This window comes from Chiloscyllium punctatum, chromosome 49 (assembly GCF_047496795.1).
Source record: "Chiloscyllium punctatum isolate Juve2018m chromosome 49, sChiPun1.3, whole genome shotgun sequence".
NCBI lineage: Eukaryota > Metazoa > Chordata > Chondrichthyes > Orectolobiformes > Hemiscylliidae > Chiloscyllium > Chiloscyllium punctatum.
In genome coordinates, this window is record NC_092787.1 from 56007264 (window position 1) to 56079352 (window position 72089).

Here is a 72089-nt window from a genome sequence, read left to right on the forward strand (position 1 = left end):
GAAACAGGGCATGTTGGGCCCCAGTTGGGATGTGTTGCTCGGGTGTGCCGTGAACCAGGCAGAGATACAGGCATCACGTTCCAAGTGGAGAGGGGTTTGTCGGGTCCTGACAGAGAGGAGAAAATGATGTGTCTTGTGGGAAGAGGGTAGGAATGGGGTGTCATGTCCCAGTGTGAGAAGGGGGTGTCAGGTACTGGGCAGAGAGAGGGGTGGTTTCGAGTCCTGTACAGACTGGTGGGCTATGGGGTTCCAATGGTAGAGGAAGCTGTACAGTTAGGTTTGGGGGAGGTACAGTTGGTCTGGGACAACTATAACTGGGGAAGTGATTGGTAATTTAGTGTCAGTTTAATAGTTATTCAGATGTTAGATGAGGCATTTAATAGTTTAATATTTCCATAGTAACCATTTAACTTAACCACAGCAGAAGAATCTAAATACTCTGATTTAAATGTACACACTTGGAGGGTGCCATAGATATTTACAGAAGGGGCTACTCAACATGTTCAAAGCAATCAACAAGGATCTAACTGCATTTATCCCATTTTCCATGCTTTTGGCCTATATCTCTGGATGCTATGGCAATGCAAATGATTTTCTGAACACTGTTTAAATGTTCCAACAGTTTCTGACTCAACCATCCTTCCAGCCAGTGAGTTCCAGACTCCCCACTACTCCCAGTTGTAAAATAATTCTCCTCTCTTATTCTTCTCCCTATTGCCTTAAGTGTTTACTTCCTCATTGTTAACCATTGTACCAATGGAAATGTGCCTATCCATCTACACTATCAATGCTCCTCAATAATCGTACACATTCTTATCAGGTCTCATTAAATCGCTGTTGCTCCAAGAAATACAACGATAGCCTATTCTATCTTTCCTCATAACCTAGACCCTCCAGCCTGGGAACCCTCTCTAGTATAATAACAGCTGTTCCTATAATGTGGTGACTGGACCTATCCATTGTACTCTAGTTGTGGTCCAACTAGCATTTCAACTAACCACCAGCATAACCTAGTTCCAGCACATCCTGTGTTCTTATATTCTGTATTTCAGCTAATATGCTATATGCCTTTTTAACCATCTCATCTACCCTATCCTGCTGTCTTCAAGGGGCTCTGGATAAACATACCAAGTTCTCTATGATCTTCAGTACTTTCCAAGGTCTTTCATTCAAAGTGTAATGTTTTGCCTTTTTAGTTCTCCCTAAGTTGTATTACCTTTCACTTTTTTGGGTTGAATTCTATTTGTTACTGTTCAGTCCACTTGGCCAGTCTATTGATATCCACCTGCAGCTTATGGCTATACTCCAGTCTATTTATCATCCTATCAGATGTTGTGTCATCTGCGAATTGCTTTATTATACCCCTATATTTTGGTGAAAATCATGAATGTACACCACAAACAGCAAATGGCCTCAGAACCTAGTCCTGCAGAACTCCACTGGATACAGACTTCCAGAAACATTCCACTACCATCACCCTCTGCTCCCTTCCTCTCAGCCAGTTTGAGATCTAATGTATCAGATTGTTTTGGATCCCAAATGGGGTTGATGCAAATATTAATTGAGAAATATGCTCACATCATCTGGGTCTACACATATATGACCTCGATGATATCAAATAAGCCCCACTCTTTCCTTAAATAGTCTCTTGCTTTTATGAAGTTTTTAAAACCCTTTGGATACACATGTATTCAACCCATCAATACTTTATCATGCACTTTCTTTGCTTTCATAATCTCCATTAAGTTTCTCCCTGCATTTTATATACACCTTTAGGTTGTGTTCAGCCGTCAATATTTGGCTTAAGCTTTTCCCTTCTTGATTCTAACCTTTATGTCCCTCGAAATCTTCCCAGTGTGCTTTCTTGACCTATACATTCACTATTTCCTTCTTGAATGCCTCCCATTGCTCTGACAACTTTATCTGCCAGCAGACATTTTCAGTCCACTTGGGTCAAACTGTATCTTAGTAAAATAACCTTTTTCTACTTAGAAAATTTAATTCCTGGCCTTTGCTTATCCTTTCTCATAACCATCCTGGATCTACCTCAGCATTGGTCACTGTCACTAAAATATTCCCCCACTGGTAAGCCTTCCACTCCTCTATCCAAGGCCCTAAAGGAGCCTTCCACATCCATCAAAGTTTTACTTGCACATCCACTAATATCATTTATTGTATCCGTTGCTCCCGATGCGGTCTCCTCTACATTGGGGAGACTGGGCGCCTCCTAGCAGAGCGCTTTAGGGAACATCTCTGGGACACCCGCACCAATCAACCACATCGCCCTGTGGCCCAACATTTCAACTCCCCCTCCCACTCTGCCGAGGACATGGAGGTCCTGGGCCTCCTTCACCGCCGCTCCCTCACCACCAGATGCCTGGAGGAAGAACGCCTCATCTTCCGCCTTGGAATACTTCAACCCCAGGGCATCAATGTGGACTTCAACAGCTTCCTCATTTCCCCTTCCCCCACCTCACCCTAGTTCTAAACTTCCAGCTCAGTAACTGTCCCCTTGACTTGTCCAGACTTGTCCTACCTGCCTATCTTCTTTTCCACCTATCCACTCCACCCTCTCCTCCTTCACCTATCACCTTCATCCCCTCCCCCACTCACCCATTGTACTCTATGCTACTTTCTCCCCACCCCCACCCTCCTCTAGCTTATCTCTCCATACTTCAGGCTCACTGCCTTTATTCCTGATGAAGGGCTTTTGCCCGAAACGTCGATTTCACTGCTCGTTGTATGCTGCCTGAACTGCTGTGCTCTTCCAGCACCACTAATCCAGAATCTGGTTTCCAGCATCTGCAGTCATTGTTTTTACCTTCTGAAAATTAAGCCCAGCACAGCCCCTCCCTTGTTGAGTTTTCTGTGCACTGGCGTAAAAGGTTCTCTGGGAACAATTTAAAACTTTTGTTCTCTTTCTCCAAAATCCCATATTATTACTATCCTTATCATTCTTGCCCTTGCTTTGATGACACATTTGATCCTCAATCTCTCCTTAACTGTTTGGGGGCTTATAATGTACACCCAAAAGCATGTTTCCTACTTTCCGTTTTTTACATCTACCCATAAGACCTCATTATTTGACCCTTCCAAGGTATCACTTCTCCTCACTATTATAATTGAATCCTTGATCAATCACCCATTCTTCTCTTCTATCCCCCTCTCTATCTCGTTTGATTACTCTATAACCAGAAATATTGAGCTGAAAATCCTGTCAGTCTTTCAGGCAAGTTTCAGATATAACTATACTGAAAATACTGAATACTGTTGATCACAGCGGGTCAGCCAGTATCCATGAAGAGAGGGAAAGCCAATGTGTTGAGTCTAGATGACTCTTCATCTGATGAAGAATCTGATGAAGAGTCATCAAACTCGAAACATTAGCATTCTCTCTCTCCATGGATACTGTCTGACCCGCTGTCAGCTCCAGTATTTGTTGATTTCTTTACAACTTCCAACATTTACCGTAATTTGCTCCTACTCTCAGATATAACTATGTTATATCTTCCTAAGTGCCTATCTGTGCCTTCAACGCATCCATTTTATTCCTCAGGCTCCTTGCATTAAAATAAATTCCAGTTATTATTTCTAAACTTGCTTCTATCTTAACTAGTCTATATTTCATCTGCTGAAAATGTGTTGCTGGAAAAGCGCAGCTGGTCAGGCAGCATCCAAGGAACAGGAGAATTTTCAGCTCTGATCTCCAGCATCTGCAGTCCTCACTTTATCCTCGTATATTTCATCGGCTTCCAGAATCACTTACTCATGGTTTAACTTGTCTCCCCCACAGCATCTCAATGCACAATTCCCATCTTTACTGCAGAAATGACGATCCAACCTTTGGAAAAGCTATGTGTTTCACTTATTAGCATATTATAAACAAAAGTCATCAAATTACTTTAAAAATATTTCTTGATGAACCAAAAGGATCTGTTCAAAACAACTTCAAATTGTTAAACGTTGATTTAAAATAGCACTGGGCTGGCAGTCAATGGATCCAATATGATTTCTTCCCATGATGATTAACTTCAAATGGGCACCATTTGCCCCTTATTTGTTAATCCATGAAGACAGGCCTACTACCAATTGACCACATCTTTTGACTATCTCTAAAATAGCATATTTTCATTCCAGCTCACTGTCTGAAAATCCATTCCAAATATGAGGCATTATTTACTTAAAGAAGAATTAAGAGACATTGGTTTTAAATTTGCTATCAGTTTGAAGTCTGTAAGCCATTGAATTATTTCCATATACTAATCAGAAATGCAGATCCGGAATTTAGAGTCATAGAGATGTACAGCATGGAAGCAGACCCTTCGGTCCAACTCGTCTATGCCGACCAGATATCCCAACGCAATCTAGTCCCACCTGCCAGCACCCGGCCAGTATCCCTCTAAACCCTTCCTATTCATATACCCATCCAAATGCCTCTTAAATATTGCAATTCTACCAGTCTCCACCACATCCTCTGGCAGCTAATTCCATACACGTACCACCCTCTGCATTAAAAAGTTGCCCGTTAGGTCTCTTTTATATTTTTCCCCTCTCACCCTAAACCAATGCCCTCTAGATCTGGACTCCCTGACCCCAGGGAATAGACTTTGCCTATTTACCCTATCCATGCCCCTCATAATTTTGTAAACCTTTATAAGGTCACCCCTGATGCTCCAGGGAAAACAGCCCGAGCCTTTTCAGCTTCTCTCTATAGCTCAAATTGTCCAACCCTGGCGACATCCTTGTGAATCTTTTTTGAACCCTTTCAAGTTTCACAACATCTTTCCAATAGGGAGGAGACCAGAATTGCATGCAATATTCCAACAGTGGCCTAACCAATGTCCTGTACAGCCACAACATGACCACCCAACTCCTGTACTCAATACTCTGACCAATAAAGGAAAACATACCAAACACCTTCTTCACTATCCTATCTACATGCGACTCCACTTTCAAGGAGCTATGAACCTGCACTCCAAGGTCTCTTTAGATTAGATTAGATTACTTACAGTGTGGAAACAGGCCCTTCGGCCCAACAAGTCCACACCGCCCCGCCGAAGCGCAACCCACCCATACCCCTACATTTACCCCTTGCCTAACACTACGGGCAATTTAGCATGGCCAATTCACCTGACCTGCACATCTTTGGACTGTGGGAGGAAACCGGAGCACCCGGAGGAAACCCACGCAGACACGGGGAGAATGTGCAAACTCCACACAGTCAGTCGCCTGAGGCGGGAATTGAACCCAGGTCTCTGGCGCTGTGAGGCAGCAGTGCTAAGCACTGTGCCACCGTGCCGCCCAGCAACAGTCCCTAGGACCTTACCATTAAGTGTATAAGTTCTGCTAAGATTTGCTTTCCCAAAATGCAGCACCTCTCATTTATCTGAATTAAACGCCATCTGCCACTTCTCAGCCCATTGGCCCATCTGGTCAAGATCCTGTTGTAATCTGAGGGAACCCCCTTTGCTGTCCACTACACCTCCAATTTTGGTGTCATCTGCAAACTTACTAACTGTACCTCTTTTGCTCACATCCAAATCATTTATGGAAATGACAAAAAGTAGAGGACCCAGCACCGATCCTTGTGGCACTCCACTGGTCACAGGCCTCCAGTCTGAAAAACAACCCTTCACCACCATCCTCTGTCTTCTACTTTTGAGCCAGTTCTGTATCCAAATGGCTAGTTCTCCCTGTATTCCATGAGATCTAACCTTGCTAATCAGTCTCCCATGGGGAACCTTGTCGAACGCCTTACTGAAGTCCATATAGATCACATCTACTGCGCTGCTCTCACCAATCCTCTTTGTCACTTCTTCAAAAAACTCAAACAATTTGGGAGACATGATTTCCCACGCACAAAGCCATGTTGACTATCCCGAATCAGTTCTTGCCTTTCCAAATACATGTACATCCTGTCCCTCAGGATTCCCCCCAATAACTTGCCCACCACTGAGGTCAGGCTCACTGGTCTATAGTTCCCTGGCTTGTCTTTACCACCCTTCTTAAACAGTGGCACCATGTTTGCCAACCTCCAGTCTTCCGGCACCTCACCTGTGACTATTTATGATACAAATATCTCAGCAAGAGGCCCAGCAATCACTTCTCTAGCTTCCCACAGAGTTCTCAGGTACACCTGATCAGGTCCTGGGGATTTATCCACCTTTACCTGTTTCAAGACATTCAGCACTTCCTCCTCTGTAATCTGGACACTTTGCAAGATGTCACCATCTATTTCCCTACAGTCTATATCTTCCATATCCTTTTCTTTAGGATTAATCTAATAACTGACTAGTCTCTTACCAAGGCTGATGCATCCAAGGTTTTCTTGTCCTTTCTTACAATTCTCTAATGTTGTTCTGTTACTGAGTATTCCCCCTTTGTCTCAACGACTAAAACTGCATGCAATCCTCAAGATGCAATCTAACCAGAGTACTGAGCTTCATGACAATCTCTGATTTACAACATACTGATTTAGCAATATAATACACTATTCATTCCAATAGTTTGATTGCTGCTCCACAATGACTGTTGATGTTAAGTGCAGACTCCACTAACACCCTTAGACCTCTTACAAAATTACCCACAGGTGTTAACACCATTCACTACTTTGCCCATAATTCTTTTCCATGTTGTCAGATTCATTTTCTCTCCATCATTTTACTGCTGTTTGTGAATTGAACTAATTTATATTGACTTTCTCAATCCAATTTATTGCTGTCATTAAAGATTCCCGGCACCAATTATTTAAGCACTCCATTCAGTTTTTCCCTCGACTTTGATGTTACTCTCTAATGAGCATGCTGTTGCTTGTTTTCCTTCATGCATCTTATTTTGACTAACACCCCAGTTTCACTTTGAATCTCCACAATTTTACATTTGTGCAGTAGCTTTCTATCAGGAGTTTTATCAGAAGATTTTCTGCAATTCCAGGCAAATTATATCATGATGTTTTACTCATTCAATATTGGCCTCCACTTTCTCACAAAAAAATCAAGGAAGCAACTTGGTCAGACAAGTGCCCTTCTAAACTTATAGGTGATACTTGTTACTCATTGTTGATTAATCACTGACCTAACTGTTGATGGAAGACTAATTGATATGTAATTTCCATGATGTGTTTTGCCCACTTTCTTGGTGCTAACCGCTACTTGTTTAGTGTAACTTTTCTGACTCCTACATGACACTAGCTTATACATGTCCATGTTTCTGCTTGGGATCCTGGGGGCAAGCAAATTCAAGTCTCGAATTTGGTTTTGGCATCTAAGAATTTTCAACTCAGGAAGAAGCTATCCAGACTGTCACATCTGTGAAAGGTTTCTGAACTAATTGTTCTGCTTAGATCAGAATCTATGTTTACAAACTTGTTGAAATCTGTGCTTCAAGGTCCTTCAGTTGTCATTCATTGTCTATTTAATAGAATCAATTAACAGCAAGTTGACAGAGTCAAGCTTGGGCATCCTTGCCTAGAATTTAACACCATTGTTGCTAGGAAGATGCTGGGGTTCTGGTAATTCAAACTCCTGCTTGCCACCTCCAAGACCTGAAGATACTGCCCTTAGATCCAACCACATGATCTTCAAAACATTGATATTAAATATGAATGTACCTTTACAGAAACAAACCATTATATGTCTTTTGCTTATCCAAATTGTCTAAGTAAACATTTTGAGCTAACAATTTGTTGTGGTCTGCTTTTGTTGCAGATGTTGCTGTTTTCCAGCTGCCTATCTCCCTTGTCAGCCTGGCATATGGAATATACTTGGTACCACCTCCTCACTCACCTGATAATATCAGTGGTGAAGCACAACCTGCATTATTAATGTGCATTAATAGAATGGGCACAACCAAACTGCTCTTCTTCAGCGCAATCTGAACATCTTCACACTGAGTCATAGGAGAACGATGCTGACTGTTATTACTGCAGATAGAGACAAACAAAAATATAATACCAAGGAAGACAAAGGGTTGCAGGTCATTGCCTACTGGATGCCTTAGTGCTAGGGGTGGATAGGATGCATTGGCCATGTTTTTTATGGGGGTAGGGGTTTGGTAGGAGTTACTCAAAGACCATGTTCTTGAGGAAATGAAGATACATGCCAGAAAGGTCTGAGTCTGAAGACCTGGCAGTTATGCCACAAGAGGGCTCATGACGTCACGGTGGTTGGCAATGTTGGTGAATGTATCTGCATATGACACTTTATCACCATGGCACCACTAAGCTTTCAGACTGGTCAGTGCACCATAACTCCTTAACTCATCTAGTAACACGCTAGCATGCAGGCAGAGCTACTAATTGAACTCAAAGGTGAAAGTATATAAGGAAAAACCTGACAATATAAGAAATTGTCTGCAAGGTAGTAATAAATGATTTCTTGCTCTAGGAATTATGACTAAGTTGGAGGAAATACAGAATGGGTGACTTGAGGCATTAGGACTGCAACTATTTCTGAATTACACAATGGATTCAGAAACTTTAAATCACTCATGCATAGAATCATAGAGTCATAGAGATGTACAGCATGGAAACAGACCCTTCGGTCCAACCCGTCCATGCCGACCAGATATCCCAACCCAATCTAGTCCCACCTGCCAGCACCCGGCCCATATCCCTCCAAACCCTTCCTATTCATATACCCATCCAAATGTCTCTTAAATGTTGCAATTGTACCAGCCTCCACCACATCTTCTGGCAGCTCATTCCATACACGTACCACCCTCTGCATTAAAAGGTTGCCCCTTAGGTCTCTTTTATATCTTTCCCCTCTCACCCTAAACCTATGCCCTCTAGTTCTGGGCTCCCCGAACATAGGGAAAAGACTTTGTCTTTATCCTATCTATGCCCCTCATAATTTTGTAAACCTCCATAAGGTCACCCTTCAGCCTCCGACGCTCCAGGGAAAACAGCCCCAGCCTGTTCAGCCTCTCCCTGTAGCTCAGATCCTCCAACCCTGGCAACATTTTTGTAAATCTTTTCTGAACCCTTTCAAGTTTCACAACATCTTTCCGATAGGGAGGAGACCAGAATTGCATGCAATATTCCAACAGCAGCCTAACCAATGTCCTGTACAGCCGCAACATGACCTCCCAACTCCTGTACTCAATACTCTGACCAATAAAGGAAAGCATACCAAATGCCGCCTTCACTATCCTATCTACATGCGACTCCACTTTCAAGGAGCGATGAACCGGCACTCCAAGGTCTCTTTGTTCAGCAACAGTCCCTAGGACATTACCATTAAGTGTATAAGTCCTGCTTTCCCAAAATGCAGCACCTCGCATTTATCTGAATTAAATTCCATCTGTCATTTCTCAGCCCAGTGGCCCATCTGGTCCAGATCCTGTTGTAATCTGAGGTAACCCTCTTTGCTGTCCACTACACCTCCAATTTTGGTGTCATCTGCAAACTTACTAACTGTACCTCTTATGCTCGCATCCAAATCATTTATATAAATGGCAAAAAGTAGTGGACCCAGCACCGATCCTTGTTGCACTCCACTGGTCACAGGCCTCCAGTCTGAAAAGCAACCCTCTACCACCACCCTCTGTTTTCTACCTTTGAGCCAGTTCTGTATCCAAATGGCTAGTTCTCCCTGTATTCCATGAGATCTAAACTTGCTTATCAGTCTCCCATGGGGAACCTTGTTGAACGCCTTACTGAAGTCCATATAGGTCACATCTACTGCTCTGCCCTCATCAATCTTCTTTGATCCCCAAACTAAAAGGGGCAAGAGAATCAGATGAGGAAACTCAGAATTTATGAAGCAGTCAGCTCTTCCTCATAATAAGGCACATCAAATGTATTACATTTGTTTACTGAGTGGTTTCCAGCAGTCCCCTGCTACTGGTTTAACTGCTGTGCACCCAAATGAACACAATACGAGGCACATGTTGTATTGGGCAATAGGCCGACTATAATGCAACTGTTTATTGATTCCAACCTCCCAAACTCGCACTGTTCATAAATCCTACAAGCTTAAGTCATCTTGGTGCTGCATTCATCTAAAAGCAAGAGAACCGAGATCACACTCTGAGCCCCTACTGCCTTCAAAATAAACTCTGGACCAGATTCTGATTTCGGCCGCCTGCCTCTTGATTTCTCTTTCCTACTTGCAGTCCGATGATCTGTGAAGCTTCTTTAAATTCTCATTGGTTCTCTTCTGGTGGCAATCGTTTGGTGTTCATTATGTGCTGCTTTACACGTCAATGGAAGAATATTTCATGAAAGGAATGCGAATGATGATTACAATTCTTATCTGCCACTTGTTGACATGCATACCATTCTTATCAAACTTGTGGCTGCAGGCTCTCTTTAAACAATTGTCCCTCAAGACTGATTGAAATAACTTCAGCAGGCAGTGTGAGCTGTTGCAGACATTATGATTTAACGTTGCCAGAGACCGCTGTGAAGCAATCAGTTGTCTTCTTGGCTGGGTATTGGGAAAGCGCACGGGCTAAGATGTTGACTCATGTCTGTGTCAGTTCCAAAGGTGTAAAGGAGGAATGCTGCTTTCACTTCCCTTGACCAAACTTTGTGAGATCATTCTATCTTATTTTTGCATTGCATGGCAGTATGTGAGGTCATGGAAACTATACTGACAGAATAAATCAGGCCTTGCTCTTGCCGGGCTAAATGAGCTGAATCTCTTTCTGGATTTTTTTTGCTTGCTCACATATCACCTGTCAGGTAACACAGAGTACACCTTGTTGCTTACCTACTCTGTCATCACCTTCGGTGCTACCTCTTCCCAAGAATATATGGACCAATGAAGATCAGCGTTGAAATTGCCTCTGGCTCAGGCTCAAAATCCATCAGACAACCCAGTTTCATTGTCATAAACCCACCTCAATCAAACAGCTGTGAAGTCTTGTAGCTAGGCAGCAGCTTAGGCCCTGTCTTAAGCCTATCAATGGGAGAAAAAAATGAGCCCTTGCTTCTAACAGTCGGGAAGCTGGATTGATGAAGAGATTATTAAATGATTACACAGTAAAAATAATAAATTACTGTACTGCTGGTATTGGATATGTCTTTCACACAGGGAGACTGTTCTGGTAACATATACATTATAGACTGGAGTTTTGGCTAATGTTATTTTTGCATTATGTTTTAAACATCATACAGTCAACCAGGAATCTCTCCCACTTTTACCACTTGCCATTGGCGTAACTTGCAGTTCGGTGATGGCCCTGCTTGGCTGTGTTACGAACACGCACTTCTCTGGCCATTAAGACATAGGATGTGACTCAAACTTAGACCTTCTGGCTCAAAGGTCAGGGCACTACTCTCCAACCACAAATCCCTACTTACTTACAGTGCCAAAAAAAATGAGAGGTATCGTGGAAGATAGCCCAATAAATAATGTGTAGAGTGTGCTGCTCAATTCAGTACGTTAGCTTGAGTGTAACTGTGAGTGGAGCAGTTATATTGGAGCACTGAATTTCACTGAAATTCATAATCACAAAAGCAGGTGCGTTTTACAATAATCATGCCACTTGACATTATTTAGATTTCAACTGTGGACTCATAAACAATATACTCCAAAATTTGGAAAAGTAAACATCTGTGTACACTCCCTTCTAGTTTACAATCAATCAACTAACAAGAAAAAGCTGTTTCTGCGTTGGCCGAGGGCATCGTGCCCATGGGAATACTATTGTTTTTCTAATTCACTCGAGTGTTGCTGCTTTTGGAGAAAGGCAGAAGAAGAATTAAATCATCAACTGAGGTCATCATTTTATAAGTAAATAGATCTGTAGTAATCTGTTTTGCATTTCCAAGCATGTTGACATGCTTTCTAGGAACTTAATATATCCATTTAGGTTGTTTCTACATTAATAGCTGCAGGTCATTTGTCTGAAAGTAATTTTGGATCAAGACTCATCCTTCATGGACTGAAATTCCTCTTAATTGCCAGAGTTTTTGAAAAGGTCAGCAATTTCCTTGAAATCTCACACTGTGTATTTTGAACTTTGGCAAATTTCGTTTCTGTGTTTCAAATAAAAACTTTGCAAGTGTTTGATTTCTTCAGATTTTTTTAACAGTCTCTCCAGTAGAGTGAGTCATATTACTTTCAAAGGCATTAGACTTCCTTTGCCATCTATGCTATTTTTCTTTCCCTGATTAGTTGTGTTAATCACATGCCATTCCACACATCATGAATTTTAGACTATGCTATGGACACCACAGACCAATTAATGTTGGATTTGTCAAGAGACGTGACTTGCAACAGCACTGAAGAATCAAAGGCCCTGTTCTACATCCATACCTACACCAATTTAATGTGAAAGGTTTGAGTTTTCAAGGAGAGTACAGGTCGTTCTGCTATAATGCGTGTTTTGTCAGCGCGAATTCGCAGTAACTCAATTGGCGAATTGGGGATACCGTTTCTAAAGTGTGAATTTTTAAAATATATGTTGGCTGTAACACAATTACATTGCCAACATTTTAAGTGCTGTTTCTAAAGCGCGATTTTTCTATAATGCAGAGATGCACAAGAACATAACCATCATGTTATAGAAGAATTACCTGGATTATATCTACAAACCTCCATTTGTTAATGACTGAAGATTGACATTATTCATGATGAAACAGCTTGCTAGATCAACACATCATTTACCACATTAAACATTCACTCCCTCATCTAAAGCAACACTGTGGATATTCTGTCATGGGCAAGTATTGACAACTGGAATGACTTTCTACTCCTGCGTCCCTTTCTTTAAAATCTTCATCCTTGTGCACAGCTCACTCGTTCCTACATTGACATATTTCTCCAGTACAGAGTGCCTGCTCATGCCTTGTGTTTTTCCATCTTTGCTCTACACTCTACTCTCCCATCTCTTCAAATTGCCTTTGTGTATTTGTCTATTTAGCTCCACATTCTGGAAATCTCTTTCTAACTGCTGTGCCTTGCATGAGGCATGTTGAAGCATCCCCAAATTCTTCACTATCTTCCTCTTGGGCCTCAGTCTGAACTTTGAAGAATCGTGAGAAGTTTTGTTAAGTGAAGGGTGTTATACAACATAACTTACTGAATACTAGTCAAGTTTTCCAATGTGGTTAATGAAAGAATTCCACAGAAGTCAGTATCCTGTCATCAAGACATCCTTTATTTGCATGTGGAAAATCTCTGACACTGACCCAGCTCCCTCAGAGACAGCTCTCAGAGTGAACAGAACCTTTGGCTCTCCTGTTTATACTGTCAGCCAGGGCTCCCTGATAGGACCAGATTAACAGCCCCAGTCAGGGAACTCAGATTAGATTAGATTACTTACAGTGTGGAAACAGGCCCTTCGGCCCAACAAGTCCACACCGCCCCGCCGAAGCGCAACCCACCCATACCCCTACATCTACCCCTTACCTAACACTATGGGCAATTTTAGCACGGCCAATTCACCTGACCTGCACATCTTTGGACTGTGGGAGGAAACCGGAGCACCCGGAGGAAACCCACGCAGACACGGGGAGAATGTGCAAACTCCACACAGTCAGTCGCCTGAGGCGGGAATTGAACCCGGGTCTCTGGTGCTGTGAGGCAGTTGTGCTAACCACTGTGCCACCGTGTCCACCCGTGTTCTATAAGGTCCACCTGGCTGATCTCATTACAATTACCACAGTTAAGTCAGTTTCTTTTGTATTGTTTGTATCTCATTTTTAGCAACAATGAAACATGTTAAAATAACTCAACTGCATAAAAAGCATGCCATTCATTATTATGCCTATTAAACAGCATTTTTTAAAAGAATACACTTGTGGGAGATCCCCTTATTAAAATATTTTGTTAGTAAATTAATTAGATTGATTTTACACATAACGTTATACTGTTGTGGCCTCTCTATAGCAGAATATAAGGAAGATGAATTCTACAGATTGTGGAAGCTGCCTTTTATGAAAGGTAAACCTCCAAGTAAATAATTACACTGCATAGGAGAAAAATAGGCAAACTGTAATTAGCTAATATTTGCATCTGTCACTACCATATCATTTCTCAGGAATCCACTTATAATGCAGCCCAGAGTGAGATGATCAAAAAGATGTATATCTTCATTTGGTTTTGAAGATTCTGACTTAAACAATTCCTGGAACCTTTAATCCAATCCCTCGTGGACTTAAGACCACAACAGAAAATGACAAAAGATTTAAAACATAATTCTTCGGATTTAACATGACTGGAGGAGGTTTGGGAAGTATCTAGAGCTGGAATACAAATGCCAGAGAGACTGTGATACTTGCGAAGGAACTTCAGATTTCAGGAACATGGTAATATGCCTGTCTTCGCAATCCGATCGCTGGCAGTACATTTGTTTTTACTAAATGATAAATGTTTTCCAATAACCGATTAAGCTTGATCTTTTTATGAAACAAGTCTTCATTTCTTTTTATTTTGCATGTGTCAGCCGCATGGGTATTAAACCATTACCCAGCTTTCCCCCGTGTGCTCTTTAAAGTCAAAACATCTTTGTCAGATTAAGTGTTCGAAAATCAATAAGAAAGCCACAGGTTCAGAAGTGATAACATAGGTAGCAAGAACAAAATGCAAGTCAATTCCAAAAGTGGCTCGATTTAACTCAGGTTTGCGATTTGACAGTTCAATGTGCTGTTAAAGAACCTGGGATTTAGTACAAGATTGGAAACACTGGTGTAAGCAGATTGGACAGCAACTTAAAAGAATTTGAAAACTGCAGCAGCTAAATAGAATCACATCATAGAATCCCTACAGCGTGGAAACAGGGCATTCTGCCCAACATGTCCACTCTGACCCTCCGAAGAGTATCCTACCTAGACCTATCCCCCTCTATTTACCCCTGACTGATGCACCTAACCCACACATTCCTGAACACTATGGGCAATTTAGCTTGGCCAATTCAAGTAACCTACACATGGTTTGGATTGTGAGAGGAAACCAGAGCACACACAGGGAGACAGTCACCCAAGACTAGAATCAAACGCAGGTCCCTGGCACTGTGAGACAGCAGTGCTAACCACTGAGCCACTGTGCCACCTGAATAGCAGTGCTTCGAAAAAAGATCAAGCTTAATCAGTTATTGGAAATCATGTGTCATTTAATAAAAGCAAATGTACTGCCAGCGACCAGATTGTGAAGACAGGCGTATTGCCATAATCCTGAAATCTGAGGTTCCTTCTCAAGTATCACGGTCCCTCTGGCATTTGTGTTCCCCTCCAGACACTTCACAAACCTCCTGCAGCTATGTTAGATCAGAAATAGCAACGAAGCCTTACTGTTAAAGTGGTTCCAGTATGGACTTGATGAACTGAATAGTTAATTTGACAGCTGTGAAAAAAAAAGCTGTCAACTTAACTGCAAACTATCAGGTCTTTAACCACAATCAAGAATGCTTTAAATTACTTCATCCATTAATTAGATACAGCTCAAAATAAGAGGACTATTAAACAGTAAACAATAATCCCAATTCAAACTCAAGTCGCAACAATAAATGCAACACCAACCAGAATTATGACAATCCAAAAATCTGTATGAACCCTTCCCTTGGCTCTACTCCCCTCTTGAGTCAAGCCATTGGTTTTCCAATGAAATATCCTTGTAGCTGAATACCTATTTCTCCCAGTGATTTTAAACAAGCAGCAGGAATAGTTTTCCAGTCAGAAGCACAATCAATCCAAATATTCAGTTCTACTCACGCCATTGAATGGTATCTAATCACACCAAGATACATTTCTAGTCAAATGCTACGTGTAGTTAGTGCTGCACAATCACTGTGCTTTAGCACAGGAAGAAGTACAGGCATAAAGGTATCGCAGATGTTTGGCTTAATTTGTCACCTATACCTATTAGCTTAATCCTTCTGTTTAGTGGGGTTTTTTTTATTCAGCAAAAACACCTCACTCTGCCCTGCTACAAATTTCCTCGAATTCAATGTTAAGTTTTCAGGTGCATCTGCGAAGAGATTATCTTAAAGGACTTTCAGCATAACACCATCTTTATATTTATATTCTGTTCACATGAAATTGTGACTTGTATGCAATAAAATTAGCGTATGATCTGTACATGTTGGGACTTTCCGCATTGCTCCTTCAATACTGTTTGCCAGGTATATAATACATACAATCTATACTGTTCAGCAGACCATGGAAACTCCTTGAAGTTTTGGAAATGCTTATCTTGGCACGTTAAATGATGTATGATTACTTCATACTGCTATCTAGTGGACACGTCTTAGAACAACAAGTGGAACATCAATGTACAATGAGGACTTGCTTTCTTGCCTTACCCCTAGCTTTTATTGTCTCTCTAATGGACAGAAATGTTTATGGTCGTCTGTGTACCTATAGTTCTGATATTGGGATATCTTACTAATGTATGGGTAGCCTCGAGATGGTCAGGAATCTCAAATCATACATAGATTAGTAAGATGAGTCAAACCATATTAACTTATCCATCCATAATAAAACATCTGTGCCTTAACTTATATGCTTATGATTTTTTTGCAATGCTGTCTTTTACAGAGAAGATTTTGAATTCCTGGAATAATGCAAAATGGATAAAAATGCAGTCTAATACATACCAGATCTTTCAATGCAATATACCAAGAACATACAATTTCTGGGCCAGTCAACTCAAGAATCACAAATACAATATCTAGGCTGAGCCTTCAGTGTAGCGCCGAGAGTGCACTGTATTGTCAGAGATATTGATTCTTGCTGAGATCTTAAAGAGAGGCCACCTTGTTTTATCAGGTGAAGGAGAAGTATCTGTGGAGATATTTGGAAGAAGAGCAGAGAGGTTTTCTCCAATATGTTGGCTAAAAGTTTATCTGCCAACCAGTATTACTGAAAGCGAATTAGCTGGTCATTATCATGCTGTTCTTTGTGGAACCCGTCTGTGTGAAAATTGGCTGCTGTATTTCTTACAGTAGCATGGTGACTGAATTCCACGATAATTTATCGGCTTTACCGCACCTTAGGTTGTGAAAAGTGTTATATAAATGTCTTTCTTTATTTGATATAAGACAAGATCTCTTGGTGAAAACCAACCAGAACAATCAGATACCATCCGAATGGATCCTTCTTTGTTGCATGAAAGAGAAACATGGTTGGTTCCTGTGAGTGTTTCATCCCAATTTATCCAGTTTACCCAATTTATACACAAAACGACCAACTTGATGTAACATGATGGCAACCAGGGTTTTATTTCAAATAACTAGACCCATAGCAGGCAAGGAATGGTCTTAGCAGGTGGTGTCTAAACAATGCAGTGAATACACACAGCTCAGTTCAATGGCATGTATGCTCAGATGATGTGTACCATTTTCCGAATGTTGAGTCCTATATCAGACAGCATGCATAGTTTAGTGACTTGGGTACAAATAAAAATACCTCTGAGCATAAGACAGTATTTAATCTAGTTGATCAACACTGCCAAGAAAAAATGGATTTTAAGGGAACAATCCAGAGTCTATACTGTGTGTAAATTCATAAGGAATTTACGGGCACCCTGGCAAAGATTAAAGCAAAATACTAGCCTTCCCTTAAATATTTATATTTGAATTGCCCTCACATCATGTCCACTTCCACCCTGTAAATGTGGACATGTCCCATGAGAGACAGCTTCCTGACTTCAACACACAGGATCTGACAGTGCACCCATACTCAACCCACCCTTTAGACCTTTCAATGTCCATCTTCAAACTGCTTTGACACTCCCCCACTGGGTCCCCATGCTCAGAAGCCTATGGCTCCTGTAGATAGATGTCCTCATGTCCCCACATGTTGATTTATGCTTGTCCCTTCTGATCCTCTATCCAACCTTCCAGTCTCCTGCTCCCCTATCCTGTGCACAGATTTCCAAATAAAAATGACCATTCACTTCAAATCCAAATGAACAAACTCGACTGGTGTCTTTAAGCAGTGGTTGAACTCAAGGCCCAGTTTCCTGTGTTAATCTTCAAGGCAGGATTTAATGTGAAAATGTTTTAGATAATGAGTGTTCCAAGATGTATATGCATTAGATGATGTGAGGCATGATCCTACAGTGTCACATTCAACTAAACCAGTGCATTACCAGCTGCTGGATATCCCAAGATTTCAGTTAGCACTTAATTATTTCCCTGTCCACCATGTTTCCAGTTCTAGATGATATTTCAGATCAAGTACCTTTTTCCCAGACTGAAGGAAGGTACTTGACCAGCAATGTTAAATCTGTTCCTCAGTCGAAATATTTGGCTAGACTTCCGGAATATTTCCAGCTTTGTTTTTATTTTGGAGTTATAGCATTTGTAGTAGTTGGTTTTATTATATTTCCTTCTACTCTGTCTCAAAAGACATCTGGGCTACTATCTCCAATGATCATCCAGATTTGGACCAGTATCATATTTACTTTCCATTAGAGAACCAGAATGCTAATTTCTTTTGAAACTTAATAAATGATTTAAACTCTTGGACACTTTCTCACATCTTTACCGCTAAAGTGCACCATAATAATTCTAAGTATATTTTTTGCTGTAACAAAAGTCTACAAATAATATCATAATCTTCACTACAAATATTTTAGTTTTGTAAGACTGCTTTGAAAAGCCTTGAGGCCCTTCAACAGCACTCATTTTCAACAGCTCACTGAATAATTTTTCCGATGAAATGTTTGTCAAATCTCTATTGTTTTTCCTCAAGTTATTAATGAAACAACTGTAAACTATTGCTTTTATATCTTTCTGATTGACACATTATAAAAATCAAATTTGGTGTAAGGTTTGATTTGACAGAAGTTTTCATTGGAAACTTACATTAACAATCTGCTGGTTGTAAAACTATATTTTATTTTGAATCAGCCTCCTAGCAAATACTCAGCTTTCAGCCATGAAAATTTTCACCCTTCCCCTTTGAGCCAAGTCTTCCAACTCAGGATTTTACATTTATAGATATTTAAAATCGCTGAACAAGTGTGATTGTTTTGAGGGATTAAATTAGACCTGAGATGATAAAATTACTGTAATAAGAATGCTGGAGTGCTTTTGCACTTCCTTCCATATCTTCAATAAGTGTTTGGCAGTTCAGTGTTTGTATATTAATCTCAATAGGTGAACTGTTACAATTCACAAATTAGAGGTTAATTACAGGAAATTGTTTTAACAACCTAAGGTGATCACAAGGAAATCAATTTAATCTTTCAACATGCAAAAATCTACCATTCAAAACTAATATTTGAAATCAAGGAGACCTAATTCACTTTTTCTTTCATAATATCACTTCCAATAATATTCTACCTTGGCCACAAGGATGCCAGGCTCTTAACTTGACATTGTTTGAATGAGTAATATTTGGCGAAGATAATGAATTTTATATTTGCAGTCTTAGACCTGTCACAATAAAGGTTTTATCAAAGTAACTGAGCTTTTGCATGGTGTTTGTTTATCTGGAATGCAGCTGAACATATCTGACCATTTAATAAACATTGTATACTTACTTGCATTAAATGGTCAGTTGGGAACAATGGTCTCGGATACAGAAAGGCAATTGATGTTGCTACTGATCCTGCTCCTGCAGTTAAAGAAACTGGTGAATCTCGTGAACAAGTCAAAAAGATAGCCCTTTAATCCACAGTGTTCATTTTGTCCTGATTATCTGCAAGTGTCTTAAATGATTCAATACTTAATTCGTAGTTATGGCTCTTATCTACTATCTAACAAAGTGTACAATAAACTGTAAGAGCTCTTGTGGCACAATTGTAGTGCCCTTTCCTCTGAGCTAGAAGACCTGTGTTCAAATCTCACCTGCTCTAGAGGTGTGTAATGATATCTCTAAACTGGTTGACTCAACAATAGTTATAAAACAGTTTTGCTACATTCATTACATTTTCTATATTCATTGGGTCAGTTACTCAGTTGACTGGATGCCTAGTTTGCAATATAGAGTCACATCACAATGGCTGAGGTTACCAAAAACAGTTTAACTTTCTCAACCTCGCCTGAGGTGTGGTGACCCTCAGGTTAAATTCACCCTGACATTGTCTCTCTAACAAGAGAGCTGCCCTGTGGTTCTCTAAGACTGTGGCAACCATGTACACATATGCCGGCACAAAATTTGATGGGTGTGCTTTTCTTGTTATACCCCAGTAACTAATAATGCACATGACATTAGAACAAAGAATTGTGGATGCTTGAGATCTGAAACAAAAACAGAAATTGAGAAACTCAGCATGATCCATCAGCATCTGCAGGAAGAAAGTAGAGTTAACATTTTGAGTCCCGTGACTCTTAAGAGTTTCTTCAGTGCTGTGGGAGCTCCAGGCAAGTGGGAAGTATTCTACTGCACCCCTGACATTTTCCTTGTAGATTGCAGAGAAGCACTGGGGAGACAGGAAGTGAGTTACTACATGCAGAGTTCCGAGCCCCTGATCTGTTTTTGTCATTATTGTAATTATGTGGCTGACTCCAGTTCAGTTTCTGGTTAAAAGTAAGCACCAGATATTGATAATGGGGACATCTACAATTAGATGAAGTGAGCTGGCATGTGCTTATTCACATTTCTTTGCACTTAACATGAATGAGTTTTAATAGTTTCTGCTCTGCCTTGAACCAGGAACCATCTGCATGTAAAGCAAGCATGATAACTTTACACTATAAAACAGTGTACTTCAGGTGGATTGTGCTGAAAATTATATTTAACTACCCTGTTCAGATACCTTATGACAAATCTCCATTGTAGATGGGGTTTGAAAATGGACCTTCCAGCCCAGAGTACAACGGTAGGGCAGCATGGTAGCACAGTGCTTAGCACTGCTGCTTCAGATCACCAGGAACCCAGTTCTGATTCCAGCCTTGGCTGCTTTCTGTGTAGAGTTCACACATGCTCCATGTCTACGCGGGTTTCTTCCCATAATCCAAAGATCTGCAGCTTAAGTGCATTGGTCATGCTAAAAATTGCCTTGTTGGATCCAGAGATGCGCAGGTTAGGTGGTTTAGCCATGGATATGGGAATGGGATAGATCTGAGTGGGGTGTTCTTTGGAGGGTCAGTGTAGACTTAATCCTCTGAACGGCCTCTTCTGCATTGTGAGGATGCAATGAGCTGCACCATAAAAGACTCTTTTTTGAGAAACCCACAAGCTACTGTGGTAGAATTTGAACAGACATTCCCAAAAAAATAAGTCAGGATCTCTGGTTTACTAGTGTAGTGATATTATCTCTGCACATCCACCTCAGAGCCGTGGTGCTTAAATGGGAATTGAAGGCAGATGCTTGACATTGCTCAATCATTGGACTTCCGATGACTGGGGTAGCTCTCAGTTGGCTACATAATTCAGCCATTAGCTCTTAGCTCTTTTTAAACGAATGATACTGACACTTCCCACTTTGGGAGCAATTGAAATCACGTTGTGTAATCAATGCTCCAAATAGTCAGCTTCACGAGCCGTGTGTGTGTTTTCAGGAGGTAGCTGTATGTATTTGCATTTCTGAAACATTTAACTAATAATCTTCACACATTTGACTTCAGTCAGGGTTACTTACAATATAGGAACCTGGCTGGCTCATATGAGTAATATACAGCATGATAATATCACCTTTTTTAAATTCAAACTTTACTGTGAGCAGGAGTGGGACAATGAAAAGAATTAGTTTACCCTCCTAAATGGGTCAGAACACTATAGATACATGGAGTACACGCATCTAATTAATATTCTTATCATCTCGACAATATGTGGAAAATCTGTCATCAACATTAATACATGATGATCAAGCTCTCAAATAAAGATCTTCAGATGCATCTAATAGTCATGGAAAACCTTGCTGTTGCTGCTCTCCCCCTCTCTTGGCCCCCACATACCCCTTGCCTTGAGGCCTCTATTCATTTAAACACTCTGGCTGACTTTCTTTTCCTCTGAACGCTTCCAGAATTCCCAGAAGCCTTTCACTCTTTAATCAGCTGCAGTTTTCAATTCTGCTACACAACTTAATTTCCCTCCCTTCCAGCACAGTAATCCAATGAGCTTTTTTTCTCCAATGAGCTGGGGGTTTTTTTCACTGCAAATTCAATCTGCATTCTCAATGAGGGACAATTTAACCAAAAGCAACAGGTTTTGTTTCTTTTCTCATCGGTGGCATAAGAGTACCTCTGGCAAGACTGGCATTTACTGATCATTCCCAATTGTCAGTGAGCATGGCGGTTAAACAAACTTATGGTACTGAATATCTTGCTCTGTCATTCAAAGAGACAACTCATCATCAACCACATCAAAGTGAATCTGGCATCTTATTTCAATCAGAATGATTAAGGATAGAATGTTTTCTTCCCTTAGGATCATGAGTGAACAAAATAGAATTTTATCACAATCAAACTGAGTTATGGGCAGTTTTCAACAATACCAGCTTAATTTAATTAAAATGCAAATTCAAACAATCAGAACTTCAATGCTGAGTTTTGAACTCCCATTCAACTGGATTAATAATACATCAATTTAATGTGTTACATTTCTGTGGCACCAAGAATTGATGGGCAATAAAGGCTGGCAAGAAGACATCTTGTCAGAGAAAGTGAGGACTGCAGATGCTGGGGATCAGAGTTAAAAAATGTGGTGTTGGGAAAACACAGCCGGTAAGGCAGCACTGGATGAACATTAGTCAACGATTCAAGCATAAGCTCTTCATCATCCTTCATCATTCCTGATGAAAAGCTTATGCATGAAATGTTGACTCTCCTGCCCCTCAGACACTGCCTGTCCTACTGTGCTTTTCCAGTGCCACACTTTCTGACTAAGGAAGAAATTTTGCCCAATCTCAAACCAATGAGAGAGAAGTTAAATCCTGTACCTTCCAATTATCGATGAGTCAGAAGTAGATGAAACACAGAGATTTCTGCTTTGCACCCAAATTCATTACATTTGATAAAGGTGTAGACTGAGTACTTTACAGGTGACATCAAAATAATAGGCTGCAATAAAGGAAGAAGAAATTTACAAGATGATATAAAGTTAGATGAATAGGCCAAAATTGGAGCTTAATGTGGATAAGTGTGAGGTTATCCATTTTGGTCAGGATAATAGGAAAACAACTTATTACAAATGGTGAGCAACTTCAAAGGACTTTGATGCAAAGTGATCTGGGTGTCTTTATGAATAGATCACAGAAATTTTGAATGTGGATTCAGCAGATAATGAGGAAGGCAAGTGGATTAATTGCTAAAGAAATAGACTATAAAAGTAGAGAAGTGTTGTTGCAGCTGTACAAGGCATTCGTGAGACTGCATGCAGAAGACTGCATATAGTTTTGGTCCATTTACTTGAGGAAGGATGTAATTGTATTGGAGGCTGTTAAGAGGAGATTCACCAGATTGACTCCAGAGATGAAAGGTTTGACTTATGACAGAGAATGAGTAGTTGAGGTCTATCCTGTTTTAAGTTTAGAATGAGAGGAGATCACATCAAGGTATAAAGGATGCTAAAGAGGATTGATGAAATAAAACTGTTGGGGAAATCTAGAGCAAAAGATAATAATTTTAGGCTGAGGGGATGCAACTTTAAACAGAGGCAAGGAGAAATTACTTCTCTCAAAGATTGATGAATCTGTAGAATTCACTATTCCAGAATGAGGTGGGTGCTGGGACATTGAGTAAATTTAAGGAGGAGGTAGACAAGTTTTTAATTGGTAGGAGGTTGAAGAGTTATGGGGAGCAGGCAAGAAAGTGGGGTTGAGGCCAAGCTCAGATGAGCCATGATCTTACTGAGTAGACCCGAGGAGCTAAATTCCTTATTCTGCTCCTAGTTCTTATGTTCGATGTAATGGAGGTGAAATCTTCAGGCATTACCCATGTAGCACACTTTCAATGACAGAATAATGATTAGCTGTTCATTTAGTTGTAAATATTTTCTTGTCAAACAATTATAGATAAATTGTTTAAAAGTCTGGCAAAATGCATGATGGTTGGATTTCATTTCCTTTATCCTCTGTCTCCATTTTATTCATCCAAAACAAAGTCAATGAAGGCAGCATCTCATTGTATTATTAATTTGGAAAACACTCAGTTCAAGTGTTTGTTAATTTGACATTTTACTACCCAGGATACGTGAAATAGAGGCATTAAATTAATTTTTGAGCAAATCCTACATAGATTTGACATTGCTGGAGCCAGCATTCCTCAAACATCTGACTCAGGAAGTGAGGTTGGACTATTAAGGTCACTGTTCTTGCCATTCTTAATGGATGATCGGTTCTTGTAAACTATTGAAACTACCAGACTCAAGAAATATTTTATAAGTTCAATTATATTAACTTGAGGGCTATCAATAGGGAGAAGATACCTGATATAGCAAAAGGAGACCATGTTTCAAGGAGAGACATGGTCAAATATTAACCCTCGCTATGTACAGACTGTAATCAGTAATCAATAATAAGTGGACATCCCAACTGTCTCATAAAGAAAACGTCTATTCATCTTGAAGAAAGAGACCCATTCATTTCCATTGTCTTTTCTAATAGAATGGTTTACTCCAAGTACATTTAAATAATTCTAAATGCTTCTGCAGATGCAAGTTTACAATTTCTATAGGTAGTAATATTAGATTAGATTAGATTACTTACAGTGTGGAAACAGGCCCTTCGGCCCAACAAGTCCACATCGCCCCGCCGAAGCGTAACCCACCCATACCCCTACCTCTACATCTACCCCTTACCTAACACTACGGGCAATTTAGCATGGCCAATTCACCTGACCTGCACATCTTTGGAGTGTGGGAGGAAACCGGAGCACCCGGAGGAAACCCACGCAGACACGGGGAGAACATGCAAACTCCACACAGTCAGTCGCCTGAGGCGGGAATTGAACCCGGGTCTCTGGCGCTGTGAGGCAGCAGTGCTAACCACTGTGCCACCATGCCGCCCACTATGTCACCTTCATTTCTTAAACATACAATTATAGAATTCGCTCAGTCTTTAAACATACTTCAAACATATGTCAACATGCTCTGGCTTAGCCTGTGAGGGGTACTTTGTTCTAGTCTTGGTGGCATTTTGTTTTGGGCAGCCAGTTGATCGACAGTAGGCTTTTTTAACTGAATCAGATTATTTGAGTTTAACGATTATCAGATTTTGATTTGAAACTCTGTGGTCTAAGACTTATCACACTCCAAGGTGTAATTACAAAGTAAAGTTCCAAGAGATGTTAGTCTTTCTCGAGGTAGGCTTTGAGAGAAAATAAACAAGGAAAAACTGATTGCATTAGGTAAATATGCACTGAAAATCATTATGAGAACTTTTGTGGACACACAGTTGTCCTCACCTTGATTTCATCTATGTATCCTGTGCAAAGAGTTAATTATATCAAAGATTATGCACCACTCAAAATGTTTCCAATGTTCTACCCTTCTCCTTTGACCCCAGTTCTTTCCTTCTTGAAACATTTTGGTTGGAGTAAAACATTAATGTATAGAATACTGGCTGGCTTGGTATAGACATGTGACATCTGCCTCTGTTGTATCATTTCACTTTAGTTCATGGCAGCCTAACAGGAGGTCTGAAGTGTGAAGCTTGATGTTGGGTGAATTTTCACAGCTTTAAGAGAGCCCAGTTACTTTAAGTAAATAACAAGGAAGAATTCAAATTGCAGTGTGGAAAGTTGAAGACCTGGGTGAGTCAGAATGGCTATACATTTTCAATTCACTACTGCTGTGAAAAGGACAGGAGATTTGAGGAAGAATTGGAATTTGTTCCAGTCTCAGCAGAAAAAAAAACTACAACAGAGCACTAAGGTTGAACAAAAAGACACTTTACTGGGGGATATCTGTAAATACTGACTCATTCACAGAGGACTGTTAAATATTGATACACTTCCCTGAGGATATATTATAGATAGTAAAGCAATCCCTAGGAATACCCATTTAATATTGAAACACTCCCTAGTAAACATTAAAGTGTCTGATAAATTCTCCGCTGCTTGAGAATTCTAGGTTTTCCTATAAAAATGAAATGTTATTTCCACAACCATGTCAACACCACTCTGGATCTTGTAGGATAACTCTGATGGGTTATTTTTGACTAAAGCCAAATTGCATCAAGGTTTTTGGAGGGATTTATACTGTGAGGCCGAGTGAGTCTCTTCAATGTATCTTAACAAACTCACTTCATTTACTACTGACCCTTCCTGATGGAGCCCTTCTCAACTGATTCTGACCCCATCATAACACACATTGTTCTGAGATCAACACATCATCCAATGGATATCCTGGAATTGACTGGCTTTCCTTGTATCCAAACCATGTTTAAAAGCCTGTTGTACAGCTGGACAAGTATGATCAGTCTGAAACTGCCCTGACATTTACCCCAGACAAAGGGAAACTGGCACTGCACTGGGTGGATAGAGGCCTAGAAGACTAGATGGACAGAATTATGCAAAGTTAGGACTTCTACTTTCCCCAGGACCAAAGGCCACAACACCAGACCATACGAGCCTGGTCCAAGGTTACCACTTAGGTTAAAATGGTTTCAGACATTTGGAGGAATGCACAAAATAAGGTAAATGCTCTTTTCTAGTCTATAGACTAAATGCCATTATCTTCTCTACAATAGCCCACCTTCACTGCTACTGTACCAACCAAAGCTCATTCTCTACCAACTCACTTTCCTCAACTGTAAAATCTTGCTTCATCGATCACATATCCCAAACTCCTGACACCACTAACTCTTCATGTCTTCAGTGCTGCCTACCTATTCACTTGGGACAACTCACCAACTGCGCCAAAACTAATAGCTGTGTCAGCTCCGTTAATCACTCTCACTGACCTCTCTCACATGCCAGCAGGAAAGCAGTAGGGCAGAATGACTCAAGGTGGGTGCACAACCTTTAACTCCTTGTATAGACAGCATTCTGATTCTGCCAACCCAAATGGCTGACTGATCATTTCCAAGCCACTTACTGATATCAAGGCTCCAGAACTCTGCAAACTCTCATTGTTTAGATGTTATGCATTTTTAAAAATGGCTTTTTGCCAAAATGTATAATTTCATACAAGGTATCATTATACTTCATTTGCCACATCTTTTTCCTCTCACTTATCCTAATGTACATCGCTTTGCAGTCTTCTTATGCCCTCTTCACAACTTATTTTCCTACTTATTTTTATGTCATGTGCAAATTCAACAACCATGCTTTTGGTCCCTACATACTTATCATTTATATAAATTGTAAAGCATTGAGGACTCAATTCTGATCGCTGTGGTACACTAGCCATTACACACCACCCATTACATCTTGCCAACCAGAAAACGAAATTAACCTAAAGGTTTATGTCATGCAATAACGCTCAATAAGACACCCTTTTCAAATGTCTTCTGGAAATTGAAATACAGGAAATCCACTTATGTCTCTTTGTTCAGAACAAATGTTCTGCACTCAAAGAACTCCAATAAATGAGCTAAGCATGATTTCTCTTTCAAAAAACCATGCCAACTTCCACTGATTACCAAGTAGCCAGCATGACACCTTTAACAATAACTTGTAACATTACACTGTGATCGGTAATTAGCTTACTGCATTGTAGTTTATTACTTTCTGGTTTCCTCCTTTTTTTTAATAAAGGAGCCACATTAGATATTTTCAAATCTAATGGAACCTTCCTCAAATCTGGAGACTTTTGGACAATTAAAATCAATGCCTCAGCTTTATCACTAGTTACTCCCTTTAAGATCCTAAGATGAAGACTGTTAGGGGATTTTTCAGTTCACAACTACAACAATTTGATCAATTATACTCCCTCGTGATTGTCAATATTTGATTTCTTCCTCCTTTCCATTTCCTAATTTGCTTCTATTTCAGTAACGTTACTTGCAAGCTCGGTAATGAAGGCTGATGTTAAACACTTGTTATATTCATCTTCTATCTTCTAATTTTCCTGTATTAATACCAACGATTCATTTTCTATTAGGGCCAATGCTCACTTTGTTAACACTTCCTTTATCAGTGTCTGGAGAAACACTTACTATCTGTTTTTATATTTCTAGCTAGCTTTCCATTACCATTAATTTTCCTTACTTATTAATCTTTCTGTTATCTTTATTTCCATTAATATTCTATCTAATCATCAATTATCTATCATTGTGCAATTATATGATTTTTCTTTAAGTTTGATACAACTTTAACTATTTTACTTAACCATGGACTATTGTGTTCTCCCCTTGGAAAGCTAGCTCCTCATAGGAATGCATTAATTCTGTGAAATCTAAAATATCTCATTAAACATCTAACACTGTGTTTCCATTAACCTATTCTTTATACTTAATTGCCATTTCACTTCAGTTAGTTTGACATTGATGCCTTCATAATTTAAATTTAAGCTAAATTTAACCTGATTTAATTTTAAAATCTCACTTGCCATAAGCTGTGAAGAGAACTATTTGGCCTGTACTGTGATTTTATCTCAAATGGTTCTAAATTAGATACTCCCATTCAGAGCCTCATACCTCTCGGTGGTAATTAGCAAGAGGTTTCCTTGCCTTAAACATTCATGGCTTCAGAGTCAATGTTGACAACTCCCATGCAACTCTTTCCCAATGGAATACCACTGTTTTATCTCTTCCTATCGACATGAGACAACATACATAGAGACAGTGATCGTGGTAACTTGGAACATCCTCTGTAAGGTATGATTTAGTGAGGTCAAATGTGGCAGGTTGTTGCTTTCCCAAGTCACCAGGTAGGAGACTGCTACAGCGTTGACAGGGCTGAGTTGTGCCATTGTTGTTTTCAGTGCCAAGATCAATGCCAATGGATCCATCTCATTCCATTCCTTTTGTTAGACTTTGTAGAAGCTTGATACAATTGAGAGGCTTACTGTATCATTTCAGAGGGCATTTAAAAAACTAAACACACCTGAAATCATAAGTAGACCAAACCAGGTAGATTACCTTCCCTGAAAGTCATGATTGAACCAGATGGGTTTCATGATGATTGACAATGGCCAAAATTAGACTTGCTTTTAATTCCAGATTTATAAATTTTATCAAATTTCACCACCTGTATTCCCATGCCCCCACAGTGTTAGTTTGGGGCTCTGGATTACTAGTCCAGTGACATAACCATTACATCACCGCCTCTCATACAGAACACAGAACATAGAACACTACAGCACAGAACAGGCCCTTTGACTCTCGATGTTGCGCTGACCTGTGAACTAATCTAAGCCCACCCTCCTACACTATCCATCACCATCCATGTGCTTAACCAAGGACTGTTTAAATGCCCCCAATGTGGCTGAGTAAACTACATTGACAGGCAGGGCATTCCACGCCCTGACCACTCTCTGAGTAAAGAACTGCCTCTGACATCTGCCTTAAATCTATCAACCCTCAATTTGTAGCTATGCCCCCTCATACAAGCTGATGTCATCATCCTGGGAAAAAGACTCTCACTGTCCACCCTATCTAATCCTCTGTTCATCTTGTATGTCTCTATCAAATCCCCTTTTAGCCTACTTTTCTCCAATGAGAACAGACCCAAGTTTCTCAGGCTTTCCTCATAAGATTTTCTCTCCAGATCAGGCAACATCCTGGTAAATCTCCTCTGCACCTTTTCCAATGCTTCCACATTTTTCTTGTAATGGGGTGACCACAACTGTACACAATATTCCAAGTGCAGCCACACTAGCCTTTTGTATGGTTGCAGCATGACATTACAGATCCAGAACTCAATCCCTTTCAGGGATCTTTGTACATGGACTCCAAGATCCCTCTGCACAGCTACACTGCCAAGAATCTTTCCATTGACCCAGTATTCTGCCTTCCTGTTATTCTTCCCAAAGTGAATCGCCTCACATTTAGCTGCATTGAACTCCATTTGTCATCTCTCAGCCCAATTCTGCAGTTTATCCTAGTCTCCCTGCAACCTGAAACATTCTTCCACACTGTCCACCACTCCACCGACTTTAGTGTCATCTGCAAACTTACTAACTTATCCACCTATGCCTGCGTCCAAGTCATTTATAAGAACAACAAATAGCAGTGATCCCAAAACAGATCTATGTGGCATACCACTGGTAACCTGACTCCAGGTTGAATATTTTCCATCAATCACCACTTGCTGCCTTCTTATAGAAAGCCAGTTTCTAATCCAAACTGCTAAATCACCCTCAATCCCATGCTTCTGCATTTTCTCCAACCGCTTACCATGTGGAACCTTATTAAAGGCTTTAGTGAAGTCCATGTACACAACGTCAACTGCCCTACCCTCATCCACATGCTTGGTCACCTTCTCAAAAAACTCAATGAGGTTTCTGAGACATAACCAACCCTTAATGAAACTGTGTTGACTATCTGTAATCAAATTATTGCTTGCTAGATGATTATAAATCCTATCTCTTATAATTCTTTCCAAAACTCTTCCTACAACAGATGTAAGGCTCACTGGTCTATCATTAACTGGGTCATCGCTCCTCCTCTTCTTGAACAAGTGCACAATATTTGCAATCCTCCAGTCCTCTGGTACCAAACCTGTAGACAATGATGACTCCAAGATCAAGGCCAAAGGCTCCGCCATCTCCTCCCTAGCTTCCCAGAGAATCCTTGGATAAATCCTACCCAGCCTACAGGACTCGTCTCCTTTCACTCCTTCTAGAATTGATAACACCTGTTAGTAACTAACCTCGATCCTTTCTAGTCTAATATCCCATATCTCATTCTTCTCCTCTACGATATTCTCCTTTTCCTAAGTGAAAACAGATGCAAAATATTCATTTAGCACTGCTCCAATCTCCACAGGGTACGCGCACAACTTCTCACTTCTGTCTTTGACTGGCCCCATTCCTACTCTAGTCATCCTTTTATTCCTCACATTCCTATAGAAAGCTTTAGGGTTCTCCTTTATTCGGCCTGCTAAAGACTGCTCATGTTCTCTCCTTGCTCTTCTTGACTCTGTTTTTTAAATCCGTCCTAGCTGACCTATTACTCTCCATTGCATCATCTGAACCATCTCGTCTCAACATCACATAAGCCTCCTTCTTCCACTTAACAAGAAATGCAATTTCTGCAGTAAACCACGGTTCCTTTACCTTATCACTTCCTCCCTGCCTGACAGGGACATACCTATCAAGGACACGCAATACCTGTTCCTTAAACCAGCTCCACATTTCAATTGTCCCCATCCCCTGCATTTTGCTACCCCATTCTATGTATCCTAAGTTTTGCCTAAACGCATTGTAATTGCCCTTCCCCCTTCTGTAACTCTTACCCTGTGGCATGTACCTATCTCTTTCCATCGCTAAACTAAACTTAACCCAATTATGATCACTCTCTCCAAACTGCTCACCTACCACGAAATCAAACACCTGGCCTTGTTCATTATCAAGCACCAGACCCAGTGTGGCCTCCCCTCTTGTCGGCACTTCAACATACTGTGTCAGAAAACCCTCCTACACACATTGGACAAAACTGATCCATTGGATATACTAGAGTTATAGCATTTCCAGTTAACATTGGGGAAGTTAAAGTCCCCCATAATGACCACCCCGTTCCTTTCACTCCTACCCAGAATCATTTTGGTAATCCTCTCCTCCAGACCCTGTAAAAATCTCCCAGCAGTGTGACCTCTCCTCTTCTGTTTCTAACCTCAGCCCATACCAACTCAATAGAATGAGTCCTCGTCAAACGTTCTTTCAGCCACTGTTATACTGTCCTTGATTAACAAGGTCACACCTCCCCCTCTTTTACCATCTTCCATGTTCTTAATGAAAGATCTAAATCCTGGAAACTGCAACATCCATTCCTGACCCTGCTCTATCCATGTCTCTGACAATGGCCACAACATTGAAGTCCCAGGTACCTATCCATGCTGCAAGCTCACTTACCTTATTTTGAAACTTCTGGCATTGAAGTAGACACACTTCAAACCAGCTTGCTGTCTGCCAGCACATTCCTGTGACCATGAAATCCTGTCCATGCCCTCCCAACTCTAATCCTGCCGTGCACTAGAACTACGACTCAGGTACCCATCCCCCTGCATTGGTGACTTATCTATTCTTCCTTTCCTACTCTTCTTTATTTCAAGGCTCTTTGCATTTTGTCTACCATCATCCTATCTTTCCCTAGCTTACAGGACTTACCAAACCCAAAATTATTTTGAGCTGGAGGTTTATGGATCAGTTCACTGTGGGCTGCTATGATGTCTGCTTTGCTGGTATTTGAAAGTCTTTATTCCACCATATGGATTTAACATTGGACAAGAAGGAGCTTTTGAACTCCTCTGACAGAACCTTTTCCCTTAATCCCCTGCAAGTGCGGTCAATTTCAACACTTGCATCCACTGTTTAAATGTGCTCTGTTTCATCATTTCAAATTCAAGGAATGTTTGAACAGCTTTTCTTTTAGAGAATGCCTAAATCTCTGCTGATATGTTTCTGGCACTAGCTCCTAAGCACTCAAGGTCATACATTTTAATATATTGTAGAACTTTCTACAGGAAACAGGGGATCAACATCATGGACTTAGTTGACCCTGTATCAGAAGAGGCAAAAACTCAACTGATCACTTTAACTGATGTGTCGGCTTCTTAAAGGATATAAAACAGATTTCAAAGCCTCTTTCTTCCAATTTGGATACTCATTAGGAATACTAAGCGATACCCAAACGTGAGTATTGCTGAGAAAAGATGCATTTTGTTGAGCCTTTCATCTTGCACTCATCAGGACAATTTGCAAGAGTATCAATTCAAGGGCAAAACCAACATTTACTCTGCACAAGAGATGAAAGCTGATTGGTTGGCAAATGGATTCTGACTGGTAGAAATGTTGCCAAGAAGGTGATGACTGCCATTTAACTGTTAAGCTTCATTCACATTTTTCACCAAGCAGGTTGACTCTGTTTGGTCAAGGTATTGAGAAACAAACCAGGGCTTGGCTGTTACTGGTTTTGTTGAGTTGAACCAAAACAGGTAATCAGGAATGTTGGAATGACAAAATTAAAGCTTGGTTCTGAGCAAATGTTACTTGAATCACCAATAGCTTCTCCACCACTCTTGCAAATAAAATATCATAAATTTTGTAAAGAAACCAAGTCTTTCTTTAAGATGGACAAATAGAATCTTACAAAATGATTCCCGAAAACCAACAAATTCTCTTAGTGATTCAACTACTGCCAAAGCAGACAATCAAACTGTGTTGTCTTAAGACTATCACAAAGTATGACTAGTTAATTCAAAGATTATAGAATAATCTCTAGATCCCTCAAAAAATATTGAAGTTCAAAACTCAAAGAGATGACCAGGAGACAGGAACACGATCATCACAAGGAATTCCGATATAATTGCCTTTGCTTTGTGGAACAATAATTCATCAAAGTTAACATTTGCAGTCATTTTGTTTCATTGTGATAAAAGATGGCCACTGTTAGCATTTAGAAGCGAACAATCCGAACACTAAGAGAGAGAGATATTTTGAAATAGAAACTACTTGTAAAAATGGAGACAGGGAGAGCTATTGAGAAGCTAAAGAACTGCTATATTGTATCAGGCTACCAATAGCTACTACCTGCAATAGTATTAAGGCAAAACAAAGAAGCCTTCAATTGCTTCCAGCACCTAATCTGCTTTCATCCCCCCATGGAAGCAATATCTAATTATTCAACCACAGAACCCTCCACAGCTGCTACACTTAACTACAAGTTTCAACCACCTCACTTCAGAAGAAAATCTTCAAGAAAGCCACAATATTAGGGATCAATTTCATTTTAGCTTCACGTATAACTTTCATCCTTACTTTAAATCTGTGTGTGCTTATTTCAGATAGCAAATTTGCCATTATTTTACTTAAATAACATTCAGCAATAGTTACAAACATAAACTAACCTTTTAACTTGTTTAAAGTGTGAAGCTATGCTGCTGGTTATGTTTAAATTGAAACACTCAATAATTAGAAAGGGTCTACCAACAAATCTGTACATCATTCATGGACCGTTCTGGAGGAGCACCAGTGTGTGACACCATTTATAAACATTTCCTCATGAGTTAATTCATTCTGCCATATTTCACTGTTCCTTTGTGCTTATAATTCCTTTTCAACCATTTCTCTTTGGTAGTCTCTTTTTCACTGTTTTTTTTCCTGGAATTACCTCACTCTCTCTTTCTCCTGAAATCTGTCTCTTTCCATCCACTGGAATTCTTGACTTTTTGTATTCCCTGGATTTTCTCTCACACTTTCTTTTTGAATTTCCTTTCTCTCTAAACTCCATGTTTCTAAATTAATTATCACTACGGTAGTTTAGTCTGTTTCAAGTTCTGCTTCTTTTACATGTTTCAATTGACACCAAATTGCTCAGCCAGTATTTTCAGCACCTTGCATCTCCATGTTCACTTTATTGTTATAAATTCCAATTGGTCATCACTGCTTTAAGCTGTTTAGTTGCTAATGTTACTACTTTTTACCAAGTTGAAACGTCCTGTTCTACAAATCGTTCCACATGAAATCAGCCATTCTATTTTCATGTTAATGTGAGAAACCTACTGTTATAATTATTTTTCTTTAAAAGGAACCAATCCATCTATTTAACTTGTCCATTTTTGTTTCCAAAGTAGGTTTGTAATGTCAGATTCAGCTTGTTTTAGTCCAATTGTTTCAGATCCCAGGTGCATGGACAGATCCCAGGGTTATGGACAGAGCTCGAACAGATTGAAACTATTTTACTCATTCTCTTACCATCCATAAAGCAGTTCACCTTTTGCAAAGGATGAAGTGAGTGTTTATTCACTCTCTAGAGATTGTGGTGTCAATTAAAATAATTGCAGCATGTTTTTATGAGTTTAAATTAAACCTCTAACAAAACATACAATTCAAGAGAATAGTGCACTTTTACAAGTTGTAAACATGGAAATACTTGCTGTGTTTGACTTGACAAAACAAGTTTATTGCAGGCCCATTCAGTGTTTTCACAATAAATGGATAGTTTTTGAAAGTTTTCAAACAGGTAATGTCACACATCAAGATTCGAGCGGGCTGCCCTCAAAAAGATGCATGTTCTGAAGGTCAGAAAATTAGTTACTTCACAATTTTGTTTTACCAGGAGCCTGCATTTCTTTCTAAGTTGACTTAAAATTGGAATCCAGCTGGGAAACCTTTCATTTGTAGCAGTTTAAAAAGCATAGGCCTTGTTGCCTTGATCTGCAGCCGGAGTTTTGTAATGGGTGTTCTCTGCTAACTGTCCATGTGCATACTGATCAGTCTTTCTCTGGTTGTTGGGATCATAAAATGTGTAAAGCAAAGACGGTTTTGGTCACATAATCAACTGCTATTGCCCATTCAGAATGGTTTAAACTTGGGATCCATTACTATTCAACAGAAAGCAGATGGAGTTTCTTCATGTCTATATATGTTAAAAATCACACAACATCAGGTTAAAGTCCAACAAGTTTATTTGGCAGTCCTAGCTTTCAAAGCACTGCTCCTTCACCAGGTAACTAGTGGGGCAGGATCCTAAGACATAGAATTTATAGCAAATGATCACAGTATCATGCAATCAAAACAATGTATTGAACAAATCTAGATTGCTGTTAAGTCTTTCATTTTCTAGAATGGGTTGTAGGTTTTGATTCAGTGATATGTAAATCCAAGAACTGCTTTTAAGTCACATTCTCAAGATAACTTATGGTTTTATTTAAAAAAGTGACACCTCATCTCAGATAATGTATTAAAGGTGTGAGGTTAGAGTCTGTCTATATCCCAATCTTGAGTCAAACTGGTTCTATTTCCAAAATAGGAATTTATAAAATGTTATATAGATTGACTGCCTGCATTGACTGCCTGCAGGTTGTGTAGTTTTTGAGCAAAAATAGAATGTATCTGCAAATACAATTCTGCAAATTCAAATTCACCCCAGAGATTTACATGTGTGTGTGTGCGTGTAAATGTGAGGGAGAGAGAGAGAGAGAGAGAGAGAGACAGCTAGACAGACAGACAGAGACAGAGATTGTGAGTGTGTGCATGAAGTATGAGTATGCATGAGAGACAGTGTGTTTGCATGTGTGCATGCTTGGTAGAGAGTGTGTGTGAGTGTGACAGAGTATAAATCTGTGAGAGGGTGTGCCTGTGTGTGAGTGTGGGGTATGTATGTATGTGTCTGAGAGAGAACATGTGTATGAGAGAGGGTCTGTGTGAGTGTGTGCGTATGAAAGAGTGTGTCTTTGTGTGTGCGCGTGTATGGAGTGGAGTCACCTGTCATGTGACAGGAACCCAAGATCTCAGTTGAGGCCATCCTTGGTACCAAACTCAGCTATCAGCCTCTGCTTGGCCACTTTGCGTTGTTGCATATCCCGAGGTCCGCCTTAGAGGATGGTGACCTGAAGATCTGAGGTCAAATGTCCCTGGCCGCTGAAGTGTTCCCCAACTGGGAGGGAACACCCCTGTCTGGTGATTGTTGCACGGTGTCCATTCATCCATTGTCATCTATTGGTCTCGCCAATATACCATGCCTTGGGGCATCCTTGCCTGTGGTGTATGAGATAGACAATGTTGGCCGAGTCACATGATTACCTGCTGTGTACATGGTGGGTGGTGTCCCCATGGGTAATTGTGGTACCCATGTTGACACTCTGACACGTCTTACAGTGGTTGCCATGACAGGGTTTATGGTGTTGTGGTCAATGTTGTCCTGAAGGCTGGGCAGTTTGCTGCGAACAATGGTCTGTTTAAGGTTTGGCAGTTGTTTAAAGGTGAGAGGTGGAGGCATAGAAAGGTCTTGGTGAGGTACTCATTGTCATCAATAATGTGCTGCGGGCTGCGGAGAACATGGCGTAGTTTCTCTGCTCCCAGGAAGTACTGGACAATGAAGGGTGTCTGTCTCCTGAGGAGGTCATTACAGTTTCTCATTGTGGTATGTATTAACTGGCAATCAATGAGTTGCATGATGAGCTCCTTTTAATGTGTACTTTACTGGATCTGTCTTTTATTGAAAATGGACAACAACAAGTTGTCTAAAATGGTTCAAAGCATATTAAAAGGAGTCCATTTTTAAAGACATGGATAAAGCAATTTCCTAACTGGGCGTTACAATAGATTGCCATATATGGCCTCTAAATCATATGAGAGAGACTGTTACCCTAAATTGATATCATATCAGTATTTATTATTGTGATTTTAAAGGCTTTATTCTTGGTTCTGTTGCACTGAGATTTGACAGGTTGTTTTTACTATTCACAATCATCTGACTTTGGTCAGATACAACCTTGTTTTGTTATTTTTCTTGCTGTATTTCTTTGGTATTTTGAATTTTACATTAAAAGAAATGACCATGCATCAAGTCTTCCTTGCTATATTTAGTCCTTCATCTTTCCATTCATTTATGTATAACTATCTATGTACACTTAAAAAAAAGCCTCAGTAAAGCAAGGGTGGAACTTGATTAAAAGTTGATCTCTCCTCCCATTTATCCTCGTAATTCTGCTGCCAGAAATATCCAGTGTTGCTAATTGGGAAGGACAGAATGACACAGCTTTTAAAAGGCAAACATAGGCCAGTTTACATAATAACTATAAGTTTACCCATTTTCCACTGAGGGCAGTACATTCTTGAAATTACGTTGTCTAGTGGGAATATAGCAGAATGAGTCCCCAACAAATTTGCCAACCTACCATTTTAACTGGACAGGATTGAATATATGAAGCTCATAAGATTGAACCTTAACACTGGGAAAGCAAAATGAAACTCCAATCACAAAGCAGACATATAATGGAAAGAAAAATTGTAAAATCAAATAATATGTGGTTGGCAATCTATTCATTAAGATGTGAATGGTTAAATCATCTGGTGGTGCCACAAATTATTTATGAAGTCAAACTAACCTTCTAGTGCTCAAAAACATCTGCTACAATATGCACAATCTATATGACTTATTATTTAAACTGCTCTGCTTACTTTACAAGTTTAAGATGACCCTATCTTGAATGACCATGAGTCACTTGCCATGTATTAATATAAATAAAAGCCAGTTTAATTTTAATGTGCAGTGGTCTATGCCTTTCAATGTTCCTTCAACCTAACATAATTATTTAATTTGTTGAACTTCACTGTCAGAGAACAGCTCTAAACAATAAGCAACAACAACTAGTTGTATTCATGAAGTGCCTTTGACAAAATAAAGTGTCCCAAAATGCTTCGCAAGAGCATTATACATTTAAATTTCTTACTAATTTTATAGAAGACAATCAAAATCTTGGTCAAAAAGCTAGGCTTGAAAGAGTATCATAAAAGAGGGAAGAGAATGGAGGGAGGGAATTCCAGCCATGGGGGCCTTTGTAGTTGAAGTTATACAAGTGATGAAGATTACAGTGGTATAGGGGACTGGAGGTCATTGGAGTGATTTGAAAATGAGGATGAGAATTTTAATATTGAACTGTCACGTAACTGGGAACCAGGTAGGGTGGTGAGATCAGGATTAATGAGTTAATTGGAATTGGTGATGAGTTAGGATATGGGTAGCAGAGTTTTGAATGACCACAAATTTATGGAGGGTGTGAGGTGAGGGGCTGACCAGCAATGTATTAGAACATTCAAGCCTTGATGTGACAATGACATAGGTGAAGGTTTCAGCAGGGAATTAGCTGAGTCAGAGCAGAGTCAGCTGATGGTACAGATGTGAGAATATTAGTGGCAAGGGTATGTGGTCAGAAGCAAAGCTCAATGATGAATATGGTTCAGTCACACTTGATAACCAGAGGGATGGGTTGTATCAGGGAAAGGTTTGTAGCAGAGATGTTTCTCTTTAAGCCATGAGCTCTTTGAGAGATGAAAATGTGTAAGTTATAACCCTGATTTCTAACTTGAGCAGATTTTCTTCACTAGTTTACCTGCAATAAAGCCATGTCATGTCATTCATAATGAATGAGGAAATAGACCAAACGTAAGGTCAGGTTATACAATAGCTGCAGATTCACATTTGTTTCAAATATTCAGATGACGTATTTAAAACAGTGCAGAGTAAACACTGGGCTGCTATTAGTTGCTAACCACAACCATACCTCCCTAAGTGCAAACCTGGACAGCAAAGTTAAAGATTTACATCAGACTGTATAGAAATATTACAGTCATTTTTAAAACTACAAAATATTACAGACTATAGTTTAGAGAGCATACCACTTGCTTGAAGGTAGGAACTTTAATTTCAACCTAAAGAGGAACTACAGGAGAAAACACATGCAATTTTAGGTCACCTTGACCTACACCAGAAGCAATGTTTCCAAGAGTCACTAATCTAAACAGTTTATCAGACACTCATCACATTACTGCAAGTTGTTTCTTTAACCCCTAAGCTTTTCCCTAACAGCTATATAAATGTCACCATGAAGAAGTCAGTATGGTAATTCCTGTATACTTAGCTAAATATTTCAATGGCTGTACCATGTTTTATATTCGTAAGCTTTTACGAATTCCAGCAGCATCATGTAACATTATATAATGCTGTTCCACAGAAATATCTGCATGTATAATGCCAATTAACATTTCAAGATGTTTTACACAACTGCACGGAAACGTGGCAGCCATTTTCGGCCACAGTAACATTTCACAAACAGAGATGAGATGCGTGACCAATCAGTTTTGATGATAGTGGCTTCCAGGAAAGTGAAGGAGTGGGAATCTCCCACCCTTCCTACCACCTACTGAAGTTGCAGGTCTCAGGTCTTACTTCAGTTCCTCATTGAAAACTTCACAGAATAATTTAAAATTCATGGAGAATTGCTCTGGTGGATATATGTGCTCTTTCCCCAAACTTCTGTATAGTGTACTGACCTCATACTGATGAGAAAATTTGACCATTTATATGTCTGCATCTAGTGAATCCAGTATTTGCCTACTAGTCCAATACTGTGAAGTTTCTCAGGGTTTTGTTAACTTTCCAGTATTGTCCTTGAAATTCCTGAGTTCTTCTGGACCCAGAGATATACAACTGAGATGTAAAAGGTCAGTGCAGCATTAAAAAATATCGTTTTGCTTTTCATTTTATTGTGAACATATCATTATTTACTGAACTACTGTAGATTAGCAAGAAACTTTTGGTTGACTGGGAGGGAAGTTGGATGTGAGAGATCAACAGATGATGTTTTCCAGAATGCTTCAAAACCAGACCTCTCAACCTTACTCAGGATATATAACCATCCCCACCAGATTGTCTTGGCTTTATTCACATTATCAATTGTAAGTGCATGTTCATTTTGACACATCTGATTTCAAATTGCCTGGAAACATTTTGCATTTTATGCTCTTGTTCACAGCAACTGCTATAAATTTTATGTCTTTTTTCCACAGTTCTTTCAAAGTTCTGCTCCATATTTGTAACTATCACTTCCAATGACTATTACAATTTGTTGTTGAGTCCTCACACAGTATCACTCAAACAAGCACAGTGAACATCAGTAATAAACAGACTCACAAATTTGAACACAGAACAATTTGAATACTATGTTGAAGGTGAGGAGCAGGGGCATAGAGAAATCATAATATTTTGTGATTTTCTATTCATTTCCGACAATTAATTCCATTTTAAGCATCTGACTATTTTTTTTATTTGGATGTCTGACACTTTGCTATTCTTGCCCTCATTTTGCTTGACCAACTAAGAAGTTCTAACTCTAATTGACAGATGGAATTTCAATGCAAACTTGACATCAGGGCGGACTCCGAAAATGATGATTCCTAGTCTTGAGTTTCAGAATGAGGTAAAATCACATTTAAACTTGTTTCCATTGGCACATGAAAGAATCTGTAGGGACACAGTCTGGATCCTTAAACTGTTGAAAGGTATGAATATTGGGCAAGAACACAGTAAGACCCAAGTTTAAATTTAAATACACTTCATGTTTAATAGATAAGGAATGACTATGTATGTTCAATGTTTCTTTATTTCTGCCTTTTGCAGATAGTTGATACAGGTAGGTCCAAACTACCTGAGTTTTACATCTCAGGATCCTGCATCCACTCCAAGAAAGAGAGGATGTAGTTATTCTTGGCCAGGTGACTGTTGAAAGTTCCATTTTCTTTGGCAACCTTCACAGTCAAAAGGTAAAATCAGGACACAAAACAACTCTAAATTCTGAAAGAAAAAGTACTAATGGAAATATCACAGTGGTGTGATTTCTGACTTGAGGCTAGAGGCTGAAGTTTCATTTTGAAATGGAGGATATAGGAGGCTGGTGAGGTGCAATGACCTATGCCACAACCATGAGTGTCACAAAAGGTATCTGTATGGAAGGCCTTACCTCTCTTCCTAGTACACCAAAGCATTTAGGTACAAAGATGAATTCTACATTCATATTTAATTATCAACATAACCTTGGTTTGATGAAAAGAAAATCTAAGTTGGATTTTACCTAACTTCAGAAAACATTAATATCAAAGTAATGCTACAAAGGATTACTTATGAAACAAATATTGCAAACTCATGATGGATTATCTTATGAATCCACAATTGAAGGAGACATAAATATGTGGTGAGTGTCCAGAGCCGAAATAAAAAAAAACAAGACAGTTACAGGGGTATGATCTGCCACTGAGTCACAGAATCATAGAGTCATACAGAATGGAATCAGGCCCTTCGGTCCAACTTATCCATGCCAATTGAGTTTCCCAAACTAAATTAGTCCCATTTAAATGCTTTTGGCCCATTTCTATCTAAACTTTTTCTATTCATGTCCCTGTCCAAATATTTTTTTTAAATATTGTAATTTTACCTGCATCTATCACTTCCTCTGGCAGTTCATTCCATGTATGAATCACCTCTATGTGGAAAAGTTGCCCCTCAGGTCCCTTTTAAATCTTTCTCCTCTCACATTAAGCCCATGCCTTCCAGTTTAGAACTCCCCCATCCGAGGGAAAAGATCTTAGCTAATCATCTTATCTATGCCCCTCATGATTTTATAAACCTCTATAAGGTCATCCCCCAATCTGCTACACTCCAGTGAAAGAAGTTCCAGCTTATCCAGCCTCTCCCCATAACTGAAAAAAAATGTAGATAACAGTGAAAACACTGCTTAAAGGGAAAAGGCTGCAATTTCTTCCTTCGCGGCTCCTGTTCAAATGTATGAGACAGAACGTGGAATCCTTCCATGGACAATCACAGAATTAGGCGATGGCAGCAGATAATTTCATTGTGCAAACCAGAACTACAAGTTACTGCACTTCTACCATTTTTTAGAAGAGACTGCTTTGACATATTTTTCACCTTAAATCTTTCTGAAGTGCAGAGGAAAGTATACAGCAGAAGTTTAAAAGGCTTTCCGGGCTTGTTTTTGAGCTCCATGTGAGGGTTGCTCCCCCAATATTGAATATGTACAAAAAAATAGGGTTCATTATATTGTTAACTCAGTTCACCTAAACCTGTGAATTTTCACAGTTAAAGAATGAGTTAATAAGAAACAAGATTGTATTAGTAGTAAGGGACCAACAAGTGAAATAAGACAAATTTACACTCAAGAAATTGATCTGTGTAGAAGTGCTAAGGTTGGGATTCCACAGTGAGAGCATATTCATGGCAGAACAGACTAGGTTTTGAATTAGGTAAAAACAATGACTGCAGATGCTGGAAACCAGATTCTGGATTAGTGGTGCTGGAAGAGCACAGCAGTCAGGCAGCATCTGAGGAGCAGTAAAATCAACATTTCAGGCAAAAGCCCTTCATCAAGAATACAGGCAGAGAGCCTGAAGCGTGGAGAGATAAGTGAGAGGAGGGTGGGGGGTGGGGAGAAAGTAGCATAGGGTACAATAGGTGAGTGGGGGAGGGGATGAAGGTGTTAGGTCGGGGCGGGGGGAGGGTGGAGTGGATAGGTGGAAAAGAAGATAGGCAGGTAGAACAAGTCATGGGGACAGTGCTGAGCTGGAAGTTTGGAACTGGGGTGAGGTGGGGGAAGGGGAAATGAGGAAACTGTTGAAGTCCATATTGATGCCCTGGGGTTGAAGTGTTCCGAGGCGGAAGATGAGGCGTTCTTCCTCCAGGCGTCTGGTGGTGAGGGAGCGGCGGTGAAGGAGGGCCAGGACCTCCATGTCCTCAGCAGAGTGGGAGGGGGAGTTGAAATGTTGGGCCACAGGGTGGTGTGGTTGATTGGTGCGGGTGTCCCGGAGATGTTTCCTAAAGCAGAGCTCCCCCACTCACCTATTATACTCTATGCTACTTTCTCCCCACCCCCACCCACTTCTCACTTATCTCTCCATCCTTCAGGCTCTCTGCCTGTATTCCTGATGAAGGGCTTTTGCCCGAAATGTCGATTTTACTGCTCCTCAGATGCTACCTGAATTGCTAGGTTTTGAATTATTCTTATGGATATTCTCGGCACACAGGCAGAACAATTGTAGAGGTTGCTATATTCCCAGAGGACCACTCTCTCATTAGAGAGAAATTACTCGTGGCAGGTTTAACCTAAGCGTTACTGTCCTCAAGCAAGAAGCAAGGTCCAGAGGGTAAGACCTTACTGATGACCTCAGCAGTTGGGAGCTCTGTACCTGGAAACCAGCTGTTCAACCAATTGAGCTAACCAACTCCCACAGGCAGAACATTCGCAGACAAAGAGAAGGACACAAGTACTGTGGAAGACAGTGTGAAAGAGAGAAGAAGATGTGACCAGCATGGGGAAACCAGTATTCTCATTGCGAAAAGTTGAATCATTGCACACACAAGTGAAGGGCTTCAAAAGAAGAACAACAAACAGGTACAAGTGGCCACTGGACAGATAGCAACTAAAGATCCTAATGCATCACCATACGCCATACAACATCTTGGCTTAGGCAAGACATGACTTGTGACTGTTGGAGTGAGGACTGCATCGGGTCCACATTAAATGTCAGGTAGACTCTGGATTATCATGCAATATGATGACTTTCACAGACCCCTGCATGTCTAGCAGAAAATGAAACTAAATGAAAACATTCTGATGTCCTTCAGGAGATATAGACAGCTATGCATACCACTTTGTATTTGAACTGCTCCAGAAGGATGTTAAAACACACAAAATGAGGCAATTAGCATTTTCCCGGAGTGGAGAAAAGATTTTCACTCAGAATCCAAAAATCTGAGAGCCCTAGTAGCATTTCAGTGACCAGTAGGTGTTATAGCAGTTGAATGATTTATTGTGTTCATCAACTATTTGTCAAATTTCTTGCCAGTGTTTTATCCATTACACAAAGTCTTGGAAAAAGGATGTGCAGTGGTATTGGGACACAGAACAAAAATCAAGGATTCACTAAAATCAAACAACTAGTAACAGCAATGCCAGTGCTGAAATACTACAATATAAAAGAGGAAGTCATTGTGCAGCGTGAGACATGACTTGGAATAATATGGCAAGATCAACCAATTGCACTTGCATCTAGGATGTTAAAACAAACAGAGAGACATTATACCCAGGTCAAGAAAGAGTTCTTGACTAAAGTCTTTACTTGAGTGCATATTTATCAATATTTGCTTGGCAAAGACAAAATGACAATCAACTCCAACCATGAGTCACTTCAAAACATGTACACAGTTGGTAATTTTGGGTATAGCGCATCGCATGGAGAGAGCACACTGGAAGTCAAGCCCTACTATCCCTGGTGTGATCATAAAAGTTAAAACATTTATCAAGTATGCACTATCCCCAATTTACCTCTCTGACAGACCCAGGTTAACAGAAAACATAGACCATCTTTCAAAACGTAACAAGAATTACTATATGGAGTCATAGAGATCTTCACGGATATATAGACCCTAACCAAGTTAAACAACCATGAACTGTCAATATATAAGCAGCTCAATTACTCCAATCCCCAGGGTTTGCTGTGATGACCCTCTTGCATGCCAGGGTGCTCGGTACTTCAATGCCATTTCTATAGGCTCTTTTCACTTCTTCACTGGAGGTGCAGGAGAATGATAGTTCAATTGCAAAATGTCTTAGTTACTAGTTAAAGGCCACAATTTACAGAAACTGATGATGCAACTGACTTTCTTTAGATTTTAGGTATTTTACTGGAGAGAAAGGACACCATCTGGTCACAGCTGTCCAAAGCTTCTGCCAGTATTGTGCATATCTACAAGCTGTTCAGCTACCCACGAGTCAATCAGGTAGTCGCTGTCAGGCTAGTGGCCTTTTGTCATGCACGAATCCACAAATCAATCAGCAAGCTGTTGCCAGTTGAATCTTACTTTGTGCGCACCCTGTGGTATTGGCCCATCTACAAATAGCCTCCCACACTTCTTAAACAAAGTAACACTCTAACTACGGTTTATGATGAGTTTCAGTAACTTGCTTTTTAAAAGTGCAGCAATTCCTTCCACAATCCTGGTTTTAAAACTGACCTTTTATTTCCCATTTTAGTCCAGGAAAATAAAAAGATTCAATCTTTACAGGTAACTGAAATATGTAAACTGTAAACTCCATGCATCCTTATCTTTCTTTTATATCAAAAAGGTGATGTTTGGATTGGAATGCAATCAGGTACAATTGATTATTCTCGTCTGCCATAGTCATAAGACACACACCCTGCAGGCAGATAGTTTAATCTTCTCGAATAAAGTCCTTGTCTTGAGCACACTACTGTGTTGTACACTCAAAATACATACTGCAAACAAAATTGACAACTGCTACTGTAGAGAGATGCCCACAGTACTGCTGCCAAGGTTAAATACCTTGTGCTAACATTTCAAATAAAATATTATACAGAGGGGAAATTTCAGCTCAAATATTTGAGAACGTAACTTATAGCAAATAGAGATTGCTTAACAAAAAATAAATCTGGTCTCGAGGTAACTGCGTAGCATGAGATATTCAAAGAGCTGAGGTTCACTGTTTACACTGTACACTTGTAAAGACATAGCCTTGATGTCCTTACCTTTTTCTCAGAACACCTTCCTTTTAATCAAGTGGTCTGTATCTAATTTTGTCTTGCCAAAATTTGTATTGATTTTTCCCACAGACTTTTAAATTTTACTGTAAAAACACCAGATGTCTCATTTGTAGAAACCCTCAGTCTGTTTCCAATAAATAGACAGTGTGGCTTTTGTGAATACACTTTGGATAGATTGGAATTTTGAAAAAAACGTGTTTTTTCTTACTTCAAATTTCTAGGTATTTTTTGCATGAAATACTACTTTGACATCTGAAGGTCAATTTTTTTGAAAAGTAACTGTTGTTTTGATTTATTAATTTGAAATATCATTTGCTTGCTAGGGTTACAAAAAATGTAACTTCTCTCCAATGCTAATACTTCAAAAAAAAACTACAGTGCATCCTGAAAGTCAATTTGTTTTTACTGAAGTTTAATTTTATTACATAAAAGCTCATAAAACCCGGTTGATAAAACTAATGTGCAACTGAGCTACATAAATCATCATAATTTTGGACTTTATTCCTGGTTTTTGATGTGTTTGCTGATCTCAATGTACTTGTTAGCAGGGAGTCCAGCTGGTCTTAACAACATTGGTCTGAAGCTGGGTGAAGTAAGCTTGGACATTTACCAATGATTAATCTCCAATGAACCAATATTCTAGGTGTCGACTGAGGATAGGATCTTGCAGTGTAATGATAACTTTATTGATAGCAAAAGCTGATAATACTGACTTGGTTAAAGTAACATAGAGAAGGTGATACAAACAACAGGGATAAAACATAGCATCAAACTTCATCATGACTTTTAGAATGTTTTGTATTCATTAATGTATTTACCTGAAACTTTGTCAAAGATACTAATGAATTTTGGGTAAGTTACCATCACCAGTTTCAGTTGAAATATCAATCAACCTAACTCATCGTTGAATATTTCAGAAAACCAAGGAGGTTGTGAATGTGAAAATAAAAGCAATCTATTGCAGATACTAGAAATCTGAAAAAAAAAATAGAAATTCAACAAATCTGGCATCATCTATGGACATACAAACAGAATTAATGTTATGAGTTCATTCTGCCTCTTCTTCAGAACTTTCTGAAATCGTGAAGGACAGACCCAGTAGATGGTGGCATGGTGGCTCAATGGTTAGCACTGTTGCCTTACAGCATCAGGCAGATGGGTTTGATCCCACCTTTCAAGTGACTATCTGTGTGGAATTTGTGCAATCTCCCCATGTTGGCATGGGCTTCTTCCAGGTGCTCTGGTTTTATCCCACAGTCCAAAGATATACAGGGTTGTTGGATTATCCATGTGAAATGCAGGGCTACAGTGATATGGTAGGGGGTGTGTCTGGGTGGGATGCTGTTCGGAGGTTCAGTGTGGACTTGATGGACCAAAAGGCCTACTTCTACACCGTAGGGATTCTATGAATGATTGAAGCCTGGCCTGCTATTTTTCAACAGTGTGCTAATAACTAAGTCTCAATAATGTGTCTGAGGCAGCTTTGTTTGTAACCTGATATGATTTTATGCTGTAGTGTTAAACTAACTGAGTGATATATAAAAATGTAGATTGCAGTAACAGTACAGGCTGTAATCATTGTTCTGAAGAAAGGTCACTGGACTGAAACATGAATGCTGCTTCTTCTCCACATTGCTGAGCTTTTCCAGCAATTTTTGTTTCTGTAATCATTGTGTTCACTGACATGAATTGAGAGACAACTCCCTTCAAGTCTGGGGAATAGCTACTTTCTACCCACACTATCCATACCCATTATAACACATCTCAATTCAGTTAATTCTGAGCCTGCTCTGTTTTAAAGAACCAATCAACTTCCAATTCATACAAGACAGAATTTTTGTTGGAATTACTGATATGTCATTTCTGATTTATTACACCTGTAGAAGATTTGACTTTGGAGAAGGGAATTCAAATTGTCCTGAAAACAGAAAATAGGTAGTGTCGCAGAGAAATCCTGAGAGGTGATGAACAATCTTATAATGGAGCAGTTAACAGAATCCATTCAGTTTATAAGGTATAAAAACTCTAAACACACACATGACGAGCCCACACAAGAGAAGGCCAGATCGTAGCTACTGGGAGTGAGTGTCGCTGCTGTGGAGCAAGAAAACCTCACACACAGCTATTTTAAAAAATGCTGTATATATGTAATCTGTAAGTCACTTCCAAAAGAAGTGAGGATATAGAACACAATTCCAGAACAGAAAAAGGTCAACTGGCTACTCATACAAAGATATTAATACTGATAGAGTGACCAGCATTACAAAAGAGGATCAATGCATTCCTTGGAGCCATTGATCATCCAACCAATTCAAATCTAATGGATTATTTTTATGTCACTGAATGTCTAATAATTTTAATTTAATGTAAAATTGCGTGTTACTGTCTTAGAACATCTTTTACCATGTGTAAAGTATCATAAGTTCCAACCTACAGAGGTAAATTCAAGATGAAAACAATGCTGCCAACAACACACAACAAAAATGGTGCAAGATTGTTGTGAATCTACACACAGTTCATAATCAAGAACTCTCACTCTTGAGAATCCATCCATGTATTTCTTGACCCTAAAGTTCTTGAAGTAGCTGAAAGAGTTCTTCCAGTTACAAGGGACGATAAACTGGTCAGATGGACCAGGTTATTCCAAATACGTCTAAGGACAAGCCAATCAGAGAGCAACTGACCCAGGCACAAAATTATTATTAAACTACTGGTCAGGCAACAACTCATGGAAACTTTAATTAGATACATGGAGAAACCCAAAGAAAAGAAACAATCTATAGAGATTACTTACCTTGGTATAAGACTATTCTTTCTTTCAGACCACAAGATGGAAGGGTTTGGAAGGGTTCATGTTGGAGACTGCATTGAGCCCCGCATGATTGGCACTACTGGGAAAAAAATAGAACAGATTAGAATCTAATAAAGTGAAGACCTATGTCCTAGGTCTCTTCAGCTTTACAAATGTCACTGTCTCATAAATATTCCTTGTACATCATTGTTATCATGCAAAAAAAAAAGATATTTTTTAAGCCAAGCACCTTTTCTCTTTAGATTGATTTGCAGGAAATTAATAAGATATCAATGGTTGGTCTCCCAAGACATGCAACAGATATATGTTCATCATTGTTGTGGTTCTGTTCGCCAAGCTGGGAATTTGTCTTGCAAACGTTTCGTCCCCTGTCTAGGTGACATCCTCAGTGCTTGGGAGCCTCCTGTGAAGCGCTTCTGTGCTGTTTCCTCCAGCATTTATAGTGGCCTGTCTCTGCTGCTTCCGGTTGTCAATTCGAGCTGTCCGCTGTAGTGGCCGGTATATTGGGTGCTGGTCGATGTGTTTGTTGATAGAGTTTGTGGATGAGTGCCATGCCTCTAGGAATTCCCTGGCTGTTCTCTGTTTGGCTTGTCCTATCATAGTCGTGTTGTCCCAGTCGAATTCATGTTGCTTGTCGTCTGTGTGTGTGGCTACTAAGGATAGCTGGTCGTGTTGTTTCGTGGCTAGTTGGTGTTCGTGTATACGGATCATTAACTGTCTTCCTGTTTGTCCGATGTAGTGTTTTGTGCAGTCCTTGCATTGAGCCCCGCAAGGGAACAACATTTCATTGGAGCTTAATATGATATTTCCTTCATCAATTTCTAAGGCAAGAAGTTAATAATTATTATATTTTTAGTGGCCTGTCTCTGCTGCTTCCGGTTGTCAGTTCGAGCTGTCCGCTGTAGTGGCCGGTATATTGGGTCCTGGTCGATGTGTTTGTTGATAGAGTTTGTGGATGAGTGCCATGCCTCTAGGAATTCCCTGGCTGTTCTCTGTTTGGCAAAATCTCAGAGAGAATTGTAAGGGATAGGATTTATGCACATCTGGATAAGAATAATGTGATCAAGGATAGTCAGCATGGTTTTGTGAAGGGCAGGTCGTGCCTCACAAACCTTATTGAATTCTTTGAGAAGGTGACTAAGGAGGTAGATGAGGGGAAAGCGGTAGATGTGGTATATATGGATTTTAGTAAGGCGTTTGATAAGGTCCTCCATGGTAGGCTGCTGCAGAAAATACAGAGATATGGCATTGAGGGTGAGTTGGAGGTTTGGATTAGGAATTGGCTGGCTGGAAGAAGACAGAGGGTAGTAGTTGATGGCAAAGGTTCATCTTGGAGTGCCGTCACTAGCGGTGTTCCGCAAGGATCTGTTTTGGGACCATTGCTGTTTGTCATTTTTATAAATGACCTGGAGGAAGGGTTAGAAGGTTGGGTGAGCAAGTTTGCGGATGATATGAAAGTCGGAGGAGTTGTAGACAGTGAGGAAGGATGTGGCAGGTTACAGCGGGATATAGAGAAGCTGCAGAGCTGGGCAGAAAGGTGGCAAATGGAGTTCAATGTAGCGAAGTGTGAGGTGATTCACTTTGGTAAGAGTAATAAAAAGATGGGATACTGGGCTAATGGTCGGATACTTGGTAGTGTGGAAGAGCAGAGGGATCTTGGTGTCCATGTACACAGATCTCTGAAAGTTGCCATCCAGGTAAATAGTGCAGTGAAGAAGGCATATGGCGTACTGGCTTTTATTGGTAGAGGAATTGAGTTCCGGAGTCCTGAGGTCATGCTGCAGTTGTATAAGACTCTGGTGCGGCCACATCTGGAATATTGTGTGCAGTTTTGGTCGCCATACTATAGGAAGGATGTGGAGGCACTGGAACGGGTGCAGAGGAAGTTTACCAGGATGTTGCCTGGTATGGTAGGAAGATCCTATGAGGAAAGGCTGAGGCACTTGGGGTTGTTTTCATTGGAGAAAAGAAGGTTTAGGGGTGACTTGATAGAGGTGTACAAGATGATTAGGGGGTTAGATAGGGTTGACAGTGAGAACCTTTTTCCACGTATGGAGTCAGCTATTACAAGGGGGCATAGCTTTAAATTAAGGGGGGGTAGATATAGGACTGATGTTAGGGGTAGGTTCTTCACTCAGCGAGTCGTAAGTTCATGGAATGCCCTGCCAGTAGCAGTAGTGGACTCTCCCTCTTTATGGGTATTTAAGCGGGCATTGGATAGGTATATGGAGGATAGTGGGTTAGTGTAGGTTAGGTGGGCTTTGATCGGCGCAACATCGAGGGCCGAAGGGCCTGTACTGCGCTGTAATGTTCTATGTTCTATGTTCTATTTTTAAAATGCCGATATAATCGCCTGCTAGCATTACAAATCTTATTTTCCATTTAAGAAGAGAACTCTTGAAGTCTTCAGGATTGTATCTTGTAGTTTCTTAGATATCCAGCAGAGGGAATCCTGTAAAGATCTCATCTACTTATTTATCAAGTAAAATCTTCGTTGAGAAGGGAATGACAGTTGAAAGAGTGGCAGGAATAAAGGTCATTGAAAATCATTCCTCTTTAATTTTTAAACGCAAGCTATAATATTTATTTAATTCCACCTCATTTCTCCCCTCTCAATGTTCATATTCCGCAGGGAATTTGACTTCAACAAATACAATCAGCCCTTCAGTTCATTCTCTATACATTCACTGAGTATCTAGTCAGTGTTAGTCTGGGGCAGTACGACCAAGTCTGGTACTAATCGCACTCAGCAATCACAAGTATACTGTTTAGCAAAGGGTCAGCAAGTCATAACCAAGGACAACATTCTAGTCTGTTTACTGTTTCCTCCTTGGCCTAGACCAACAATGGAGTCCTGAGTTCTGTCCTCATTTAGATCATCTGACTCAGCATTGTCGGCAAATAAAGTTTGGAACCTTCCAATCGCAATGACTCTGCCGGTCGACTAGCCAGAAAGAACTCGAGGAGATTGGGAGCATTTACTGGATAGATCATCTAAACACTTGACTTGTTATTTCGGACTGAATTAACAGCACTAGCTATCTGAGTTTCAATAATCTAAACAGTGAACATCGAGATGTAGACATTTATTAAAAATCTTTCAAACATGGAAAAATAATATCACCTCAACATCATACAGCTGCTCTGAATATGTTTAATTGGATAAAAGTTCATTATGCTATTCATTTTTTGGACACCTTTCTTTTCTCAGTCATTATTTCCCAAGCCCAAATCTGTGGAATTCCTTCCCTCTCTTATACGTTACCTTGCACTACAATTTATTGTTAATAATTCTTAACCACATGTTTGACATTGCCATATTAAACCTGGTTGATTTACATTGGCAACATGTCATTGGCTATATAGCATTTTGGGATACTAATAAGAGTTGAAAGCTGTTGCATATTTTTTCTTTCTTCCTTGTCCATTGCTTTTAGTTTTGCTAGTCTTCAGCACTGTCGTCTTTAAACTCTTCCCCATAACTTTTCAATTGAAAAAGGAATTTATCAGTCCTATTTTGGTACAAATTGCATGAAAACTAATAGAAAATAATATAACGGTAAATTATTTGCACATTATTGCCTAGAATACATGAAGACCTTTATTGTTGTCACTCTAGAATAGTAATTTGTCACTTGTATTTGTGAAAATACAGTGAAAAATGTATAAATCACCATTTTAATTACAGAAATAATAAAATGAAAGTATTGGGACAAAGTTAAAACAAAGTTCATTTTTTTCCCCTCCATGGCTACCAGGTTTTTGAAATGTCTAAGGGACCAGTAATGCACTAACTAGCAAGTGATCCAAAGTGTAAGTAACCATCTTCACTTTATTACGGTATGAATTTTTAGATTTGTAATTGGGACTTTTACTTCAGAGAGTGATTTAAATGTAAAACTCACAAGTATTTGAGATGAATGCTATTAGATGTATTTAAACATGGGGAATACAAGGAATTGGAGGTTATGGTGAATTATGAGATGGAGAAAGTTCAGAGGAAGTTCTCGTAGAGATTTAACTCCATACTGTGGGGCTAAATGGCCTCTTTCTGTGCTGTAAACCAGTGTACTTTTTTTTCCAGTAACATAGTCCACCACAGTGAAATATCACTTCCAAACATACAACTTGGATTTACAACTGCCTGGCTGGTGTATTTGAAAGCAGAATTTTTTTTTAAATTTCAAAAATATACTTTATTCATAAAATACTTGAATGATCTGTACAACTGGACATGCCATATATCTGTAAACATTCCATTTGTTTTCATACCGAAAACAGAGTAATCATTCCTATTTACAGGTCTGTATGATTACATTTTTAGCTGAGGCATCAGCAGAGCCCAAATGACTGCGTGGGCCCCCTGTTCTTCTTTAGGCAGGCAGATGTTACACGGTGGTCTTTCCCCACCGCGCCTTGGCGGCAGCTGCCCCAAGCTTCAGCGCGTCCCTCAACACGTACTCCTGGACCTTGGAATGTGCCAGTCTGCAACACTCAGTCAGGGTCAACTCCTTCAGCTGGAAGATCAACAGGTTTCGGACCACCCAGAGAGCGTCCTTCACTGAGTTGATGATGCTCCAGGCACAGTTGATGTTCATCTCGGTGTGCGTCCTGGGGAACAGGCCGTAGAGCACGGAGTCCCATGTCACGGCGCTGCTCGGGACGAACCTCGACAAGCACCACTGCATTCCTCTCCAGACTTCTTCTGCGTAGGCACATTCCAGAAGGAGGTGTGTGACAGTCTCGTCCCCCCCGCAGCCGCTTTGAGGGCAGCGTGCGGTGCGGCTGAGAGTCCGGGCGTGCATAAAGGATCTCACAGGCACAGCCCTTCTCACCACCAGCCAAGCCATGTCTTGGTGCTTGTTGGAAAGTTCTGGCAATGAGGCATTCTGCCAAATGGCTTTGATAGTCTGCTCAGGGAACCGCTCAACAGGATCCGCCCTCTCCTTTTCCCAAAGGGTCTCAAGGACACTACGTGCTGACCACTTCCTGATGGACTTGTGGTCAAAAGTGTTTTTCTTCATAAACTTCTCCACGAAGGACAGGTGATACGGAACGATCCAACTACTCGGAGCGTTCCGCGACAGCGAGGCCAGGCCCATCCTTCACAACACCGGGGACAGGTAGAACCTCAGTACGTAGTGACACTTGGTGTTTGCATACCGGGGATCCACGCACAGCTTGATGCAGCCACACACAAGGGTAGCCATCAGGGTGAGGGTGGCATTGGGTGTATTTTTTCCCCCGTTGCCCAGATCTTTGTACATCGAGTCCCTTCGGACCCGGTCCATCTTTGACCTCCATATAAACTGGAAGATGGCCCGGGTGACTGCAGCGGCACAGATTCTGGGAATAGCCCAGACCTGTGCCACGTATAACAGCAATGACAGTGCCTCACACATGCTGACCAGGAATTTTCCCACGATGGAGAGTGACCGTAGCTTCCATCTGCCCAGTTTCTGCCTCACTTTGCTGATACGCTCCTCCCAAGACTTGGCGCACGCCGCAGCCCCCCCAAACCAAATACCCAGCACCTTCAGGTGGTCGGTCCTGATGGTGAAGGGGATCGAGGATTGGTCGGCCCAGTTCCTGAAGAGCATGGCCTCACTCTTGCCTCGGTTTACCTTGGCCTCCGAGGCCCGTTCGAACTGGTCACAAATGCACATGAGTCTGCGCACGGACAGCGGATCCGACAGAAAACGGCGACATCTTCCATGTACAGGGAGGCCTTAACCTGCAGGCCCCCACTGCCAGGAATAGTCACCCCTCTCAGGCTCGCATCCTTCCTGATGGACTCGGCAAATGGCTCCATGCAGCACACAAACAAGGCAGGAGAGAGAGGGCAGCCCTGCCTGACTCCAGATCTGACTGGGAAGCTATCTGATTCCCCCCCATTGATTGAGACTGCACTGACGATGTTGGTGTAGAGCAGTCTGATACAATTACAGATTCCCTCCCCAAAGCCCATTTTGGAGAGAACGCCTCTCATATACGTGTGTGATATCCTGTCAAAGGCTTTCTCCTGGTCCAGGCTGATCAGGCAGGTGTCCAACCCTCTGTCCTGCACGTAGGCGATCATATCCCTGAGGAGTGTGAGACTCTCAGCGATCTTCCTGCCCGGCACAGCACAGGTTTGGTCCGGGTGAATCACCGACCCCAGAGCAGACCTGACCCAGTTGCCGATTACCTTTGACAGAATTTTGTAATCCGCATTCAACAGTGAGATTGGTCTCCAATTTTTGAGTTCCTCCCTCTCCCCCTTCCGCTTGTAGATGAGGGTGATGATGCCTTTCCTCATGGATTCACTCATGGTACATGCCCGAAGCATACTGACATACACTTCCAGCAGGTCCTGGCCAATCAAGTCCCACAGAGCAGAATAGAGCTCAACTGGAAAGCCGTCGCTTCTGGGAGTTTTATTCTTTTCGAAGGACTCGAGGGCCTTAGTCAGCTCATCCAGAGATAGCGGCTGGTCCAGCCTCTTGCGTGTTCTGTCGTCTAAGACCTCTGTGATAAAGAACAGGAACGACTGGGAGGCCGCACTGCTGGTTGGCTTCAAGTCATACAGACTGGCATAGAAGGATTTACTGATCCTCATGACGTCAGCCTGAGAAGACGTAATCGAGCCACCTTCTTCTTCCTTCAGGCTGCTGAGCACGGAGCTCTCTTTGTGCACCTTCTGGAAGAAGAAACGTGAGCACGTCTCGTCCTGCTCCACCGAGTGGACCCTGGACCGGAAGATTATCTTGGAGGCCTCCGAAGCAAAGAGCGAGGCTTGCTGGCCCTTCACTTCCTTGAGATCCTCCGTGTCATCCACCCCTATCGTCTGCAGCAGGAGCAGGTTCTGCATACTTTCCTGGAGCTGGGACAGTTTTCCCCGCCTCTCTCTCGCCTCCTGAACACCTTTGAGGATGAAGAACCTCTTGATGTTCCCTTTTACTGTTTCCCACCAGTCCACCAGTATTTGAAAGCAGAGGTTTTGTAAAATAAAGTAGATGGTCTATCCACCATGTTCTTTGCCCAGCACTCTGAACTGTCTTCAGTATCACTGTGTGTGTATTTACTGAGAGTGTCCTGTATCTATTGGAGGTACCCACTAACCCACTATGGTCAAGCTTTTATAAACTGGGCTCTCGAACTGCCCCCCTTGCAGGCAGACTCATCCAAAACAGACTGAGCTCCGTGTCCACGCTCTGTGACTCTTCAGCCTCAGGGACTGCCTGTGATCCCAACAGTGTCCAATCCGAGTGCAATGATGGAGGTGTTGGCCAATCAGATTGGCTCACCACTCTCTCGGGCTGGGCACCCTCCTTCCCCCAGACATTGGCTAAAACCCCAAACAGGAACAATTCAGTATAATCCTAGTGCATTTCCATCGTGTGGGAGTTGGCTTCAGAGTCAGTGAGCTTAGGACTAACATTTCCTCCAGGGTGGAAGGGACTAAACTCCATGTGCAATCCTGCCAATAAAAATTCACTTCCGAGGTTGGAGCATAGGACAGAAAAATATAACCAAAATGAACAAGCGGAGGACCAAAGTTTATACAGTATTACAGACAATAAAAATATATTTGCAGCCAGTGATATATGGCTGGCACTGCACTACAAGGCAGTAGACCATTCTGCATATGAAAGGGTTCAGGTGGCATTTTATTCCATAAGAGCAAAACCTGAGATGTTTGTTCATCAGTTGAACTTTGAGATTACATTTCTGTCTGCATTCCTCTCATACACATCTGGTATTTATTGGATCATCTCCAACTTATATTTTCAAGAAAAGAACACAAGCTGCCTCCATTGATTTTACTCAGTGGTGCCAAGTGTGGCAGGATCTGCAAATATGTCAGTTTCATTGAATCAGTTTCACATATATCTTGAGACATTCAAAATTGTTACATGAAATGACATTGGATCCTTTTCCAGCTCTGGTGTATAGTAACAAAACACTGTGCTAGTCTGGTTCTGCTACCTGAATGCAGAAATCACTTTAATTCACTTTAGCAAGTGATATGTCATGAAGACTTTAAAGAAGAAATTGTTTCAATGTTATTGTACATTGAGGATATTTATTGTTGGTTCCATTCAATAATCAATGCTTTTAACTTTCCTTAGCTAATACTCTCATTGTTTTCCTTTTGTCTCTCTTCAGACACATGTTCCCATATTCCCATGTATCTAGATAAGAGATCTTGATCCTGAAATTTCAACTCTTCCTATTAACCACTTCTGAAAAGTAAAACAAATATATCCTATTATCCATGGGTTATCTGATCTCAAGATTTTCCCTGACATCTGACAACTTTGAAGGTAACCAATTCTTTTTCAAGTGGACTCTGTCAAATGCCTTTGGAAGACAGGGCTTCCTCTCTTCTTCTTTGGCAGTCCCTCAGGGTTATGGATGACTCTTTTCACTCTGAGGAAGGTGAATTCTGCGGTGGCTGAATAATCGAATCCTGTGAGCCACAGACCATGCCACAGATGGGGTAGGTCCCATTGATGAAGCTGGAGGGTGTGGCATGTTCTGGATTCTCTGCGTTCTTCTTGCTGCTTGCACCTGGCCTCCGTGTGCTCCACTCAGCGATGCTCCAAGTGCTTGCCACCTTTGCAAATACTTCTTCAGTTCGAGAGATCTAAGGCACACAGTTTCGCATATCGGTGGCATGTTGCATTTGTTGAGGGAAGCTTTCAGGAAGCCCTTGTAGCATTTCATCTATCCTTCTAGTGACCACTCACCCTTGTGGAGCTTGCAGTGCAGCACTGGTTTAAGGAGTCCTGTGTTAGGCATGTGGACAATGTGCCCCTGTTCAACTCTCCCCTACCCACCACTGTAGCTGGTTGTACATGACCAGTGTCTCGATACTGGGGATATGATGCTCATGCAGGTCTCCCTATCTTGCCTGTGAATTTGCAGTAACAAACAAAAACTGAAATTGCTGGAGAAACTCAGAGGGTTTGGCAGATTCTGTGGAGAGAAAACAGATTGAGTCTAATGGATACTTCTTCTGAACTGATAGCAGCTAGGAAAATGTGATAGTTATGTTGATAAGGGGTTAATTTTCAACCTGGATGGAAGTGAAATAATAATAATTGATTCAGGCCACCCATCATAAACACTACCTGATTTTCCAACGGTCAATGGAAAAGCAAATCAAGTGTGATGACTGGTCGTGAATAATTTGTAAATGTTCAAATTACTAGAAGCTAAAATTCCCCTCATGGTTGAGAATTCATATAGGCAACAAATTCCACAAATCTTTGCATATGGAGTTCCACACTTTATAAAAGAACTGTCAACATCCTGGTGCATGAGTACAGAGGTATGATTTCTAACCCTCCAGGACTGACCTTGGTCTCCAGGATTGACCTTGTGTCTCCAGGAATTGAGCATCAGTATCCAGGATATGTGCCCAGAAGAGAATTCAAAGGGAGATAAAAATCTCCTTATGTTGATTGTTTTCTTTGAATGTTTCACTTTTTCATATGTAGAATATTAAATAAATGGAACAAAAATCTCTTTGGCTGATAGTCAAGCATCATTTAATTGGATAATTAGTCTATTGGCAGAGGAAGGCAGAATGCCACAAAGATGGATGTTTTGGCTGACTAATGCCTGGAACATGGAGGCAAGTCATGTGGTGAAATCTCCAGGAACAGTTGGCAACCTTACAATCAGGTACAGAGACTACTGAACAGTGTAATCTTTCAACCCTGCTCAAAGATGACTCCTTTTCCAACCATTTATCATCATCACATCTTAAAAATAAAAACCAGAGACCACTGCAATTTTGTAACATACGTTGCGAATTTAATGGCTGTTCATTATTTTACAGGATCAATGGGCATCCTATAGGTGTACCACCATAAGATAAATATTTAATATGGCTCTCCAATTATGCAGAGCATATTAAGGAGATGACCTCGATTGTAAATGCATTTAAGAATGACATTTTTTTGTTAGAAAAGCGCATTAGCCCAGGTGGGTAATGGTGAAGTTTAATTTAATGCATGTTACATTCACAAATATGTTCAGCTAATGAAAATTAAAGATAGAAGCAATTTATTATCCATCTTCAATTAACTGAGTTATGAATTCAATTTCTGCTTTGGTGATTTATTTATCTCAGTGGCTCTTGAGATTTTAAGAGCAGGTTCAGCAGTCACACCATTGCTTCTGAACAGTCTATCCAAACATCTTCAGGATATGATGTTTTTGTGGATGTGGATCAGGAAGGCATTGCAATTGGATTGCTTCTTCACTAGGATACATATAAATAGGAATGGGAATTTTTTCTATTGGGCACTGTATGTATCTGTCCATCATCTGGATTTGGTGATTGTAAGTGATAAGAAGATGCATCTCTTTGCTAGGACAACCCTTCCCACATTTCCTCTGCTTCATGTCATTATGAAACACAAATAATTGAATCAAACACCAACTGGTGATGTTCCACTCTGAGCAAACAGCATAAATCAGTTTATAATGAGGAAATTAATGTGAACCTTTTTGGAGGAGCATACAATGACACCCAGTCCATTAACCACGCAATCATTCCACCAGATGGAGATACTGGTGGTACACATGGGTGTAGATACATCAGCACTTCTGAAGTAGTCACATGGCTTCAGTGCACTGGATCATAACAATGAATCTTACTTTTCTTGGTGAAGAATGTGTTGCATCTAGGGTTTTGGAGGGATTTTCTTTGCAAGGCTCAGCATGGTTTCTCATCATATCATATCGATCACACCTCCTTATCTGTTTACTCTGCCTTCATGGCATCCTTCATATCTAAACCATTCCCATCTTGGGGGACAAATCACCAAACCCTCGACATTTACTGAGAGTCCAGTATCTCTGGCAAATGTGCTATCTTTAAAAGCTGTTGTGGACATGGACAACAACTGGAGCTGTACAGTTCCTGACATTCTCTCTGGACATAACAGAGAGGGGGAAATTTGCAGAGAGGGGCCTGGAGGTGCTGCTGAATGGGGTAATGCAAACGTGGGATGTCCTTTCCCTCAGGATTAGCAAAGGAGGCTGTGACACCAGACTATGCAAGCCTGGTCTGGGGTCTGCCATTCGGGTCAGTGAGGGTCTCAGCTGATTACAGACAGGCAGCTTAGATCACCACTGCTCACGCACTACAAGTAGTAGGTACACTATCCACTTCTCGTCTGCCAGGTTATTTGCCATCCTCTCATTCCAGGAGAAAAACAGCAGGGAAACCGAAGAGGGTTGCCTGACTCTTGGCTTCTCACCACTTATCTGGAGAAGATCCTGACTTTGACAGCCCCAAGTGGCTAACTGACTGTGCCCAAACCACTGCATTAGCAATGACATGCTGCCCTTAACTCTACGGTGCTAGGACTACTGAGTGAAGTCTTACCCCCTTGATTTGACTGAGAACTTCTGATAACCAGAGCAAGCTTCCTGGCTTGGTGTCTTCGATAAACAGCGGAAGGATAATGGATCTACTACCTCTGGCTAAGGGTACAAAATAAAAATAGGCAAGGGAAGGCAATGCAAGGTCAGATAGTCTCAGAGCAAATGGCCCAGGGATGCAGCCTGGCCAGTCCAATCCATGAGCTGTATGCATGTCCTTGAATGCACAGTGTCCTTGCACCAGCATCACAATGATCATTGCCATCACACCTTGAGGTGCAACATTGAAATTCAGAAGCATTCTGTAAGTGGATTGGAGCTGTGCCATGAATGTGCAGAGAGGTTGAAACATGTTGGATGCCAATGTCCTATGATGAGGATTGTGTGTAGCTGGTGCCCATACAGCTTGCCCCGAGATGTTGGTGCCCGATGTCCGACATGGAGCTCCATCAGAGCCAGTGGGGAGGTGAGGTCAGTAGCTATCTGCTCTGTGTTCCTTCTCATCATCCAGCTTGTTTGGTGCACTTCGTAAAATGTAACACTCCTAGAGCTCATCAGAACCCGCACCTGATTCTGATACAAATCTCACCATAGTCCTCATTGCTCAGAGGCCTATAAGATCCTGTCCAATTTTAAATGGACTTAAAGAGATTATTAAAGGGGCTACATAAACCCCTGTTCCTTCTTTCTTATACCCAAGAACCACACACTCTCATAGTTGAAGGACATAAAATAAGTAATATTAATGTGATTATGCAAATTGACATACTCAGGACATTGATCTATGCACCTGAGAATGTTAACTGAAATAAAGTGCTCAGCAGCAGCACTGGATCAGCTCATATACTGTCTTCTTTTCATGAAAAATACTCCATACTGTATAGCTGTTAGAAAGAGACATTAATATACATAATCAATCATTAGTAATTTTGAAAGTCACTGAATTGGTTTTGACAAGTGAAAAAAATATCCTTAAGTCACAAGGATATAAAGGACCTATGTGGGGATGATAGCCGATTGGTATTATCACTAGACTATTAAACCAAAAATGGTAAAAACAAGGACTGCAGATGCTGGAAACCAGAGTCAAGATTAGAGTGGTGCTGGAAAAGCACAGCAGGTCAGGCAGCATCCGAGGAACAAGAAAATCGACGTTTTGGGCAAAAGCCCTTCATCAGGAATAGAGGCAGAGTCCCTGCAGGGTGGACTATTAATCAAAGACTTTGGTTCAAATCCCGGAATTTTTATCCAATTACAAATCTGAATTAACAGCCTCTTGATGAATATGCAGTTGTTGTCAATGGTCAGAAAATATCCACCTGGTTCACTAATGTCCTTAGGAAGTGCTATCCTTAACTGATCCTGGCCGATGCATGACTCCAGACCACAAGCAATGTCATTTACTCTTGACGAGCAAGCTTAGCCAGTAATGCCCACTTCGCACGAATGAATTTAACTTTTTTTAAATGTTGCAGGAGAATTAAGGAGGAATACATTTGTAAGTAGCTGGGAGTTAGACTGATTGGAAAAGTATAATGTATCAATCTTCAGTTTGTCTTACATTAGGAGATCTCAGCAAGGCAGCAAGTCTAGTTAGAGTTGACTCAGTTCTCCTGGAAGGAAAAGTCAAACAGGGTTCCTATTGATCTTGATAGCTGCTGGAAATGCACATGTTGGACATACCTGAGGATAAGTTTATGATTATAATATAATTAATCTTTTCTGTATAGAGACGCTGATGGTCTCACTGTATATTGCTAGTTGTTCCTGATTTGATATATGTCGTTTGTTATTCCTTTTATTATTATGGTTTTCTGACTGTTTTTTCTCAATATCACTGCCCCCTTCACCCTGACTACTGCACTCAAATGGGACAAGAATCATTAGATGGAGTTAGATTGAAGATCATCCATGATCTCACTGAATGGCCAACTACCTTTGAAGAGCAAAATAGCTTTCTCCCTTTCTTTGATTGTACATTATGGATCTAAAATTTTCCAAATTCTGACCACGATCGTCTTGGTGTATAACTTTTCCACGTTGGTTGCCAATTAAATCTTCCAGGATGAATGAGAGAACTCTGGCTCTGATACTTCCTGAACTCTCCTGCATGCCATTTCCAATGTTGTAGCATTAAGCAATTCAGAACAAAGTGCCACTCTTAATTTTAATTTAATTTAAATGTTAGTCACACTCTGAACTCTTGTGAAAGTTGAAACATTTTTTCCAACTTTTCCAGTTCTCCCTGTACTGCTAAAATTTTGGAAATGCCTTTATTACAGTTGGATTTCTGGAAAGTTAACAGACATTTAGAAATCTCAGTGATTATGCACAAACTAGTTGTTAAAATTATTGGACTTATTTTTATCTAACACCATCTGAGACAAATAGTCTGCTGGTTCTTTTCTTCGAGTTAATACATATTAATCATTTTTATGACAAAATCTTTATACTTTGTAGACAATAATTAGTTTAAATATTTTTCCAGTTGATTATCAAGTCATTTGTACAGCAGAATGTTATCCTCACTTTCATCCATTGAAGAAATATATTTTGTAACAAAATGCGTAGACTGGCAACTTGCTGTTCCTCTTATCCAAATCATTTGTTGGGTATGAGCATGTTAATTTGGCAAACTATTTTTTCCCACTTTACTATAGGATGTAGACATCTTTGGCTGAGCATTAATTTTTTTTCCCCTCAACAATTAGATTACTTACAGTGTGGAAACAGGCCCTTCGGCCCAACAAGTCCATACTGACCCATAACCCACCCATACCCCTAAGCTAACACTATGGGCAATTTAGCATGGCCAATTCACCTGACCTGCACGTTTTTGGACTGTGGGAGGAAACCGGCGCACCTGGAGGAAACTCACGCAGATACGGGGAGAATGTACAAACTCCACATAGTCAGTCGCCTGAGGCGGGAATTGAACCCAGGTCTCTGGCGCTGTGAGGCAGCAGTGCTAACCACTGTGCCACCGTGCCGTCCGACAGCTTCTTGGTTATCGTTCGAAACTTTCATAATTTGTCAGATTATCTGCTACGGTGGGATTCGTACTTGGGTCCACAGGACAATACCTGCATCTGTTAGTCCAGCAAGGACACCACTAGACCATAGCACCCCTGCATACATCGCCCTTTGAATAATACATAATAGCTCCCAAGTGTCTAAAAGAGAAAAAGTAGCCTCCACTCCAAGTGTCTTTAGGTATCACATTCAACAAGCTCAGGACTTGGTTTCTGTGTGTTTCCATACTGCATCTCTAATTATTGATAATGCCCGTGCTCAGATGAATGTTTCATCTTCCTGTATATGTTCTGTTGTTTCTGGTTTTAAAATTTAACTTTTTTTTTTCTTTTGCAGCCAGCAGGAGGAAGGAGATATGAGTTGCTTTGTGAAAATTTGTGCAAAGCTGCACTGGGAAGTAATCAGTTGCAGGGAATGTTGGAGATGAGTGGTTGATGTTTTGACAAATGGTTACGAATGTTTGCTGCTGTGAAATAAAATTGCATGTGTGGAAGACTTTTTTGTTTATTTATTCATTCAAAGAATGTGATCAACAAAGTGACAGGATACCATTTATTGCCCATCCCTAATCGCCCTTAATAAGGTAAGCCACCTTTTTAAATGCAGACAATGTGGTAAAAACAGCCCAATGAAGCTGCATGTGTGGAAATTCCAGGAATTTGACTCAACAATGATGAAGGAGCAGCAATATACTACCATCTTAGGTTAGTGTGTGTGAGCAGTGTCTCTATATGTCCATGGCCATTGATCTAGCAATTTGTAAAGTTTACGGGTTTCAGAGATAATGCCAAAGGAGGCTTTGTGAGTTGGTGTAGCATTATCTATGGATACTGCAGCTAAGTTCTGGCAATAATGGTTGGAATAAATGTTTAAGATTGTGCATGTGGATCAAGCTGCCTGCTTTATCCTGTTCAGAGTTGAGCTGCTTTAGATTTACACTCATGCAAGCAAGGGGAAGCATTGCATCACCTTTCTGATTTGATGACAGACTACTGAGGTGGGTTTCTTGTCACAAATTCTGAATTGTGCTTGAAGCTATAGTATTTATGTAGTTAGTACAGTCAAGGTTTGGTCAATGGTGACTCCAGGATATTAGTGGGAGGGGATTTGGCAATGTCAAATGGAGGTAACTGCCTAACCAATGAGCGAGTTGGCAAAAGATCAAAGCAATAAGCTGTTGGGTGGCTGTCAAGTTCAAATTTGTGAGTTTATCCAGAAATTATGCAATCCTCAGGTCAGGTTGCAACCAAAATATTGTGTTTGTCAGTGATTACAACTCGTACACACTCTTTGCTGACCTCAGTCGTTGACCCTGATAATCTCCTGGATCCAAGGCTCACTATGTGACTTTTTTCCCCCAGAGGTTAAAGAATCGAGTGTCCATTAACACTCTCTTACCCACAATAAAATAGTCTCACAGGTATCTCAATGCTGACCTAACAGGAACCAATGCAAAATTTTTTATTACTATTTGAAGCAATGCCTATTTCAGTGATAGCACAACCTCATAGAACAGGCCAAACATTCAAGGCACTGTGTATCCTGAGGGCTTCTCAATGTTATATATTAAATTCCACATTAGCACAAACAAGGGGCCCAATGCCTGCATTAGTTGAATGCTGTAGATGGATAAAAATCATCCAAGGCTAATGTTGGATTGTTTTTTAACAACCAATGTTTTTTAAGCTACTTTGGGCACACAATATATCTTTGTGACATTGTTCCTTTCAATTCCAATCTTCTGTAAATTTCTACTCAGTTCTTTCAATTCTGAAAAGGAGAAGTTGTGAACGTGTAAACTAAATTAAACATGCAGGTTACAATTAACAAATTCGACTGTAGATATCCATGATTCAGTTAATACTGCCTTACCTGTCTTTTATCTGTTTTCTTGCTGACATGAAGAAGTTTAAAAACGCTGTCTTAATCTTCTGGATATTTAATTAAACTGTTGAAGACTTTTTTTTGTTGGAACTGTGAACTGACCACCCATCAAGAAATAATACCTTCCAAATGGACACATTTCAATCTCACAGTGTGTAAATTCATGTTATACCAATCCAATCTGATGCATTTATCCTATATTGCTTGCCTGCTTTTGTATTTCGATGTGTGTAATGGAAACACCATGTTGGTTTTCCAGTATTTGTGTAATAACCAGAGGTCACTTTATGATCAGTGCAAATAAACCAACATGGAAAGTGAACTCACTTGCAAAGTATTCCTGCTCCATCCAGATAATGGAAACAGTGTTTTCTATCACTGTTTGTGTTTCCAGTGAGCTACCTCTTGTGGACTAAGTGACTGAGATGTATGGAACTTTATGCTAATCATGGCAAGTGCTTCTACATTAAAAGCTAGAGTTCATTTCATGACATTGGTCATGTAATGTAAGTGCAAAGAAAATATTTTCTTCACATTTTTGAAAGAAACAAGCCAGATTAATGTGATGTTCCTATATTTTAAACCATGTCTGATCTACAAAAATATCTTCTATAACTGTTTGTGTTTTTTTTGAGCAGATATTTAGGCAGGAATTTTAGAAAGCTACACTTTTCAGGATTTTTGTTTTATTCATTCACAGACTGAGGGCATCACTGGTGAGGCCAGCATTTATTGACCATCCCTAACTGTTAAGATTCAACTACATTGCTGAAGGTCTGGAGTCACATGTAGGCCAGACCAGGTAAAGGATAGCAGTTTCCTTCTCTAAAGGATATTTGTGAATCAGGTGGGTCTTTCCTGACAATGTATTCGTGGTCATCATTAGACTCTATTCCACCAGCTGCCATGCAGGATTCAAACCCAGCTTCTCAGAGCATTATCTGGGTCTCTAGATTAACTGTCCAGTGATAATACCTCTAGACCATCGCCTCACCTAAATCGTGTTTTCATTGAATATTTGATCATTCTAACTTGACATATTCCCACTGATTACCCTTTGGATTGGAGAGTATTAAAAGCCGAACATTAGGAAAACCAACTTTAGAACTTAATCTGTAATGCACAAAAATTGCAGGAGTTCAAATGTAGACAAAGAAACCTCTAATTAACATTGGAGAGTATCACCATGATGAAAGGATTAAATTATCTCACAAACAAAAACTTCCAATTAAACTTTGTGCTGTTTTAGAAGAGTTTAGAAATGATACTCAGATTGAATCTGGTTTTTCTTTACAGCAACTATTCTTTGAGTTTGGAAAAGATGAAGTATTTGCTGTGATTTAAGGGGCTGGTAAAGCAAATAAAACAACTCATTACCAGTTACTGGAATGTCTATAGAAGACAGGATACAAGGACGCAGTGTTCTGGTATCAAATCTATATGGGATTCTTTAATAACAGATTTGGACTAGAATGGTGTCCCTTGGAACAAATGGGTTGTAAATCTCAATAATACTTGGATAATGTTACCAGTCAAACCATTAGTCATGTTCTGGTGTCTGAAAATTTAATTCCAGACAAGCTACTTGACAACATTAACTTCAATTTCCCCAATTCCAGTATGCTGATCTCAGATCACCGTGAACATTTATACAATTTAACCTGAGATATCATGAAATTCTCTGATGGCAGGTATGCAGTCTTTGAATAGAATGATGGGATAGATTTACCAACATGTCAGCTACATATAAAACAAAAGCTGTTGATCAACTTTACTTTAAAGAAACTCTTCAATTTTTAATATCTCTGTACCAATTTTAAGCTCAGGAAACAAAGTCAGAATCTAATCCAACACACTTACCACCTATTTTACAATTATTTTCTGTAACACTATTTAAAATGAGCAGGAGGATTGATTATAAGTTTGAATTCAAATTTGGATGATCCTTTTAGCTAGGCTTGTACAGGGCGATCATTGTAGCACAAGTTTACAAATTATTTATATGTATAATGCCTCAAATCTGTACTTAACAGTGAATGTTGGAGTCCAAATCAATCCACACTAAATTTGCACAGTATTTTTTTAAAATAAAGTGCTCAATCTGGGGTCTTCGCAAAACTTGAGAATAGGTCGCTAATCTACAACAAAACTAAATAATGAGAAGGATAGAAACTCACTTTGAGAAAAGATAGATCTCAGGTTCAAAAACAGAAGTAGCTAGGAAAACTCAGCACGTCTGGCAGCATCTGTGAAGAGAAATCAGCGTTAACGTTTCCGGTCCGGTGACTCTTCATCAGGAGTTCTGACCCAACTGTTACCTAAACAACTAACCACTTGGCGGATATCAGCCACAAGATTGGCATCCCTTGTGCCCGTGGGACCTTTAAGTGTACCTGAACATGCACTGACATTCCAAAGCTGCCCTGTTTGGTCAAGGACATTCGCAGAAAGTGTTGGAGAAGGGAAAGATGGCCCCAAAATTCTCTGAAAGGGACTTGGTGGATATGATTAAGTAGACAATGCAAAGGAGACAGGAGAACCACCAAAAAAGGCCATGAATCCAGACTCTGGCAACCTGATCTAAGGTCATTACCCTGGTCAGTACCATTGCCATGGTTCAGAAGAATGACCAGCAGTGCTACAAGATGATGGATGACCTTCTCTGCTCTAGTTCTCTCTCTGACCTCTCACACACCCTACTCCAACCAACTCCCACAAACGCTCAAGCTTGATCACTCTTACTAGCCTGCAACATTGTCCCCCCTGTGTTTTCACTTCTCCTCCCTTCACAAAACCCTCCGATACTACTAACCCAGCATTGTCTTGGAGCTGCACCCTCAAGACCTCAGAGCACTTTTCATTCACTAGCATCAAGACTAACAGCAGCGAAATCCACCTCTACCTTACTCAATTCCTCTCATTCTTTCACCACAGAAAAAGACGGGCCATAACAGGCCAGACGGAGCCCATATGGATGGATGCCATTAGGCTCCTTGACATATGAAAGGAGAGAATCCTATCCCTCACAGGAGAAGATCAGGACCATTCCCACAGGGATGCAAAGACATCTATGTCCCACCAACAGAGTAAGTACCACTCCTCATTCCACTGTGACTTTTATATTAAAGCCTTTGATTAGTTGAACACCCACTTCAAAATCACTGGCTATGATGCCTTCTCTCTTTTATTTGGCAGTACCACCAACATGTCTGCTACCTCTCCAGTAAAATGGCCAGCTTCACCAGAAGTCACTTCCTTAACCTCAAAGAGTGAGTGCACCGTTGCCTCTGGTGAAATTGTTAGGCTTAGAAACTGTCAAAGCACAACCTGGTGAGCAACTCACTGGGGCAGATCTGCAGCTGGCCAAGGAAGAAATGCCTCAGGCCGCTGGCACTTGCAGGCCTGCTGGAGACTTGGTACCTGGTCAGCAAACATAGATTTCATACACATGCATAGGGAGGAACAGCAGCATGCAGGGATGTGGGGCACTATGGCCTTCATTGATCAGAAGTTGTATTGGTGCAACAAGTATGACTATCTGTTTGCCACCATGGGGCAGGTTGGCATAGCCGTACAGAACTAGGCCCATCACCTTCAGGGTCTGTCAGAGAGCCAGAGAGATGCAGGCACCTGCACGTCATTTGGCCAAACCAAGGTCCTCAGGACCACTGGCACAGTGACAAGAACCTGGCACACTTCCTCTCAGATTCCTTTCCTCAAGGAGGCAGGCAATGCAAGGGGGTATTCAGCTGGAACAGGTAAGTCGCTCATAATCCTCCACTCAGGACACTCCAGAGGCACTGGGCTCTCTGCCTGTACCTCACCTGACTTCACTCCCGCTCCAAATCTTGGAAGTTCACACTGAGGAGGATACACTTACATCTGGCAAGAAGACCATTGGCAAGTCTGGCCTGTTCAGGCACAAGCACTTTTAGAGTCACCTGATCAAACAATGTGCCCTCCGGCCTCCTCCCTCACTTACTCCTACCGACTCAGTGTCGTTTCTTCCCCCTTGCCCATTTTCTATTGCCAACATGTTTGAAGATGACAGTAAAATGCTCCTCAGCCAGAGGCTTGCAGTCTCCACCTGAACATGTCAGTGAGCCCCCAGGTAACCAAATCCTCCTCCCATTAGCCCCTCCCTCTTTGTTTTTCTGGAGAGACCTCCTGGACTGATCTACTTGAGCGGCCTAACTGGACAACCCTGATTGAGAAATGCCCGGATTCTCGATTGGTGGCTCTGCATCTTCACAAATGTGTTGGCATTATACCCACTAAGTGCACCCCACTGACCCCGCCTCCACCCCCACCCAATCCGAACAGGCCTCGATGGAGCTGACCATGACTCACTCCAAACTACAAAGGCATAGAGCCTGTCACTGAGATCACCCCGACTAGACACCTGACCACAGCCAATCCCCAGACTGGTTGCCCTTGTATCAGGACCTCTGACAGATGGCTGCCTCAATGAATGTTGGTGACTACCCCCCTAAGATTGAGGCATGCCAGCTTGCTAGCTGTGCATGGAGTGTGCTTGTACTCCAGAAGGTGCTGGCACATGTGAGGCACATGTGAGAATGATGTAGCACACAGCTGCACAGAAAAATCTGCACCTCATTGACTGAGGACTGCTGAGTAATAACTCAAGTTGCAAATGAAGTGTTACTGCACTAATTGGCATCGAAAGGAAAGGCATGGAGTGGATGGTTTGAACATGCAGGTAACTTGCTAAGTGGCATAAAAAGGCCAATGGTAGTGCAATGCACTAGTGCAAAGGCTGTTTCAGCTACAAGGAGCCATGCGCTGTATACAAGGAGTATCTCCAAAATACAAGGAAGACTATTTGGTATCTAACCAGAGACATAAAGACTATGTGACAAACCAATATGTGATGATATACATAGTGATATAAAGATGACATGTTTCACACTGTGAACCTTTTTGAAAACATCAATGTCACCATAATGTCCAAAATGTATGCAATTTTTTTCTTCAATTTTTTTTGTCCTCAGAAAGCCGGTGAGAATTTATTATAATGGCTAAGATTGACACAGAGGCAAGAGCCCATAAACTATTGTTGTGAGTTCTCAAATATAAGTACCCCAAGACATGGGAAGCCGTGATAAAAACTACAGTTGTACATTTTTCAGCATACATGGGTACATTAATTCCTTACAATCGATACTGCTGCACTACAAGTATAGTTAAACTATATGGCCACTGCAGATGTACTACATTTTGATTTGTTATCTGATGTCTGACTGATTCCATGGATTATGATTAGTGTCCGATCGCTGGCAGCAATGGTGGGTCTCCCAGAGATTGGACACGAATCATAATCCATGGAATCAGTCAGACATCAGACAACAAATCAAACTCAGAACTTTGCCTATCACTTCAATTCGTGATTTAACATTGACATATCCAGAATATTTTGATACAACTGCCAGCTTCAAGGGAAATGCAACATTGTGCTTGATGAAGAATACAAGATCATCCATTGGCTTACCATATAAGTAAAGTATCAATTTTTAAAAAAATTGTGGACACAATGCAGTGAGTTGGAATCATTAGAACAGAACAGGGGCATAAGGAAAGTAAACTTTTCAGGGTGAGTTTTAATCCACTTTTGAATTATGCCCTTATATAGAGTCATACAGTAATAGAGATGTTCAGCATGCAAACAGACCCTTCGGTTCAACCCGTCCATGCCGACCAGATATCCCAATCTATCCAGTCCCACCTGCCATCACTCCAGCCCCTATCCCTCTAAACCCTTCCTATTCATATACCCATCCAGATGCCTTTTAAATGTTGCAATTGTACCAGCCTCCACCACTTCCTCTGGCAGCTCATTCCATATACGTACCCTAATCCTATGCCCTCTAGTTCTGGACTCCCCCACCCCAGGGAAAAGACTTTGTCTATTTATCCTAACCATGCCCCTCATGATTTTATACACCTCTACTAGGTCACCCTTCAGCCTCTGACACTCCAGGGAAAACAGCCCCATCCTATTCAACCTCTCCCTCTCGCCCAAATCCTCATACCCTTGCAACATCCTTGTAAATCTTTTCTGAACCCTTTCAAATTTCACAACACCAGTACCTTGTCTCACAGAGCTAAATCTGAGATTTCCAAGTGTGAACTTCTCAAAACTTGATGCTGAACATGGTACATCTCACTGAGAGTCCTTGTTAATCAGGATTTCTTGTTAGTTTGCATGGACTGAATTATATCCACCATAACCAGGAAACATCTGTGTAGCCCGTGACATTGCTTCTGTCGGAAGCACAAACCAAGAACATGACCATAATCTGCAATTACTGAGGCAAACAAGATTCAGTAAAGGATTGCAGTTCACCAGTTAGAAATGTCACATTAACCTGCCACAAAACAATGCTTTTAGTTCTACTTAGAACAGTGCAGGCATACATCTGTATCTAAGTAAAAGAAATAACATAATGCCCTGATAACCCCTCAAGTCAAAGGTGGTGGTCAAAATACCTTTTTAATTTCCTGCTGTTATACATTCTTAATTTCACTCAAAGGTTTTATAAGAGAATTACTGAGAAATGTATGGCACAAGGACGACTAGTACTTAGAACAAAGAACAAAGAAAATTTACAGCCCAGGTATGGGCCCTTCGGTTCTCCAAGACTGTGCCAATCCAGATCCACTGTCTAAACCTATCACCCAATTCTTAAGGATCTTAATCCCTCTACTCCCCACCCACGCATGTTTCTGTCCAGGCACACCTTAAATGAATCTACTGTGCCTCCCTCTACCACCTCTGCTGGCAACGCGTTCCAGGCACCTACCACCCTCTGTGTAAAGTACTTGCTGTGTGTATTCCCCTTAAACTTTTCACCTCTCACCTTGAATGCACGATGTCTTGTTATTGAATCCCTCACTCTGAGAAAACACTTATCTCTATCTATCCTGTCTATATCCTTCAGATTTTGTAGACCTCAATCAGGTCTCCCTTCAATCTCCTTTTCTCCAATGAAACCAATCCCAACCTACTCAACCTCACTTCATAGCTAGCACCTTCCATACCAGGCAACATCCTCATAAACCTTCTCTGAACCCTCTCCGATGCGTCCACATCCTTTTGGTAATGTGGTGACAAGAACTACACACAGTATTCTAAATGCGGCCGAATCAATGTCTTGTACA